Source organism: Pezoporus wallicus, unplaced genomic scaffold, assembly GCF_028554395.1.
Source record: "Pezoporus wallicus isolate ANWC-B61680 ecotype Strahan unplaced genomic scaffold, APGP_CSIRO_Pwel_v1 contig_16, whole genome shotgun sequence".
NCBI classification, from domain to species: Eukaryota; Metazoa; Chordata; class Aves; order Psittaciformes; family Psittacidae; genus Pezoporus; species Pezoporus wallicus.
In genome coordinates, this window is record NW_026641478.1 from 1,752,938 (window position 1) to 1,825,026 (window position 72,089).

Consider the following 72,089-nt stretch of genomic DNA (forward strand, 5'->3'; position numbering starts at 1 on the left):
GCTCTGTCATAGGCAACAGACTACTTGACTTGTTTTGAATGTCAGCCCTGTTCCAATGGAATTAGACCTCCTAAGGAAAATGTAATTCTGGAGGAAAAATAAATATATTGTATTAGGGATTAGAAGAAAAATCAGAGATACATATACAGCATAAATTTTTGGTCAAAATTTTCACATTCCTGAATGAATCCTGTAGAATTTTAGTTTTCTTCTGTTTTCCAGAATAAGCATCTGGTAGTTTGGTCAGTTCTGCCCAGCATTACTGACGACTGCATGAATGGCGTTATTAATTTTTAAGTGGAGTCAGATTCACTAAAGAGAACTTGGCTGGTGTGTCCCACACAAGCACAATTTCTTGACACTACAAAGGGAAAAGAAAAAGCTAAACATTTGTTTTCAGAAGCTGATTTCAAAAGTAATCTAAAATGCACTATGTGAAAGGTATCTCATTAGAACTATTTCCAGGTTTAAGATAAGGTGCTTTGTAAATATAACCTGTTGCGAACTGTAAAAACTGTTACTAAGAAAGTAAATTATTTTTACTAAATATGTCATGATTTATACGATTCATTGACTTCACCGTGCCCTCAATGTTACACAAGCCTTTTTTTTCTTTTGGCAATTAGATTTCTCTTGTACATTATAAAAGAAGGTAAACACACTGGAAACTGCTGCCACAGTAAACTGGTGTTAATACAGTAGTGACTAAATTCAAGTATTCAAGCAGTTCAGCAGTTCTCACAGAGAGACAAATTTTAGGATATTGATGTGAATAGATTGAAATAAAAAATACTGTCCTGGAAGTCTTGTTCAATCAGACTCTTTTAAGCTACTTTGAAGGTCCATATTCTATTTGGACCAAAAGTTTTCCAGACAGATGTACATATGGTATGTTTTCTTTCCTGCTTTCTTTCCTGATGGGCTGTAAAAAAAAACCAAAACAAAACAGCCAGACTACTATAAATGTTTCACACATGCTTCATCTACTGAATATAACATTGGGAAAGTTTTATTGCACCCAGATCTCTTCTCCCCAGCCTAGTTTTGGACCCAGAAACAAAGCAAAACTAAAACATAACCCTTAATAATAATGATCATGTATTTAATGTCTATAACACACCATTAAAATGCACTTGTTAGCTTCCAGTTTTTACATTTAGTACTAGACTATGACTACTAGTAAACCACTGAAAATATCTGAATGAGAGCGGAAGATATGCTACAGACTGGGGGCTGACCTGCTAGAAAGTAGCTCTGCAGACAAGCTCCTGGGATTCCTGATGGACAACAAGTTGTCCATGAGCCAGCAACAAGCACTTGTGGCTAAGAAGGCCAATGGTATCATGAGGATAATTAGGAAAAACATGACTGGTAGGTTGAGAGAGGTACCTCTATGCCCTGGTGAGGCCTCACCTGAAGTACTGTGTCCAGTTCTGGGCTCCCTGGTTCAAGAAAGATAAGGAACTTCTGGAGAGGGTCTAGTGGAGGGTTTCAAGATTATTAGGGGACAGGAGCACCTGTTTTATGATGGAAGGGTGGGAGAGCTGGGCCTGTTTAGCTTGGAGAAGAAATGTCTGAGATGGGATCTTATCCATGCATGCCAATATCTTAAGGATGGGTGTCAAGAGGATGGTGCCAGACTTTTCAGTGGTGCCCTGAACCATTAGGGTTGGAAGGGACCTCTGGAGATCATCTAGCCCAACCCATCTGCTAAGGCAAGTCCACCTAGAGCAGGTTGCACAGGAATTTGTGCAGGTGGGTTTTGAATGTCTACAGAGATGGAGACCCTACAACGCCCCTGGGCAGCCTGTTTCGGTGGTCTGCCACCCTCAATGTAAAGGAGTTCTTCCTCATGTTGGGGTAAAACTTCTTGTGTTTTAGTTTATGGCCATCGCTCCTCATCCGGTTGCTGGGTGCCACTGAAAAGACTCTGGCACCATCCTCCTGGCATTCACCTTTGAGGTATTTATATGCATCAATGAAACCCCTCTCAGTCTTCCCTTGTCTAGACTAAACATGCCCAGCACCCGCAATCTCTCCTCTTAAGGAGGATGCTCCAAACCCCTGGTCATCCTTGTGGACCTCTGCTGGACCATCTTCAGTAGCTCTAAGGGGCCCAGAACTGGACACAGTACTCCAGATGTGGCCTCACCAGGGTTGAGTAGAGGGGGAGGATCACCTCCCTCGACCTGCTGGCCACACTTCTTCCGGTGCATGCCAGCATACTATTGGCCCTCCTGGCTGCAAAGGCACAACAGCTGGCTCATAGTCAACATCATCAACCGATACTCCCAGGTCCTTTTCAGATGAACTACTCTTTAGTAGGTCAGCCTTCAGCCTGTACTGGTACTTCGGGTTCTTCCTCCCCATGTTCAAGACCCTACACTTGTCTTTGTTGAACCTCATTAAGTTTCTCTCCACCCAGTTCTCCAGCCTACCAAGGTCCCACTGAATGGCAGCACAACTTTCAGGTGTATCAGCCACTACCCCCAGGGGCAATGGGCATAAACTGAAAAACAGGAAGCTCCATATGAGTATGAGGAAAAATTTCTTTGAGTGTGACAGAGTGCTAGGACAGGCTGCCCCTAGAGGCTGTGGAGTTTCTGTCTCTGGGGGTACTCAAAACCCCCCTGTACACAATCCTATGCAACCTGTTCTAGGTGAATCTGCTTTATCAGGAAGAGTTGGACTATATGATCTCCAGTGGTTACTTCCCACTGCAACCATTCTCTGATGCTGTGATTCTGTGTTTCTGTGATGTGACCAGGAGGGAAATCATATAACATAATTTTTTACAATTGAAGAAAATGAACAGAAAGCTGTTTCAGTTTTTCTATAAACAAAGATTTCATATGCAAATAATATGTATTTGAATTGCTGCTGGTCAATCCATAAATATTGCATTCTTACCTCCATATCACAAGAAGCAAGGAAGAAGACTGTAATTCCTGAATTTTCCTTTTGTGGTACAGCTTTATCTCTTCTGCACTTTCTGTCACTGACACCTAAAGGGAAGTTAGTTATTAGTTGTGAAAAAAAGCAGAGATATACAAATACCTTACAAAATTTAAGAAAAAATTTCAATTAAATAAATTATGAAAATATAAAATGAAACCAAGCAAACATTGCCTGCACTTAGAGCATTTTGTCACTCAGCCACGACTGACTGAAGTATAATGTAGAAATATCCGAGTTAACTATAAACAAGCTTATTAGATAATGTTAACAGCACAGAATTTAATGAAGAGCATCAAGGAGAATAAATTAAACTTCAAGATATCAGGTTAACTGCTACTGGTACTTAGGGTAGCTAGCATGAGAAAGCAGAATACCTCTACACTGTGCTAGTCTCCCATCTGTTAGATGATGTGAAAATACCAGAGAAAGACCACCAGTGCTATGCCCTTTAATCTGCTATGTGTGAAGGTGGTCAGCATGAGAAGGACTAGGGACTCCAAAGAACAACAAATAGCAGCAATCCATAGTGACTTAAAAAGAAAAGAGAAGGAAAATGAGATGAGATACTCAGTTTTGATCCTGCTGATTTTAAACTTAAATCTGGTGTCAAAGAACACTGGTAAGGAATAAGCTCAGCTGAAGAAAATGTCACGTATAGAAGGTGCCTCTGTGCGACTGCTATGTAGAGGAGAAAACTGCAATTGTCATCTGCAGGTAGGCATAACCATAAGAAGAATGTAAGTGAGCTTGAGAGTCATCTAGAGCTCCCCCTAAAATTCAGATAGGAAATTAAGATCTTCCAGATGTGAAAATGTAAAGCTGGGGGAGAAAAAGAAAAAGGAAAAGGAGAAAAGGAGAAGTGAATGCTGAAGGAGGCAACATTCACAGGGGGAATTTCTTTTCTGGGTAATAAGAGAGAAAATAGTTTGGAGTACTGTTTGAGATAAAGTTGTTAGCCTTTAGTGTAGCAGCCCTTCGGTATAGAGCTGACAATGCAAATTAGTTACACTGTTGCAATGCACTGTCACCTAACCAGCGAGAGATTATGATTAGTTTATTGACTAAAAGCAGATGAAGAAAGCATATGTATACTCTTAGTACTCCTTAACTATCAATTTGAAGCAATTTTATCATGCTTATGGGCAGAAAATGTTTCTTAAGATAAAGTAGGATGAAAATTGATAGAGTGTAATAAAATAAAATATATTAAATTCATGTACAAGCTACTTTATTATAGTATGTGTTAAATCATTATTGAAGGGCTGCTCAAGAGAAGTGCATTAGAAACACCTCCACTGCACTTACTAAAACATACTTTTAACTGTAACTTACAAATTAGATGATATAACCAACTTGAGACTTTGTGGTTAGTTTAGTGGATTTTTAAGTCCTGCTGGAGCCTCCAAATTCTTTTTAATAGAAGTTTCTTTCTCTTTAATAAGCCAGTTGTTTTCACTAACCATTAATTATTTTTCATAGGCACAGGGGTATGCGTGTCAAAGTGTGTGACATTCTGTAGAGAAAATGTCTTGGTGGTAATTGAGAAATATTGTACTAGACAAGAGTCACGTAAGATCAATTAATATTGTTTGACAAATTGAAAGGAATCTATGTTGCAGTATCATCTTTACATCTCATTGCTATGAAAAGAAAAAGATTGTTTATAAATAAATTATGAAATATTTAATAATGTGTATGCTGATAAATTTATATGTTAGTTTAATTTGTCCATGCATGAAGCTTCTAATATAGTCACTGAGTTCAGAATGTCTCCACAAGTCAGCCTATAAAAACCATTAACTTCTGGATACTGCTTATGAGCTTTGCTCATGCTACATTGACAGGTTTTTTTTGGGAATTGTATTGTCATAAGCATCAAGAAGCAGTTCTTTTGCAGAAATTTTATGTACCAGGAGACAGATTAGCTATTTTGTTGTAGTGGTAGTACAATTTATGAGCGATGCAAACATTTGTTGAAATCCAAAAAAGTGTCTATTCTAACTTATACTGCAAGAGAAAACTACTGTTACATTCAATTTCTGATTAAATATATCTCAACATGATATATAGTAGTCCATTAAATGTCACACAGAAAGGAATTTTATAGAAGTGGATAAACCTTAATAATTGCATGGGGCTTAATCAGATAGTCATCAGGGTCAGGTGGATAATTTCAAAGCACTGAATACAAAAGTTGTTGCGTTTCTGTCATATTCTGTCGTATTATTCTGTCATATTTGGTACTTTAAAAGTACCAAAGAGGAAAAGTCTCGATCTTTTTTCTTAGTACCTGCTTTCTCAAATAAACAACTTGAGCAATGTCCTAAGTTATACAGTCAGGTTTTCTTATGCTTTCTCGTACTGAAGAATACTATATTCCCATTCTCCCCTAAAGGTCTTGATGTCTTGGTACTCTACAGGCACATCTCTCATGCTAAAGGTCTCTGATTTGTGCATGCCTTTATTTCTGATTTTATGGGGAAAATGTGACTGAATTACCACAAGATAAGGTTTTCTCTAAATTTGTATTTTTGTTCTTGTTCTAAAAGGAATGTTTCTGAAACTTTAGGCTATATGACAGAAAAGAAGATATTTGACTTGAACTGTCCTAGAGATAAGAGAGGTTGTTTACAGAGTAACTTGGATGTCAATCTGAGGAAGAACAGAAAAATGTAGAGAGACCTTTGATACTTCATGGTTAATATTTAAGTGGTAAAATGCTGGAGGTCAAACTGTGCACACCATACCAACTGTCTCCTATACATGTGCATTGTAGCACAGTCTCCAGCCATATAGCAATTGAACTTCATATCATTCTTATTCTGTTATTTGCTTAATTTCTTCCTTCTGCTATTTTAACTAACTTTTAAGTATGGATAAATTGCCTCACTGCAAACCACTCCTTTAACTGAACACACTGTAGTATGTATGTGCTTGATAGTACACTTAGGACCTTATTGCTTAAATTCTGGAAAGTCGCTATCATGTCTATGGGCTACTTCTGCTTAACACTGAGCATTTTCATTTAAAAAATATTGATCAAGAATTTTATTTGCTTCTACCTTTAAGCAAAACTAGCCTCAATCAAATTCCAGCATATTTTCCCTATCATTAAAATCTGACCCTTTCACAAATCTGCTTGTGCTTCTCTTATAATTCTATCAGCAATATTCTCCTGTCTTTGTATCCTGAGATCTCACCTAGCTGTCTATGTTTCCCGGATATATTCAGAGATAGTTAAGGCTTCAAAATGGCATTTTAGAAAATATGATCCTGAATCTGTAGATTTTGCACAGGCTAATTCATCCTGAAAAGCTGTATTTTAACAGTATAATTATTTTATACAGAAAGTATATGAAATTTCAGCATTGTGGCATCAATCCATCAAAAAAGCCAGCTAATGCTTATTCAGATTCATATTCATTTTGATAGAAGTATCTTACATATTTACCCTTTATTATGTTCAGCTGCAGACTGACATTTCTTGGACTTCAGTTTTGCTAACTTCCTCTTTTTTTTCCCTAGACATATTTTCATTCCTACAGCCATCTGGCAAAACTTCCCTTTTTTTGTAAGTGTACATAACCTTCATGAAGAAATTGGTATTAACAAAGGACCTTGTATGTACTGTTAAAATAAATGCCTGCTTTACTCAAGAAGTCCAAAATAGCAACAAGTGACTCTGGTAGGGAAAAAAAAAAACACCAAACAACCAAACCAACAGTTTATGTAAAAGGTTAGAAAATTAATACAATCACTGGAAATAAGTAGCAGATTTTATGCTGTGCCCCTTCTAGAGTGGAAAACACATGCAGAGCATGAGCTGTGATGTATGGAACTAGATAAATTCTTGATCAGGTAAATTGAAACAAGAGATTAAAGTAGGATACATCCAGAGGAGTTTAAATTAGGACATATAATATTAAAGCCAGTTATGTGATATTATGCGCGAATGATTAATCGTAAATACATTTTTTTTTAACATTGGATATGTTCCTTTAAGTTATAGCAAGACCAGATGACAGTGCATCATTAAAATATTTGGAGAAAAATTGTGAAACAATAATTAACAGGAAAGTAAGAAAAGGAAGAACTGATATTGATTCAGGTAGCCACCATAGAAGTTTAAGATATTCTGTCAAAAAAAAAAAAAGTTTAGATATTTAATTTTTGTAGGGTTTTTTTCACTTAATACTTAATTATTAAAACATTCTATGTTTGACCCATCCTAAAAAAAAATAAAAATGATTTGCCAAATCTTAGAAAGCCTCAGTATATGTTCAAATACACCAGACTTGGTGAATGCCAATTTTAGAACTCCTTTTTAGAACTCAGCAGATGAGGCACTGTTTCCCTTTGAATCTCTGTGAAACTATCGTGGTTAGAGTTGGCAAGTGCATTGCTTGTTGTATTTACATCCTTACCAGGAAGGAAAACACACAACTGAGTGCTGCTTGAAACAGTAAATGCCAGATTAGTGATAAATTCAGTAACACTTAAAATTTATCTCTGAATTGTTATTAATCATTATTAACATAACAAAAATAAAAACAGTAACAAATTTTCTCTTTCTCTGTAGAACCAGACCTCAAATATTCTCCAGCCAAGCCAGCTGAATTTTGCCACATTGTCTCACTAAGATCATATGGAACTTTTCTTAGGCATATAATTACTCTATGTGCCTACATCTACCAGAATCAAACCCACATGACTTGTCTTTAAAAAACCCAGAAGATAACCTCTGAACTATATGTAAAAACTTGTTTGTCTCACCCTCCTCTAAAACTTTGTAGCAGTTCATCACTTTTCTGGTGATCTTTATTCATTAGTTAAAGAAATTGACGGTTCTGTTAGCTGACATCACACTATGAGTTCAATAACTGCAAGAGAAAATATTTGCTCTGCAAGTAAAACATTGGGAAGGACTCACTAAATTCGATATTATTAACATGAAAGACAAGACACTTAAAGGTTACTTTTCTTTCTTATTTCAGCTACCCGATGCTTGGCCTTCCCTCTGATGTACTCTGCACAGTGTTTTAACAGCTAACTTCTAAGCTGTATGGAGTTTATTGGACAAAGGTGATTTTCACTCTTTCAGTTCTCATCATACAGTGTGAATAAGGAGAAATAATCTGGATTTCATCATGTTAACAGTGCAGCCTTCGCTATAGCCTACATTATAGCTGAGTTGCATCTTAAACTGCATCCTTAATGTCTAAACCTTTCCAAATGCAATGAAAACATGTTCAGTCTCAGATTATTTTAATAGGCTTGATTTTTTTGGTTGTTTGGGTTTTTTCTTTTCTTTTCTTTTTTAATGTGAGAAATGATTTCAAGTGTCTGTTGTGAGATCCTTAATCTGAGACACTGAGACTGATTTGTTGATAGGCCTTAGTCCATAATCCAAGCTGGTTAGTTAGAAATGAAGGTTCTTAGTTTCAACATATATTTGAAATAATCTTAGGTACTGCAATCATCAAAAAGTCATTAAAAAAAATTTTACTCCTTTTTTCCAATTCAAACTTTTGGTGCTTTTTACCAACAATAGCAGCATTATTGTCTTCTTCCTGGAGATGGTTGTTATTCTGTACGTCCATGTATAGTTGTGGCAGAGATTTTCTTTCCTTATTCCAAAACACATAGAGATTAGAAAGCATTTTTAATTAAAATGATTACAGTTGCGGTTATGTTATTGAGCAATATTTTGGGATAAATATGTTCCCTGTTAGAAGTGTAATTCTACTTTTCATCTTCATGCTAAGTAATATTTACGTAGTTCATCCTTAAATTGTGTAAAATTGGATTTGATCCCAACAGCTAGAAGGTGTTGTTTTTAAAACAAGGCTAAGCAAGCACAAAAGTTTATATGAAGATACAGATTTGATTAGCATTCAGACAAAACAAGTTCAGCCAGGTTGGCTTGTGCAGTTATTGCAGTCTGGCTCCAGTGACTTTCCACTGCATTGATCTTTTAAAGAGGGACTGTATTTTGTTACAACCTATAGTGCTTTTGAAAGGAATAAATAGGGTGATATGATACAGCACAGGTCATAATGTTTGGTAACATGCATTCATCAATCTCTTACAGACATTTGTATTAGAGTCAATACATTAAGCATCACAACAGAGTTTACAGAGGTAAGAAAAGTGTTAACACCCCCCTCCATGAGATTATGTCTTCTGCAACAGCAGTCCCTATCCCTAGAAATATTCAGAATCCTCAATATAGTAACTCCCTTTATGAAAGACAGAATGTGAAACAGTGATATAGGAATTCATATGTAAATCTCCACTGATTAATGATAATGCAGTGAGTCTTAGTTATAGTATTACTCTGTCATTTTCATAATATTCTGAAATCTTTTTTTCAACTATGAGAAAATAAGCTTCATGCAGAATACGACAGATTTTACTATTAATATGTCAACATATAGAAAAATTATGCAAACACAGGCAACTGAGTAAACAAAACACAGGTAACTCAGTGGGTACTGAAAAAATTCAACAATGTGCTGTTCAAAAATAATGAAGACATTCCTAATATTTGCCATTTGAAAAAATAAAAGCAAAAGCAATTCAAACCCAAGAGCCTTAAGTTGCCTGGCAATGGTAGAGAAAGCCACCTGTACCAGCTACCTATGTCAGAGCCTAATCTTACCAATTACTGCAATGGGGCGTCAGACCAGACATACTACCTCAGACACACTATCTCAGTTGTTCAAAAGGGCTTCTGTGCCAGTAAAGAGCCAATCTGATGCAATACTGACTGCTGTTCTTCTCAGAGCTCAAATGAAAACTAGAGTATTATGTCATTGTACTCCTTGATAAATTCAACCCAGCAGAATAAAAGACAAATTTCAATAACGATTACTGCAAGGGGCTCGCAGAGGTACAAAGAAATAAAAAACACAAATGCATGGGTTTGTTTTTTTTTTTTTCCATGCCACAAATACTGACTTTTCCTCCCTTCCAGCCTTTCAAAAGTCCATGGCTAACAAAGATTTCCTAGCTCATCTCTTTGACCTTACCATTTATTCTGCTTGCTTGTTGAATTCTGTTCATTTAGATGTATTGAAGGAGAAGCTTTAAGAAAACATCAGAACTGTTCTGTTCGAGCTTAAAAAATAACACAAATTAGGGACGAGTGGATTTTACTTTTCTAATTTAGGCATTTAAGGTTTAAATGTGTTACGTCTGACTTGGTCACATGTCACTTGTTATCAACTATGCTGAGACATGATTCTCACTGTACATCTAACCTACTTTAGATGTTGCTTTAGAAAATATTTTTTTTTTTGCCTGAATTTGCTTATTTCTCACCATTGACTGCAAACCAGAGTATACTGTATGTGTTTATTCTTAGTTCCCCTTGTCTCAAAGACTTCATAACACATCCCCCCACACCAGAAAAACAGATGGGATATTACAAAGGGAAAAAAATGAAGCTATGTAAAGGAACATTCTAGCCTGAAAATGTTCTGTTGCATGTTGCCCACTTGTGAAACCTTGTAATTTTTTTCCTGCTAGTAGTATTTCCTCCAGAGGTGGTAGCTTGTTCAGGAAGTTATGTAATAACATTTCTTTCCAATGACTATGTAGGCAGGTGGGGTGATGGTTTTATAGGTTCATTTTCCTGGAATTGGGGATCATAACAGATTACTGTCCATATGTCTTTGTGAATAGTTGTTATTGCATAATTTACTAAATAAGTGTACGGTAGATAATATCTACCCATTTGTGCTAGTTGTTTCTGATTCTACAGGCTTGTGACTTTCACAGATTTCTGAGTGTTATTCCACCTTTTTTCCTAAGAAAAGCCTATTCCCATCTTGCTTACTAGTATTTTGTTACTTAACATTCGGCATTTAGAGCACATTGTTTCCATCACTGGCTTACAACTGCCTTAGCCTCCGATCAAGAGGGATCATTTCTGGTCTCAGTCATGCCATTTTTAGTAGAATGTATAGCTTTTTAGTACTTGCTTTTTTTTTCCCCTGCAAGTTGATTTTTAATGTGCTTGACTCTAACAATATCCTCAGTTTCTTTCCTTTTGCTAGATTCTTATCTCCTGATGCTTGCCTTTTCATAACCCTTTGCTTCTATTCCTGCATTATGTCTGTTTTGTTTTGCTGCTTGTTAGAAAATCCTCTTGTATTTCTCTGTCAGCTACCTTCAGCTTTGTGTAAATTTCTTCTAAATCTTTCATTATTAAGAGTTTCAACTTCCTGCTCTAGAGTTGGTTTGAAAGTTTGTTCATGCAGACTGTATGATCCATTAGATTGTATGAACTAGGCTTTCTGGCTTTAAGTTACCTTTTCAAAACATTTTGTTTGTTTTTTCTTTATGTTTGTCATGACTTGACTACGTTGTTTCCTGTTCCATTTTCTGAAAAAAACCTTGAAAAAACAGCAATAAAAAAACACCAGACAAAAATCCAGATCTCAGTAGGTCAGATGGGATCTGATGATTTGTTCTGGATGTTTGTGACACTTCTTATGTGTATGAGCCTTGACTTGCACATTTACAGTCTTGCATTGTATTACATCACATCAACTTTGGTTCCTCCTGGTTGAAGTTGGTACACATAGACTCCATCACCTCTGACTGCTGTGAATTGCTGTGGGTGCACAGATCTTTGCTTATCTAGAAGCAAAAACAACTAAAACTTGTCAGTTTCCTGTCTTCTTCTGAGTGTTTTAGAAGATACTATCTCCCCATGAAATCAAAAGGAAACTCTGAATAGTTCTTTGAGAGCAAATCGTGAATATCCATAAAAAAAAAAAATTCCATGGCAATTTCTAGACCATTTGTTCTATGGCTCAGCAACAAAAAGTCTTTTTTGCCCAGAAGAGTACAGCACAAGACAGCAGTAGTAGCAAGACAGCAGTAGTAGCAGCAAAGAGACAAATGTCTCTTTGACTTCATACTGGCAAGAAACAAATTTGGATCAATACCTCAATTTGGTATCAATATCCCAATTTCTGTCAAGACATCAGCAGTAAGAATATTACTGCTTGGAGCACTGAAAATATGCTCTTCAAATGCACTATTGACGAAAGAGTGGGACATAATAAGAAATTAAATGAAGCTGAATAAATACTTGCATTGAATGTTAGATAGAAGAATTCATTAGTTGAAAACAGTAAGCAAAAGAAACATAAATATATTTCAGCAACCACCTCAGCGTACTTTAGAGTTGCATTGTTCATCTGTGTGCCTTGTGTGCTACAATGCAAAACATGGAGAAAGCCACTGGTCCTCGTAACTGTGGAAACGAAAGGAGAATTGGTAGCCAGCTTCCATCATCATTAGATTGGCTAACTTTGCAAGGCTATTTTGTCTGTTTAGTGGGACAGCAAACGTGACACACCCATTATTTTCCAGATTCTTTGTATTTCAGTCCTAGATGTTTTTAAAAAGAAATTATTACAGATTCTGAAGAGAAAAAGAAAAGGTTTAGGACTTTTGGGTACCCAGAGAAAGAGATTAGATGAGCTAAGAACAGAGTAACATCAGAGAATTAATATTCTTCCTAGAAGAATATGTGAACTTCAGCTGCTGTTTCATTTTCATACTTATCAATAGCATATGCTGAGGATGTGGATTATTTTGAGTATACAGATGAACTGGACTTTTAAATACCTTACCAAGGTAAATATGCTGAGATAAATACCTTTTGTTACTGTAGAAATGCAAATTAAAATGAAGAAATAAAATTCTATAAAGGCTCGAGTAATTGCAAGTTCCAGTCATTAATTGAACTCCTTTCCTTTGTGCTTCCTTGTTCTAAGCATTCTTATGATCATCATTATTTAAATTTCATGTTGTGTAGTGCTAAAGGGCATCACTTTGCCACACTTGTAACTGTAAATATCAGCTGTTGTATGTTGCAAGATATCTTTGAACCTGAAAGTTTTCCCACATCATAGTGAAAAGCCACAGGCGTGTGAAGATGTTATAAGAATGGGAAAAAAACCCACCCCAGAGTTGTAGCAGGGTTGGGTGTATTACTATATCACTGTTCTGAGGTTATCATATATTCGTTTTAATGTTCACTTCTAATGTTGGGGTTTCTTTACCTTGATTTCTTTTATATGGGAGTGTTCTTTGTTTAAGAACTAAAGGAGAGATGTCAACAGTGTACCGTCAGATGGTGAAGAGCTGAAGCCTGCATATTATAGGCTTGATTCATTTGTGCTGTTCCAACCCATGCTCCAGGGTCCCAACAACAGAAGTAACCACAATTGACCTTGTGAGAGTAAAAGCATTTAAATTGCAATCCTTTGGAGGGCAGGTGTGCATCTATGGGGTAGCTGTACAAACAATGACTCAAATTTCCCAGTTTGGTGGTTGTATTAGGATCACTTAGTAAGATTGCTTCAGCTCCTGGTGTCTCTTTTTAGGCTTGGATCTTTTGGGCAAAAGCATATATATATATATTTTTTTTTTTTCATGACAGTGTCTCTGCATTCATGTGTTACATTAGCCTGTCCATGCTATAGATACACACCCCAGTTCCCTAATAATTTTCTCTGTCACTCATAAAAATGAAGTGCAGTGACTGACAGAGCACATTCTGTAACCTGTGGCTGTGTGACCTAGGCCTGAATAGTAGGTTTGGAAACACTTATTTAAAATGTAAGGTTTGTAGAACAATGCCTTTAAGTAGGTGGTGTAAGACACTGGGGGCCAGAACAGTATGAACTGCTAAACAAAATAAAGCTGGGTTTAAAGAATAAGAATCAACAGCTTGTTGCAAGAACAGTCCCCAAGCCAGCAATTCTATGCTTTTCTGCATCTCTTATTTCTCACCTGTTGCTTCTATTTAATTTTTAACTTTCTTACTATGTAAATCTATTTTAAAATATATTTTTAATTCTCAATGTTTACTTTATATTCATTAAGGTGCATACTCCTTATATTATGATGATTTACACCGATAATGGGATTGATCTAATCCAATTTAGGAATTTACAGGTTAATTGCTTAAGTCTACGCTGACCAGAATATATTCCATTGAGGGTAACAGAAGCCAGAATTTATAACTTAGACCAATGCTATACATATTCCTAACATCTGTGTCTGCTCTTGAGTACTGTTAGCCAAGTGGTATAAGTGGTTCATCTTCGTGAGATTCACTCTCACACTCATCATGGGTAGACTCATTTGATATGGTTTGTTTCCATCTACAAAACACTTGGTAACAGGTGATCCTATTCCTCCCTGACTGTTACCCCTGCAAACCAAAAACATTATTGTTAATTTTTTGTTTCATCTATTTCAAAGAGTTTGAAATTATGTGAAACCTGTGTTTCTGGTTATCATGGTAGTGTGTTTATAACACGAAACTGAGGGTACATTTCATACCCTGAGGCCTGACTCGAGGCTGTAAACCAGTGTTTGAGGAAGAATTTTGGAACTGTGTATGGCAGAGAAAGTTGAGGTTGGCTCAGTTTTGCTTAGTCTATCTTTCAAGAATAACTACTGACACAAAGTATCACCAAAACCTAGCCTGTTTTGTTTTGAAGGGAAATAAATAGTCAACAAAACCCCCAGTTTTAGGAGTGAAGTAGTGTGATAAATTAAGGAACTGAGACCCAGGAACGAAGTGAGAAGCTAAGTTATGTACATGCACCTTGAGAAAATAGGTTTTAAATGTCTAAGGTAGAGTGAGATGAATCTCATTCTGGATTTCACAGGATGAACAGACACGAACTTCCTTTTGTGTAGAATAGCCTTTAACTGTAGGAGCACCTACAAAGGGGTTTCAACATTGTAGTTTTATGGTGTTAATGTTGGGAGTTGATTTCACCTTTAACACTGTGATGCATGTTTCTTCATTGTGATAAAACATGAACAAATATTCCCATGTGAAACAGCTTCTGGAAAATTTAAGAAAAATAAGTTGAGGTAGAATTTCAGGGGTTGTGAGGACCAAACTGGTCATCTATGTCAAAGATATTTATTGTCTTCAATTATTTTTTATTTTTCATGCCATTCTCTCTCCTGCAAGCCCAAAAGAAATATATAGTGGTAAGTCATAGAATTTGAACTACTTAGCACCTTGAAAATGATATTGTTCTGAAGTTGTCTGTATGTTTTTAATTTTTTTCCTTGATCTTTGACTGAGAGATTATATAGACCCTCACTAAACATTAAGAAACTGTAAGATCTGTTTTTCTAAAATCCACATGAATACAGGTTTTGTTTTGTTTTTGTTTTCTTTTGCATTCAGTCTTTCCTGTATCTTGTAGAGGCATATAGAAAGATATATCCCCTCTATACAAAGTAAAAATTTAATATATATCCCCTCTATATAAAGGAAATATTCAGACTGTATCTTAGCGTTGTGAGCTATTACACTGTTTCACTGTCATTTATTTTCTGGTGCCCTACTTCTGACAAATTTCAGCTTGATGAGAGCCTCTGGGGTATAGATTTATAGTTTTCACTCAATGAAAATAATTTTCTTTTACTGAATGAGCTTGTGATTCCTTTATTTTTCTAAATATTTCCTCTCAAAAGAGATATCTCGCATGCCTTGGCACATAAATATGCCATATATTTATTGGTATTTCTATATACTTATTTTTCTTAGGTTGCAGGCTCCTTGAGATGAGATTCTGTGATATTATTCAGAAGTTAGCAGTTAGAATGATCCCAGTTAGCTCTCTTAGCCACAACTCTAACATAAGTATATTGTAATAATAATAATAGTAGCTGCTGACAAAATAGATGGTGTAGCCAGTGTTTTGAAGCAAAACAAACTGGATAAAGTCCTGAGTTTGACCTGGTTTGACCTCATCATAGCTGACCCTATTTTGAACAGAAGATTGGACTAAATGACCTCCTGAGTTTTCCTGCAACATGAATTATGCTATGATCTTATGAATCTCAACTGCTAGCTTTCACTGTTGCTTTTTTTCTTTTAGAAACGAATTATCAGAAAAATATAATTTCTGCTTTAAATTTTTTCTATACTTAGATGTGTATAAAAGATATGTATATTTACAAAAAAAAAAGGTAGTGACCCCTTTCTAATTTTTTAAAGTTTTGTAAAATTTAATGTTACCTTTTTCAGCTTTACTCCATATTTCTAATCTTATGGAAATAAATTTACTATGTTTTAGTACGGGAAACCTAGAGGAAACTCACTGAAAACGTTATTTTAAGAAGCCAGCTAGTGCATTCACCAGAAACTATTACATACCCCTCACCAGATTATTCTTAACCTATGATTGGTTTTGATGCTTTTTAGAGAGGTTTAGTTCTTCTAAGTCATATGCATTTCAGTGGTAACACAGGGTGCAAGTTGTACTTTCAGTTTAGAGTCATATTCTTACTATGGCATCAGTGAAAACACCAAACTCCCATTTTTGTATTTCCATTCCTTTCATTCCTGTGTCAAAACTAGATCATATTTTGTGTACATTTTCTGGTAGGATTGAAGAGAACAATTTTATGTTTGAAATATAAAATCAATCTTAATGTTAAAATTGAGCTATATGGGCTTTTTTAATATTTGAGAGCAATCACACTCTGAGGAATCTGTGTACAAACTGAGATCTGAAAGAAAATGGTGGTGTTTTTACAGTATGTGAACACAACCATCTGATTTATAGTTCAATCTGTTAATGCACTCTGTTATTAGGCCACCTGGCAGTTTTATGCATTGTGAATTTAAAGAGGAGCTCAATGTAACATAAGCTTTACAAGCTGGGGAAATATTATTGAAATGAAACATGAATGAGAACCATTTAAACAATAAAATAATGTGTGTAGACTATATATTTTTTCATTTTAGTAAATGCACAGCCTAGGTTTTATTTCCTGAAGTTAGATGAGGTTCTGAGAGACTCCAACAATGAAATCTTAAACTAGCTTCTTTTTATAATACTGGGAGTCCTATAGATTTTGGTGTCCACATCAGTAAAGGCAAAAACATGTATCTGTAACACATTAGGAAACTGCAATTTGGAGAAAGATTTTCATGGCTTTATTAAGGTAATATTTAATTTTTGCATGGGTTGAAGTTCATTCATCAACAAGCTATATATACATATATAAGTCTGTACCAAAACCTGATTGCTACAGGTTTACCAGGGCACATTGGTAATAAGCTATGGCCTTAAAGAAAACAGTCTTAATAACAGGAGTAAGTTATAAGTATGTGTATATATATTTTTTATGTGTATATGTATTTTTTTGTTTGGTTTTAGATCTTAAAATTTCTTGTTTCAAGTTTTCTATTCAACTATGATGCTAGAAACTTCCTTTTTCTATTGAAAATGAAATCTGAGCAGATCCACATGACCTCAGGGCTGGGGTTTTATGTACAAGAAGAGTTGGCAGAGCTGCACATATAAAATAAGCATTCTATTATTCTATATAATAATAGGATAACCCCTCCTTACTTGGCACAGAACCTTGGAGGCACCTGAATTTTCCTAGGTGCTTATGGGCACGTCTGCATTCTGAGCTGTCTTTCAATTAAATGTTTGCTAATTTGTCGAATACCCATAGGAGACTGTTTTCATTGGATTTAAGAATTAAAATGAACCCTTATCTGTAATTTGTTGCTTTTTTAACAGTGCTAAAATTAAAGAGAGATTTTCTATGCAGTGGAAACACACAGTGAATAAAATGGGCAGACTGCCTTTTTATCTTGGCTGGGTAGTTAGTTAAGGCTCTTCAGAACTCCTGCTTTTCCTTTGCCGGCTACCAGGATCAGGTCAGAATGAATTGGGAAAGAGTGGAGAAGCTGCTATGTCTTCTCAGGGGTTTACTGGTCTTGTGCTGGGAAGGCTGGTTTGACTGTAAAAAAGGATAACAAAAGAGAGATTCAAGGGAATGACTGCAAACTTCTGAGTCATAGTTCTTTCCCCATGGCAGTGCAGATAAACACCTACCTTTATGTAAAGCAAGAGCTGAGTTTAAGCACTTTAAACAGGAAATCTTGCAAGTGTTAATTATTAATGTTTATTAATATAAGTTTTTTAGCACTTACAAGCATGCTCCAAAAGGCAGAGTAAAGAGTGATTCAACAGGGAACTAGTGCATTGTTGAAAGACCTTCAGGTATTCATATACGTTGATAAAATCCCCCGAGCCTTCTCCAGGCTAAACAGTCCCACCTCTCAGCCTTTCCTCCTGGATGAGATGCTCCATCCTAGTGGACCTTTTATAGACTCTCTTCAGTGTGTCCATGTATTTATTGTACTGAGAAGACCAGAACCGCACGCAGCACTCCAGGTGTGGCCTCTCCAGTACTGAGTAGACAGGAAGGTTCACCTCCCTTAACCTGCTGGCAATAATTTACCTAATGTAGCCCAGGATGCTATTCACCTTCTTTGCCTCAAGGGCACATTGCGGGCTCACATTCAACTTGATGTCCACTAGGACCCTCAGATCCTTTTCCACCAAGCTGCTTTTTAGCTGGGTGCCCCCCCCACCATAGAATGATGCATAGGTTTTTCCCCATGTACAGGACTTCGCATTCTTCTTGTGGAATTTCATAAGGTTCCCATCAGGCCATTTCACCACCCTGTCCAGGTGCCTCTGGATGGCAGTATAACTTTCCTGTGTAAGAGCCACACGTCCCAGTTTGGTGTTGTCAGCTCAGGGTGTGTTCTGCCCCATAATCCAGATCACTAACGATGACATTGAACAAGAATGGACTCAGTTTTGGCCAGTGGCATACACTGCTGATTACTGGCCTCCAGCTAGACTGATCACCACCCTCTGGGCTTAGTTGTTCAGGCAGTTTTCAACACACCTCACTGCTCATCCAGCCTGTACATCGACAGCTTGTCTATGGGGACTTTATGGGAGACAATGTAAAAGGCCTTACTGATGTCCAGGTATCATGGACCCATAGGGTATTAGGCAAAGATACTACTACTGCTAATCCTCTAAATGTTTTCATAGGACGAGGAGAAGCAGGTACAGAGACAGGAATTCAACCCTTCTGCAAAAAGAAAAGTTTTGGCAGTACCTACAGCACCTCCACCCACTACAGATGGAGTATGGAATTACTCAATGGGATACGGAAAGTAAACAAAGGGTAAAAGTTATACTTTTGTGAGTTCTCAGGTGATCTGGAATTCTTATTTTATGCCATGGTAAGGGAACTAAGTTGAGAGACTGTTTCACTCCTCTTATGTTTCATTTTATCTACTGCCAGGAATCGTATTTGCTAACTGGTCTCAGACATGGTTCTAAACTCCTTGTAGACCATCCAGTATATGAGAATTTGACATTTCAACTTTAGACACCCAACATTAGCTTCAGGTGGTGGACATATGACTTTATCTGGCTAAATGTAGGTGTCATTATTGGAGGAATTTGTCTGAATTTATGTTCTAGGCAATGGAAAGCTACTCAAAAAGACCTAGCGCTCTCCCCAAAACAGTGCAATTCTGTTACCAAAACAGAAATAATAGTACCATTTGAAATGGCTTAACTTCTCCATCCAGTGTCTCTCTGACACTCCAGGAGGATGTATGTTTCCCATAGGTTCTGTGCCTTATATAAGACCACATGTGACTGTCTCAGATACTGTGAGGCATCTTAAATGGTATTAGAAACATGTTTTGCCAATTATTGCCTTTAGCCACCTTTTAGATTCCATCAATTGCTTTAGCAGACACTTAGCTTACACATAACCATATGTTTGTAAAACACGTACTTTGAGAAGAAATACAGAGTTCATCACCACTGCTCACAAATTGTCCAATGCTCTATGAAGGGTAAAATTCCAGAGGAGGGCCATGAATGTGATCAGAGGGCTGGAGCACCTCTCCTATGGAAACAGACTGAGACAGCTGGGCTTGCTCAGCCTGAAGAAGAGAAGGCTCAGGGGAGACCTTACAGCAGCCTTCCAGTACCTAAAGAGGGCTACAAGAAATCTGGAGAGGGACTTTTTACAAGGACATAAAGTGATAGGACAAGGGGGAATGGCTTTAAACTGATAGAGGGGAGATCAAGATTAGATATTGGGAAGAAATTCTTTACTATGAGGGTGCTGAGACACCAGAACAGGTTGCTGAGAAGCTGTGATTTCCCCATCCCTGGAAGTGTCCGAGGGTGGGTTGGATGGGGCTTTGCGAAACCTGGTCTAGTGGCAGATGTCCCTGACCACAGCAGAGGATTTGGAACTAGAGGATCTTTAAGGTCCCTTCCACTTCTAACCATTCTGTGATTCTATGATTCTATGGTTGCAAATAACCAATAGTGAAAAATCAGGTTCTTAATAAATAAGAAAGTTTCACGAGTATTTGAGTGTCACCCGAATCTGAAGTGTCAGGGCATGAAATCCATTGGTTTGACCTTACTATAGGAGAAGTATTCTGAGATAGTCACTTCTCCATAGGTAGTGAAGTTATTTAGGATTTAAGACAACAATTGAAATGCCAAGGTTGAAGTCTATTTCGTTAATGTATTCTGACTAGGGAAAAAATTAACACCTTTATCTTTTATCTGCTTCATGTATGTTAGGTAGCAGCAAAGCACACTTAAGTCCCTCCTAAACACAGGCCTAGTTTCAGCAAATGAGGAATAACTCATTCCTCTGGCATCATATAGATTATAAATACTACTAACTGTATATGTATGCAAATATTCATTGTTACTGAATATTTGCTAGAAAATTTTATTAATGGCTGAATTATAACTGACATATTTTGTTACTTTTTTTTTTGCATTAGAGAAACTGTTTCCATTTCAATTTCTTTTTTAATAAGCAGAATTTTATTCTACATGAATTCAAGGAGCTTTCCCAGTTTGCAGGGCAGTAGGAGACTCATTTGTTTGAGTATGTTAGTTCTGACAATTGTTTACACAGATGGAATGCTTGACTGCATCATTTCTATCCTATTTCTGTTTCCATTCTGCTTTATTTTTGCTAATCATGATGATCACAACAAGAAAAAAACTATATTCTTATTTCTTTAGAATAAGCAATATTGAAAAAATCTTTTAGCAGTCTTGGCAAATGTCAGTAGCTGGGTTTTTTCATAAGTCTCCAGAATTAGTCTAAGGTATAGAAACTTTCAGCCTAGGAATGACCCCACAAGATCAAGGTTTAAGTACATATGTGAACATGAGGAAATGCACACTGAACTGCCAGTGTAATACTGAAATAAAGAATGCAAGGTACAGCATCTCCTCTGTGAAAACAGAGCATTTCAGTTTTTGCAGTTGACAGCCAGTCACCTTTCACAAGCAGAAAATTCACTCAACAGGAGTCTTTAAAACCTCTTTCTTTGTAAGAAAGCTGAGCTTAGAAGTTTGAAATCAATGCCTTGTAAAAAGAAACCAAGTGGGTGGCATTTTCCAACCATGAGACATGTCATTACCATTGACCTCACTACTCTTCCTAAATAGCCAGAGAAGGGCAACAAAATTGTCAATTAGATTTGCAGTGAGCAGGAGTCAGCCTTACTTAACTTGTGCTTGCCTGCATAATCATGCATATCTCTCCTCTATATCAGGAGTTGTTCAAGCCTATAATAACTAGGGTTCAACAAGTCTGAACCACCTTCCTTTGCTGATGATATGGAAGTTGTTGATTTGCTACAGATTATTCAGGATTTTTGTAGCCTTGACAGAATGTCATATTTTAAATTTCACCTTTAAGTGTTTGTAATGCAGCTACCAAATAGGAAATAGGGGAAAAAAGTACAGTATTAAGTAAAACATGATTGCATTTTTACTGTTTTAAAGACCATAACAAGTTTGTTTGTTATTCTGCAGATCGTAAAGCAACCACATGAAATTTGTCATTACCTGCACTCTTATCATTGGACAGGGTATGGGGTGGACAGAGTTCTGAAGATGATAACTAAACACCAATTGCAGAGCTATATGCAGACAGTGTTGTGAAATGTAACAGCATTATGACTTTCATAAACTTTCATACTTTCGTAAACCCACTATATCTACTCAAAGGTTTTTAAAAAGTTTAAGCAGGTTAGATTTAAAACTGAACGAATACGTGTATCAACTGTCATAGCTGTGGAATATTTCTTCAGTATACGGAGCCCACTATAGAAAAAGTGCTTTTTCAAAATTAGTAACTTCTCCTGCAACTTTGGTGTCTAGTTGTTCCCTAGATGAGAAGCCCCTTTTCAACATAGAATCATAGAATCATAGAATAGTTAGGGTTGGAAAGGACCTTAAGATCATCTAGTTCCAACCCGCCTGTTATGGGCAGGGACACCTCACACTAAACCATGCCACCCAAGGCTCTGTCCAGTCTGGCCTTGAACATCACCAGGGATGGAGCATTCGCAACTTCCTTGAGCAACCCATTCCAGTGCCTCAGCACCCTCACAGTAAAGAATGTCTTCCTTTTATCTGATCCAAACTTCCCCTGTTTAAGTTTTAACTCATTTCTGCTTGTCCTATCACTACAGTCATGATAACCTTCTATGCCTGAGCTGCTCTAACAAAATCCCACTGACTCACTTTTGAGTCTATGGTTCCTCATCCCAAGTCACGCTCTGGATACCAAGTCTGGAAAGCTTTGGAGTACTGAATACAGATGCACAGGAATCCTGTTAAGCAGTAACAGTTATGCTTCTCAACCATTAGTACAATGATAATCTCACCTACGTTTTCAACATGCAATTACTTTGTAGTGTAGGTGATGGGGCCTTTCATGCAGATCAAATATACAGTTCATTAGCAATTCCACACAGCTGCTATATTAGGTACCCCTGAGAGACACATTACATTCCACTTTGTTTCCATGATGTAGTTAAAGATGTGACTAGTCTGGAGAAAGGTTTGGATCCCTCTCCCACTTACTTTGCTTCTCCTTAATATCCATCCAGGAGGTTTTCTACTCTACCCATTATTCAGGTGGTTGATCCCCTTTCTGTTGCACACCAGTCTTCACTGAATAACAGCATGTTAAACATGTTAAACAAGTGATTCAGAGCAGGCCTGCAGAGAAGGACTCGGGGTTGTTGGTTGATGAGAAAATGAACATGAGCTGGCAGTGTGCCCTTGAAGCCCAGAAAAACAACCGTATCCTGGGCTGCATCAAAAGGAGCATGACCAGCAGGTCGAAGGAGGTGATCCTGCCCCTCTACTCTGCTCTCATGAAGCTCCACTTGGAGCAGTGTGTGCAGTTCTGGTGTCCTCAACATTAAAAAGGATATGTAGCTGTTAGAGCAAGTTCAGAGGAGGGCCATGAGAATGACGATGGGACTCGAGCACTTTTGAAACTCAAACGTTCAGATGATACTGATCTAGATTCAGAACTGAATTCTGGAGCCCTCTTCCATTAAAAATACTTGCTTTAGAGTTTTTACATGAAAATATCCCCTAGGGGACAAACTTTGCCCCCAGTAGATATTTTCATGCTGTAAGGACTTGTTTCCTACACAGGCTAACATTTTTTTTCAAGAGTTTTTCCATGCAATTCATTATGCTTACTTAAAATACATTTAGTAAAACATTTAGTAAAACATAAAGCGTAACAAAATAAGTCAAAGTTATTTAAAAGGGTACAGCTGTAAACTACTACGTCACTGGAAGAAATCTCAACTAAGCAGAATTGCCATCCCCATTAAGCAGTAGTCATTGCCATTAAGTATCATTGGACTTAAATCGTTTCCAGGGAGACATCCTGATTAAGTGGACTTCCTAGTTTAAGTGTATCTCAATTAAATAGAATGTGCTGTATCAGCATTTCATTTTATGAATGCATTGAGAAGGTATTTGATTAGGATTTTGAAATGGTTTGTCTGATTCCTATCATTATTGAAAATTCAGTTGGAAATGCAAAAAGAACGTCTGGGAATTAGCATTTATGGCAATTAGGCACCTACCTCTTGGGCCTTTTAACAGTGACCACTTAAAGTTTTTGCTGTGGATTGTACAAACTAATTTGGTTCTGTGTGGACATGATTAGGTGTACTCGAAAAGATATTTAAAAAGTAAATCTAGGAATAAGTATGTGCCTAGACTTGAACTTAGTTAAGGCTTAAAAAATACGATTTGCCTTTTAAAATTTCCACATGGCTCTAAAGAACTGGCTTTCTGCACATGAAGTTTAATGTTTTAATGCTTGCTTGGAACTTCTCAGTGTCTGTGTATCTGATTTCACTCATTGTTATACATCAGATGGAGGCATTTTGTATTTTAAACCTGATCTGAAATGAAGTTAACTCATAAACCAGAAAGTGTCATTGTGGGGCTCCATTTACTTCCAATCACTTTGTATTTCCAGAATATTTTTTTTTTTTTGCATTTATATATACATGTCTTAAAAATATCTAGGTTCTCATTGAAATAATTCTCATCTACCTTAGCCAAATAAATAAGGGATCCAGTGTAACACAAAGAGCAAATGACAGTAACAGGATTATTCTTTTGGGGAGGAAAAAATACCATGTGGATATTTCAGTGGTATAAATGATTCATTCTGTAACATTGATTTTCATGAGACTCTATTCTGATGTAAGTGTTTTACGACAATAGAAGTGACGAGAAACCCATTTTTGAACAGTGTTGTTAATATGAGAAAGAATAAGGGACTAGTGAGTATCATAAGTATTTCTTCATATATCATCTACCCAAGAGTGTAAAAGGGCCATGCAAATTCACAATGTTCATACAGGGGTTTGTGTAAGCCTAATCATCCTTTGAAAGCTATTGACAGTTTAGTCTGATGAGACAATCAGAATAAAAGGATAAATATGCTCCAGATGCTTTATTTTTCCTCTCTGTACCTAAGCACTTCTCTGATCCTTTCATGTTCCAGTTGCACAGATAAAATCTACATCACCTTAGAAAACAGAAGTCCACTTATCCACAAATGCAAGAAAGTATTTATCTGCTTAATTCCCATTAGCATTAATGGGAGTTACATGCCTATACTGCTCAACGTTGGTGAGAAATGCACTTTAAATTTTCAGCTTTTGAAACAGCAACCTCTGCAACCACACGTAAGGGATTATAAATAAAGAAACAAAAGAAACAAAGCAGGCTCCTAAGAGGTACCGGCAGTGTATAGATAGAAGCGGACAATTTTCCCCTCAGCAAGCTTTTCTGCTTAAATCATTTTAGTAAATAAATATTTAACAAGTGACAGAACTTAATTGATGTTTATATTTACAAGGCAGTTAATTTATATTCTGCTAAAGCTGAATCCTCCATCTACAATAATGCTTTATATCCCTCCACGGTGGCAGACACCCAAACAGCACAGTTATGTTTTTGAAGAAAACTATAACAACGAAAAAATGCACTACTCCAAATACTATATGTCATTACATTTTTTTTTCTTCTCTTCAGCTGTCAGATGTATTGCATTATATTAGCAGATTGATAGATCTAGTGTTATTTCAACATTTACCATTTTACAACAACAAATACAAAACATATAAGGAGGCTTTGGTAACAAATCTTTCTTAATATGTATGTGAAGTAGACAGTCTAAGAAAAAATATAACTGATGACAGATTTCATTTCAATCTGCTGGTGCTTATTAAGATGTCTACAAAGAAAAGAGCCATATCTGAATACATCTCTTTCTGCAAACAAAGGAAAGTTTTAATTGCTTTAATCAGCATTTGCTTTGTCTTCACAGTGACATAGAAAAACAAGTCAGGTATAATCAGTAAATGTTTTCTAAAGGAAATATGTAAGCAGAGATGATTTAGATGATTTCTATTATTTGTGTCTAGAACATGGTTAAAATCTGCATTACAGGTACAACACCATTCAAAAATTCTTAAATCAGCTTTATAAAAGCCATTTGGACTTGATTTTATTTTATATAATTTTAACATTTGGAGAAAGAATCTGAAATAAATCTGACCAAATCCTTCTCCCACAAAACCCTATAACCAGCGCTGTAGGAGTTCTATCAGATTTTAGAAACCAGAGTGGAGCCCAAGGAAAAGAGTTGCATGGTGAAAAAGGTGTGCAGATAAAAAGATAAAAAATTGACATAATCAATGACAGACAACATTGAGAGAAAGTGAAGGGAAAATCTGTAATTCCCTTCAGGTATAGGCTCTTGATTTTATATCTTGGTGATACATGTAGTTCCCTCTTTTTCATCAGAAAGAAGGACCAAAAAAACCCCAACTCTTCCTACTATCAAAAAAAAAAAAAAAAGCATAAAAGAAACCACAACACGTAGATCTCTCTTGAGCAGGAAATGGGAGTTATTGCTTGCATGCCGGAAGGACTCAGCCCCTTCTAGATTAAGTCCCACAAGAAAATCTGTAAAATTTCAAAACGTGCAAGATAAAGACATGTTCCTGTTGAAAGGATGGAGCATTTACTTATTCAGATTAAGCACAATTTCACTCAGTGTTTCTTCGTCTATTTGCTCTTGTAAATACATAACTCTTGTCCAGCACAGAGGAAAGTAGGAGAGAGACTCATCTCTTTGTTCCTTTCTGCAAGTGAAATAGAATTGCTCAGTGTTAAAACACTTATGATTGGTTCTTAACTATGGTCCTGTGGAGCATTCCTAGCTATTTCAAGCGTTGTCGGTATCTTAAAGCTTCTGTCGGGAGGTTATGCCTCCTGCTGCACACAGACTGCATTTGCAGAGATACATGTTTTGAATGAATACTGGTTTTAAATGCCTTTGGGCACTGAGTTCTTTGGATAGACGTCAATATGTTAAGCTATCATCATATACCGTGTGTTAGATCGGTAGCAGGCTAGGTGAACATTTTGTTTCTGTCTAACTGGTGTATCTGTCTTTAATGTCAATGCGTACACCAAAATGATTTTATTGGAATGTCTTCAATGAACAGTAGAGCAAGAGGTTTCACCAGCCTCACCAACTCTTATTCCCAGCATACTGCCATTGTCATGCCTACACTCAGACTGCCAGGTAAAGAAATGGAGTTGAGAAAGAGACACTGAACTGCATTTAGCATTTTGAAGATGCAATAGATGTCTCATCCTTAGCTGAGAAAATTGACTAACCCTATTTTCAAGCTGCAGCAAGAGCAATGAAATACTTGCTCAGGTCTTCACAGACATTGAGGGTGTCTCTTTGCCTGCCATGAGACATCCCTTAATACACAGCCAAAATGCCCTGACGGAGCATACTGTTTCTATGGTCTAATCTCAGCATCTAACTGAGGTCTGTGATCTTCTCAGGCTTTCTGTATGTTCAACAAACATGAAGAGAATACACTTCTTCAGAGGAGACTTCGAAGAAAAAGGTTAATGTAGGTGCTCTCAATCACCCTCTTGAGGTGACTTTGGATCCCATCTCTCTCTCTATAATCTACACAAAGTTTAGGAAGCCCGTCTTAGGCATCTCTCTGGTGCTTAAGGTTAGGAAAAGTGCATTGCTCCAGTAGGGAACAGCTTTGTCCCCACAAAAAGCACCTGACTGTTGTGATACTGGTCACCAGGGGGTACAGCTAATTGACAGAAATAATCTAGGTTGAAAATCCATGACAGAACTCGCACTGACTTCAATAGGGCCAGTATTTCGTCCTCTGTGATTTCAAACTAGCTACAAAATGAATAGTACTGTGCTACTGTCATTGGAGCTATCATTTTGTTGCTATCATTTTGTTTCTAATTCAGACAGTAAACCTTTCACATGCTGGGTATGAGATGGACAGATTCATACAGGAATAGCCCTTCAAGGATAAACACCCTTTTTAAATCACTGAAGAATATGAGTGGGACCTTAATCACTAATACAGACTGGCAGGTCATATTTTTGACACTTGCCCACGGTTTTGAAAATCAGCCAAAACTGACAGATGCAAAGCTCCTGTACTCCTGTTATACACAATAATTCAGTAGGGAATGGTGGCCTTATATATATATATATATATATATATATCTCCAGACATGTTTTGGCAGTAACTGGTGCCCGATAAAGGAGGAAGACAGTACACAACTGTACTCAAATCAAGCAGTAAAAGAAAACTTAAGATATCTAGATTTTCATAAAGATCAGCATGTTTTCTCAATAAAATTTCCTGTAATATTAAGTTTTAGCACTATTGGTAGATCTAAAAAATAAAGAAAAATGAAAAAGTAATGAAGATCTCACTATTTCCATGGTAAAAGGCTTAAACTTGGAAAACATTGCAAGTACACTAAATTTTTTAAATTCACTCAGTTTATCCAATAAAAAAAAGCTTGTGAATATTTGTTGGATCATCACCTAAATCAGTGGTGTATAATGCAGAGGTCATACAGGAAGGAGCAGTTTTGAGCAAAGGCTTTTCAGGCATATTCATTGAGTCTCCAACATTCACCTACTTCTCATACTTACTCCTGTCCTCTGTAGAGTTATGGAAGGACCACAAATGCCCCCTCTACCCCCCACTTCCCCAAATTTAATAAAGTACTGCAATGATGTATTTATTGACATTTTAATTTTTACATAATATCCTAATGGCATGACTAACATTTTGAATGATTAATGAGAAAAACAAAAATATTAGTGGGTGTTTGATTTTTTTAGTACAGGCTACTGACCAAATTCCCTACACACACCCAAACACACTTGTTAAATAACAAAATTAATAATTGGCAAGGCAACTAAAAAATTCCCTCACTGATACCAATATTTCTCATAAACACTGAGTTTATGGATGCATGCAAAACTAAGTCTAGGCAAAAGCCTTTGCAAAAGCCTGAGAAAGGGGTCATGGGAAAACGAAAGATGTTGGAAGATGCTGATGAACTCAGAGTATCGCTGTTGAACACAAGTTCCTTTGCTGAAAACGTCACAGTATCAAAACCAGCCTCATTGCCTTTAGGAACTTCTCTTGGGGCAACAACAGACATATTTTTGCTGTAATACTTTACCTCAGTTTTTCAACTATTAAAGTGGGTGAAACGACAATGCTTTATGACAGTATTCAGAGTACTTTTTAAAGGAAAATCATGTCAATTTATTTCAAATGTGTAGTGGTTACTGTTTCATACAGTCTTACAAATGGTGGGCAGGTTATATTAAGTTTGATGCATCATTCCCCTGAATAGTTGATTTTTTTTTTACCAGAATATTAAAGATACGTATGTATTTGAATATGCGGTCCAGAAATGCAGTTGAATTTCTGTTAAATGACTAATATTCCGTAAAAAAAGATGAAATATTTTCATTAGATAGGACTTCTTGGCAATAAACATCGATAAAAAGAAGGCAGAAACCAATCATTTTTCTAATTCCATAATTTAAGAGAAAACTGAAGGATTCAAATAAGATCAATAAGCATGTTATCATCCTATTACTATGAAGTGTATCTCAGTTACACTGAACTATAATAAATAAATGACAGGCAAAATAATCAACTTAGTTGGAATGAGTGTCATACAATACTTTGTATAAAAATAAAAACCATTCATGATAGAAATCCCCAAATTTTTATTATGCTGAATACCTAACAAGTACCAGCTGAAAAATGCAAGCTAATCATTAAATAAACCAAAATATATGAAGAAAAACAAAGAAGGATAGCATTTCATACCACATTTAATTTAATTTATTTAATCTTGTCTCAGGCGCCTCTACACAAATGTGTTATACAATTACCACAGTAGAAAGCACTGAAAACACTGAAAAGAAATTTGAAAAGCTCAGATATCTAGCCAAGACAACATCAGTCAACCATCCTATCAAATAAATCAGTTACTTACAGGTACAAAGAACAGGAAAAGGGAATACCAGGAATGAGTTACACACTGGAGGGGCAAAGAGTGGTCAAGAGTAAGCCATCCCAAATAGCGATGACTGTTTTTACACTGCTGCAAGTGTTCATGGTACTTTAGATACAAAACCCCATGTAACTCTATAGCAGCAGATTTCAAGCATAATTATTGTCAGTTCCCCAAGAAGATTGAGAAAGGAGGGAGCAGGATAACCAAATAAAGTTAAGCACAGATAAAACAGAATGCACATACAGTAAATGCTAGTACTTTACTATAGTTAGTATATTTACCTTTTAAGAATGAGACTATAAGCATGGAAAGAGGTCAGAAAAGCAGTTCCTTTTTTTTTCTTGACATGTATAATCCATAACCCTGACAATCTTCTCACAGACATTTGAGAATTGACCATAGAGTGAATAAACCTTGCAGCAAAAGTGAATAGCTCATTCTCCACAGGTGCAAATGAGAGGCAGGTTTTGTACAAGCTTTAGCTTCCAGGTCATGGAAGTCTGTTCAAGGTCAAACTGTGGCAATGCTAGGCTTGGTAAAGGACAGAGACAGATATCACATTTCTTAACCTTTAGCAGCATCTCCAGACCAAAATTCACAACACCATATTGGTACCTGAGATCCTTCCCTCTCTCAAAATGAGACACCCAGAACAGCTAAAGATGGTTGAGAAACAACAGTGGCTGCAGTTAGCTGAAGCCCCATGCCTTCCTGAAGTTCAGATGTCTCACTGGGGACATTGGAAAGGTACAAAGGCTCTTTGCTGCCTAGAATCCACACTGCAAGACTGATGTTTGAAGAAAAGCTCCTTCATATTTTGGTATTGGGTTTTGTTGGGTTTTTTGCTTTTCTTTTTTTTTTTTTTTTTAATACTTCAATAATGTCTTTCTTTCTTTTTAAAAGAAAAAAGATACCTCTGTGTAGCTATCAAAATAGCACACTCCTCAAAATTATTTCTTGCAGTAGTGCACTGCAGCCAGTTTGGGAGCATTTATAGCAGTAAATAAAAAAAGGCCAAGGACCAGTCTCTGGGTTTGAGGCCACAAGACTCTGGCTAGCAGATTTTATACTCCTCAGGGATAGTCTCCTTTAGAGCAGGTTTACTCTGCAGGAAGCATAAATAGGATATGAACTAAGAGTTAAGCAGTGTGGACAGCTAGATTTCCGCAGTGAAGCCTCCTCTGGTGTTATCATCTTTTATTTAGGAGAACAGACCTACTCTGGGCAAGGAGCCTTGCTCATCCTCCCTAAGAAATCATGCAAGAAAAAAAAAAACAACCAAGGTTTGTGATAAACGTATAATGTATTACACCAGCTGACTGAAAATGGGAAAAAAGGCAAGGCTCTGGACTCAAATGTTTTTACATTTCTTCTGTAAAAGCTCAATCTTGAAAGCTAAAAACACATTGGAAAAATTGTCCTTGTTTTAACCTGGTTATAAGGTATGCCTTTCTGTTACAATGTGGATTTCAGATTTGTTGGGCCAGAAGGGAAAAACAAGAGTACGGATTTCTAGCCTGGTGAGTAAGACTACTTAGTTATTCTGATTTTTGTCCTACAAAATGTCTGGCATTTTGGCATATAAGCAGATGATTGTTGAATGCAAAACTCAGCAATGTGACTACAAGCAGGAACAAAAAATGCAGAGCTGTCCCAGAAATAGGTGCCCTAAACAATCACACTGAGCAGAAGTGTTAGCAAATTATATGAGTTACTAGAACGTTCTCCCAGGAGGACGTGAAGGAACAGGGACTTCCTGTATGGGTGCTCAAGCCAGTGGGGAAAAAAGAACATTCTTTTTCAGGAAAAGCAAGATTTGCCTTTTATTTTGTTGGAAACTTGTTAGTCCTGGAAAAAAAATCAGTACAAAAAACCACTGAGTGGAGCCCCAAGGAAGTTTAAAGAGAGGCTCAACTTCTGCAATGAAAAGGAATGTTAGGCAGTGTCGTGGTTTAAACCCACTCAGGTAACTCGTTCACTCACTTCCCCCCCTTCTTGCCCTCCCCCTACTCCCGGAGGGATGGAGAGGAGAATCGAAAAGAATTCAACTCCCACGGGTTGAGATAAGAACAGTTTAGTGACTAAGGTATAACACAAATCACTACTGCTACCACCAATGATAAAATGATAAAGAAAATAACAAGGGAAGAGAATACAACACCTCACCACCTGCCGACTGATAACTCGACCCCCCAACCCAACCAAGCACCAACGATACCTCCTCCAACCCTGCAGTCTCCCAGCCCTTCCGGCTCACTCCCAGTTACATCCTCGGCATGACGTGCTGTGGTATGGAATACCTCTTTGGTCAGTTTGGGTCAGGTGTCCTGTCTCTGCTTCCTCCCGGCTTCCCCTCCTCCCTGGCAGAGCATGAGGCTCACAAGGTCCTTGGCCAAACCAAAACATCATTGTTATCAGCTCTGTTCCCAAGCTGAAATCAAAACACAGCACTGCACCAGCTACCAAGAAGGAGAAAAATGACTGCTACTGCTGAACCCAGGACAAGCAGGAACTAGAGCATCATAGTGTGCCTCCTGCTGTTCTTGGAAAGTGATAAATCAACGTGTCCAGTGAGCAACAAATATTTACAAGAGTGCGGTTTTGATCTTATTTCCTCCTCTCAGTTTAGGTGCCTAAGTTTATTCTTAGGACTAGTATTACTTCGAAAGCATAGTCACGTGGGGTGCAACATGTCTATGCATCTGCAGTGGTACACATGAATCTGAGTTCTACTGAATGTCTGCTATCATCTTAGACAAAATCATTGAGCAAATCACATTGTCTCCTAGCATTACCTAGTTTAGGTGTTATGACTACTCATCACCACTGAGGGGACAGAAAAAGTGAAGATTTGGCAGCCTTGTATGGCAGGCAGGCTTTATTGAATTTAGATGCTGTAGTCACAGTGACTAAGTACCCTGAATAATGTCTGGCTTAATTCATCATTTACAAAACAGGGAATTGATACCAGGCTCTGCAGGGAGGTATATGATGATAAGGCAGACAAAAAGAACTAAATCCATGCCAAATACTATTATTATTTCAAGAGTGGCAGGTAGGAACTGACCATTATTCACCTGTTTCTCACAGCCTTTCCTTCCCCACCCCAGGAGACCATAGTTCCTGATGAGTTTCATCTAGCTTTCACTCTGTTTTGGGTCCATTTTCAGACTCTGAATCAGAAACCTGACAATGCTACCTGAACCAATATTTTTGTATGATGCCATTCCTCTAGAAGATGCAATAAATGAGACGGTTTCCTCACCAGTGAATAAAATTGTGCAATAAGAAAGTACTGTCCTTCTCAGCAGTGCACAATTAATTTTAGTCATGAGGGTGCACAATAACTGCAACAGCGTTAAACAGAAGGAGAGATGGGAAAAAACTATGTAATCTATGTGTACTTAAGTGAGCTCAACTCCAGACCCTGAATTCCTAATTAATCCTAAAAGTTCTACATTTTTACTTTGACTTCCTGTCTGAATGCACCACTACACAAACAAATAAATAAAAAGTGAATAAATCTAAATGACTCCACAGAAATCTAAAAGAAAACAAACAAACAAACAACAACCGTGGAAATCAAAACTTTGTTCTAGCTCTTTCTTGTAAGCCACAACAATGTTATTCATGCGAAGACTGCTAAGTTTGAGTTTCATGCACAAAGTATGACTATATTCTTGGCAAGTTCCTACACAGGGTTAGGACTGAGGTGAATACACATTTTAAAGCTCATCAGATTCTTCATACAGATAATCTGCACTGAGTACTTCTTTTGACATGAACTGTACACACAAATAATACTGGTTTTGTGACCTTCTGGGTAATGCGAGTGTGTTATGAAAAGATACAAAAAAACTGTATTTGTACTTTTTTTTTTTTTGCTAGGTGGTCCTAATTTTTTTTATTATAGAGCCCTTTGGATGATGTTCAGCTGCAAAATCCCTGAGTTGTTTAATCCTGGAAAGAGCTTGTGTGTCATCCTATGTTATAACATGAGATTATTCTATTTTTTAAATGGAGAAATATTATTTTGTCCATCTGGTAAATCACTTTGGGGTTTGCAGAAGAAAAAGGCATATTTATTTTAACTGTTGGATGCTAGTCTCTGAATGAAGTCACAATAATTATATCTTTCACTATGCCCCTATCCAAGCATACAGTATATATGTATATAAATAAAATGGAATGCAAATTTGGCCTTCAAGTCTTGGCTCTGGCATGTTGTATTACCTACCTTATGTCAGCCCTGTGTAACATGATAGAGATCTGCATTCTAGTATCACTAGTTTGGTCAGAATCAGTGTTTGTCTTACCATCTTGCAAAAGCAGTAACTCTTACAGTTGTCCAGATAGATAGAAATCTCACCTGAAATATTCAGAATGAAACCTAAGATGGCTTGTTGGCACCCAGAGAGGAAACTGTAGTGCTCTTGCTCCATTATCCTACCAAGGCCTGAACACCAAGAAAAACAATAGTTACAATTGAGTGAGTTTCCAAACTGTCGAACTTTTCAGTTGTGTGGTTTTTATATGTTAAATATGGTTCAGCAGATTAAAGTCTTCGTTTTAGGCAAAGAAAGGAAATAATGTTTCCTGTCCCATTTGCCAAGCTAAGTGAACAACTGTTCCAGCACAATTAGAATTGTTAATTGATTTGAAAACATAGGGCTTTGAAGGTGGAAAACTGCTGACATTATTTCAATGGGGAAATGCACTCCTGAGAGAGAGCACTGCAGTACAATTTCTCTCCTTGTTTTGTTGAATATACATCTATAAAAACACTGTGAATCATGCAGTAAAAACTGCTGTGCTGATATCATAAATCTCTGATAATAAAAATTTCATTGTTGAAACAATAAAATAGACTTTTATTATAACACAGAGTATCCACCTAAACATTGTCCTTTTAGCTTCTTTGAATTAAATGTATGCACAGTTTTACAGTCTATAAACAGATCTGGAATAAAAGTTAATAAATGTCAAAATTTGCATTTCAAAAAATTCTTGCTGCATTTTAGGGAAGATCAATCTATGAACCTTTCAACATTATGTCAAATGAAATGCTAATTGTACCTTTAGGAATTTCAGAGACAGTGACAAGAAACTAAATGCTCTGTTCCTTTGCATCAGCAAGTCGAGGATAATTGTATATCTACTCTTGTGAACTTCTAAGAAAAAAAGAAAAATGCTAAGAAAAAAGGGCTTTCTATTCTTTAACTCAGGAGGGTAAACTCCTTCAGCCACCCTTCATCAATCTACCTTCAAATAAAGTGTGTTAACATGTAGACAATGGACAAATCACAAAGAGCTACATTTATTCATTTTATAATAGGTTTGTCAAATGAGCTTTAGCTAGAGATTTTAGAGTGAGAAACATTTCCATCCAGGAACAACTGATTTGATCTATTCAAGTAGCTAGAATGGTTTGCAGTGTATGTTTCTTTTTTGGGAACAGCTATCTTCCTCTTCCTTCCCCAGATTTTAGTAAAGTACTACTTCTTTGAAAGGTAAAAACACTAAAATGTATAAAGAAGAGGCATAAGAGGGTTTTTCATATCCTCTCTATATAAATCCATAATACAGCCTTTGCTTTGTTTAGTAATCAATCTCAGCAGTTTATCTCTAAGCAGTACAGATCATGTGCCACAGTGGTAAGCGCAGGAACACCCCTGCGCAATAAGGATATCTAGCTGGAAAGCAGCACCTAAGTCTGCTTTGCAATGTTTTCCCTGGCGTTATCCTACCTTCACTATATTGAATATACGTCTTACAGCTACACTGAGAGCGTGGAAGGATCCACTTACTGTGTGTGGAGACAGAGACAAAATAAAGTCAGGGGAAAGTTTATGTTCATGTTAACCTATTCAGTCAGCTTTATCCTGTTCAGGCCTGGACTAGGAATCTTCTAACTCTCTAAATGCTTTTGCAGCAAACAGTCTACGGTTTCCAAAACAGTGACCACTCTTATCCTGCCTTTCTGGTTTATAATCTATAGGCCTACACCTTATATTTTAGGTTGTTCAATATAAAACCATTCCAAGAATAAAATATAAATATAAAACCATTCTAAACTGTATTTTTTTTAGAAGTTATAGAACTCAGACATACTTCAGAGCTAGAATTCATATTGGAGAATCTAATTCTATTTGCTGTTACATATCTGAAAAGGAAGTTGCAGATCCTCCAGTTAAGTATTTGAGCCCTATCCTGCTGTCATTAGCATCAAAGACAATTTTGTCTTCAGTCTGAACAGGAATTGAGTCCTTGTATTCAGAATATGTAATGACTGCCATATTTTTAATTTACAGTAGGTAAATGTAAAATTACATGTTCAGAAGTGATTTAAGAACTTTCAGCCCCATGTAACCTCTTACTGCTAGAACACAAGCTGCTTACTGGTTCAAATGTTCTGTAGTATTTCAAACTGCTATCCATCAATTTTCTTTCAAAACTGCTTATCTCTATGCTATCTCCATGCTATATAATAGCTAGATAATCAGAATATATGGTAGGCATGGACCTTACTTACCTGGTACTTTTTTTTTTGTAGCAGCTATTTCTGCATATGCGATTGCTCTGCTTTTCAGTAAAAGCAGTTCCTTACACTCTGTTCTAAAAAATGTTATTCAGCTTCATATTTACTATACAGTGCATAGGTATATTGGAACAAGAAGCAATAAGCAGTAGAATGAAAAGGATAAAAGAAAAATCTTGGCATAATCTGCATAATTCATTACATATTCCATGTAGTAAACAATATTGTACTACGAGAGTCTGTTATAAGTGAATTTCAGCATGCCAGTCAAACTTTTAACTGTAATTTCAACATAAGTTGAATGGATTCAGTCAATTCAGTAGGGCCGTTTCTCCACCAATATATCTTTCACAACTATAAAGTTTGTAATCAGGTAGATTTTGATTTTCATTTTCATTTCACTTCATGCCTACAAAAAAAGGCATGAAAAAGAAGAGATAAGGAGAAGACAGAACTTTCCTAAGCACAATGTTCATCCTTTTTTTTTTTTAAAGAGTCAAAACTGCAGGCTAATAAAGACCATTTAAAATAAAAGGGACCATTACTCCTTGGTTTTATATGAGCTTACATGCTTTCATTGTGCAAAGTGTGTTATTAATTTAACATGCCAGATTCATAGGTTTCTGCAATATCAGGTTTGATGTATTCATTATCGGCACTCAGTACATTAATTCACGCTGAAGTCCGGTAAATCAAAATTATACCATCTGGCTTCCTGTTCTTAATGATGAATTTGATGTAGGGGTGATTAAGATTGTTAGGCTTTTGAATTTTAATGTAAAAATTAGGGGATTAAAAAGGCATTTAGAAATGACCAATAGTTAGAATAAACTTACTGACAGGATCTAATTTGTGTACTTGCTAGTAAAGCTCCATTTTAATTAGCAGCCACAGTCTTTCAGCACAAGCTCAAAGAGACAGAAGTTTAGTGATTAAGAAGATGAAGCTGTTAAATTGATAAATTGACCTTGAAATACTTGTAACTGTGGGGGATGGCCTAGTAGCTGTGTGGTTGGTATGTTGTGCTACCACATGGGGGAAAGAGTTTCAGGATTGACCCTAGTGATTCTGCCTTTTTAGATGATTGACCAGCTGGGGATGGGAAAAATCACAGAGGTGACCTGCTCAATTTCTAAATTCAATTGCTCAATTTGTAAGCAAACAAATTCCATTATTACTTAACACTTGCTGGCAGATAGCCTGAAATACCTCAGTTCTTCAACATCTTACTCACTCCCTTTGCCAGAGAGAGGTGCTAAAACAAGGTAGAAAAGATAATGGGGTTGAAACGACATCATAAGGTGAATGATGACCTGTCAGCTTCCATTGAGAGCAGAGCAGTCAGGGACAAATTTGGCTCTCACTTGTCAAATGTTCTTGACAATGGCCAAGCAGTCAAATCTTTGAAAAGACAATTTCATCGTACGTATGATATTTTATTAATCTAAACCAAAGACATTGTATATTGTTGCATGGGAATTGCTAGAAACCTTTAGTAGGGCAGATAAGATATGTAAGAACTATAGCATGTGAAGGGAAGATAGCTCTACTTAGGGTGTTTGAGCTTGTTAGAGATGCGTGACATCTTGTGGAATCATATTAGGGCCAATAAGTTAAGGCAATTCAAATTCATAAACATAGTAAAACTGAAATAAAAGAAAAAAAAGTATGACTCCCAAGTTTGACAAGGTTCCAGTTATTTGTACCATCTCAGAGAAATATGATAACATGTTAGACCTCACCTCTCCTTTAAAATACCTAGTCACTAATATCGGTACACAGTGGCTGGTATAACTTACAAGAGAAATCGAGTACATTTGTACATATCAACAGTTTGAAGGATTCCTATTCCTTGGCAAGTCAGGGAATATTTTAAGTCTTATATTTTAGAGGAAATCGAATCTTGACTAACCACTGCAATTTATGTCATTTTAAATAAGATATATTTGAATAAGTATATTTTTCATGCCCTAAAAAGACTGATGTCTTCTTTTATAAGCTCATCCTGTGACACACTTGAGTAGGTAGGTATATTGATTTTTTTCTTTTTCTGATGGCAATGAAGTGTAAATGGAAAATATCAGACTTGGCAATCACTTAAACCATGTGAAATTTTCAGAGTGAAGGCTATTAGAGTCACTTTGTGATCTCCCTAGATGACCAAGAAAAAAACATTTCTACATTTCTTCAGATCCTTTGTGTGACAGCTAAGGAGAATAACATTTTTTCTAATATGCCAGTTTTAGTCTCTAGTTGAGAATAACCTCAGTGCTTTCTTATGTCACTAGCTGAGAGAAGATGAAAGACCCAGCCTTGTGTAAATGGCTTTGTCTAACCATCAGTCTTTAGCTCTGCATGGCAGCTGTACTATTGACATTAGCTTGTGCACTGGGTGAAATTGAAGTGAGTTAAATGTGACCTTGGCTTAGTTGTTGAAGTAGAAATGAACTCTACTGGGAATGAAAAAAAATAAGACCAGTTTCTCTAACTTCATTTTTTCTTTAATGAGTTTAACAGCACTCTTAGGATTTGATACATTTTATAAAAAAGCTTTTATTTCCTTTTCTATTATACAGTGAGTAATCACCATTAGTAAGGTTAGCTTGCCCTTTTAGTATAAAATCCTGATTTTAGGTGTTTATATCCCAATTACTATAAAAAGTGGATCTCTCAAAAAAAAAAAAATTAAAAAAAATCCACTACCTCTTCTTTATGTTGTCCACTTTATTATTTCACAAAAACCTGTTAACCACACTTATTAATTATAGGTAAAACATTAACAATATTGCCAAGTGTTCAGTGTGTCTAATGTGTTTTCTTTGTCTGTTAGGTTACATTGAAATTCACTGAACTACCTGCTGGTTAATTACATGCTCATGTGAGAGACATGCAGTTAAGTGGGGATAGTTTGGAGCCAATCCAGGGTTTTTGTCTTGTTTATACCCTGCATTTCTTTCATGTGTACATGACAACATGGGATATCTGAAGATGGGCAGAAGAACCAGGAACAATCAGTCGCAGTCTCATCCGGGTCAGTGTGTATAGGCGTTCACGCTGGGAATGTACAGGGCAACATACACCAGATATTCCCATCAGTCTCAGTGAAGTAAAACAGAAGCATAAATCTCACCTTCACGGTTGGGGTGATAAACTAGACATATTCAGTAGAAAAGGACTTCAGAGGAAGCTGCATAGATGACTAGGGAATGGAAAGATGAGTTTTTCCAGGGTCTGTGGCCTCAGGACCATTACAGGAGAAAGTTGGCCAGAAACTCTCAGAGGAAGAACCAGCCACTGAGAAACAAATATTACCTTCGGGGACACACAATTTCCTGACTGCTTCTGAGATGTCTCAGCTCTGCTGCTCAAACTGAAGGCAAAATGCTCAGATCTTGGACAACCGAGTCCTGGGTGTGGCTGTCCCAAAACTAAGCATACCTTTGGACCTGTTTTTTCAGGGTCACCTACAGCAACAGTACAATAATAACTTAAGCAGATTAGATATGTGGTTAGATGCAGCCATTTATCAAAAAAAATACCTGTTTCTTCCAGGCATTGGGGAAAGTATTTTTTTTTCCTAAAAGGTGAACTTCAGTTAACTTACATTCACTGAATTGAACGCTATATGATAAACTACCTGAGGTATTGGGTTAAGTAGTCAGAATGCTAGCTAAAACCAAGTGAAATCTACCCAGTTTATATCAGCTTTATTTTTTATGGAGATATATGCAGAAGCCTATTTATTGCAATGAAACCTCTCCCAAGACAGAATTTAGACCTTATCAGAACTTCCTTATTTAATATTTTTAACCCTTTGTTTGTGATGTTTATGCCCAATAAAAAACTGTTTTCCTGGTCCTATTTCTACATCAGTCAAATAATTCCTGCTCAATTACATTTCCCAAGCCTTCTTATGTGGCCTTAGCTTCACTTTCTTACAATTTACTGCTTATAAGCAATGGGTCAAAGGTTTATGTGATATATTCCACTACTGCTAGATTTTTCTGTATCACTGTTTGAAAATTGAAAATCTTTCTTTTCATCTCCAGTGTCTTTCTCTTATATTTTCCTGTATTATTTCATAACCATATATCTGTCCTTGATCTTAGCCTTTCCAAATGCTCTTCATTTTAGTGTCTACCTCATTCATTTTGACTTATTTTCCAGTTTTGTGCAGTCATCAAATTTCAGCCTGTTACTGCACATTCTGTGTTTCAGGTTACTTTTATATAAGGAGAATAAAATCTGTCTTAATAGTGATCCTTTGGCCTTATACTTGTCTGCTACTTCCCTCATTCACAACTGTTAGAACTTATAACTACCCTTTATAATATACATGTCAATTCTTAGGACATTAAAGTAACATACTGCCAGTACCATATATCACGAGGCCTGCAGAAAACTTCTCTTAGGTTCCCTGAAAAAACTTTGCTAAGAACTCGGGAGAGAATTTTTTCTATAGCTTTGGTCAATTTTAATCCATTTGAATTTCTTTAAAACCCCCTTTGCAAACTAAGCAAAATATACCAATTCTGTAGTTGTCATAATTTCTTTTTGTTGAATTTAATTAAGTTCATAAGACATCTGGATTAGAGGCTTATATCACAGGAAATTCCTTTGATAAAATCCAGGATAAATGAAAATTTCAGTGAGCTGGTATTTACAGAGGTTTATAAAACCATATAAAAAAGTCAGATTTATGTTTTTAAAGAAAAGCTGTCCAGCAACAGAAGTTGTAGACTGGAAATCATAGCCATTTCAAGCATCCTGCAGGTGCATGGGTTAGATGATTCTGGGCTACAGAGAAAATGCCTGTCAGTGTGAGATTCAGCCCTAAAAAAGCATGTGGCTGGAAGGAGAGAAATGCCAAAAAAGTCTCCAGCACACAAAACTGAGAATATATGGCTATGTGTATTAGTAAACATTCTCTTAGCATTGGCAAATACATATATGCATTTCCACAGCTCACTGAAGGATACGGCAAATGAGCCAGTTCATCATAGAATAGAAAAATGTAGTCCTGGTTAGAAGGGACCTCTAAAGATCATGTGGTCCAACCTTTCATGGGAAAGGGAGCCTAGGTGAGATTAATTGCATCTTGAAAACCTCCAGAGATGGGGCCTCCATCATGTCCCTGGGGAGCTTGTTCCATTGACTGTTTTTACTGTAAAAAATTTCTTTGAAACCTTTCCTGGTGCAACTTGCACCTACTGCCCCTTGTCTTCTCCATGTGCATCTTTGTGAAGAGAGAGCCTCCATCCTCTCTGTAACTGCTTGTTAAGTACTAGAATACTGCAAAAAAATCACTCTGAGTCATCTCTTCACTGGGCAGAAAAGACCTAACTACTTCAGTCTCTCCTCATAAAGTAGGTTCTCTGGTCTTTTGATCATCTTCATGGCCTTCCTTTGTCCACCTGTTTCTTCAATTACAGGGACACAGTCCTGCCATAGTGACAAAATCACAAACTTTGGTGGTACTTCTCCAGAGGGGAAGGAGCAAAGCTTATAATGTGAAAAACACAGAACTTTAAAGTGTTAGTAGATAAATAACCATTCATACGGTTTTAAGATAGAAATACAGTTCTGAGTAACTGAAATTCACATATGTGGGCTTGTATAGCTTTAAAAAAGTCTATGTAATTAATTGATGTCTTTACTTTTTAAAGTATTTGGTTCACCTTTCATCTTACAAGTCAAGCTTTCTAGATTTTAGCTAGATCACTTCTTAAATATGTGCTACTTTGCCCTTTTCAATTCCAAAGAGTTTATAAATAAACTTGCTAAAGGTTTCCCTATCTCTTCTGGGACGCTTCATCAAACGTGTACCTTCTGGTCCTTTAGTTTTGTCAGTCTTTAAATGTTCTAATTTCTAGGTCACCTCTTCTGGCACGATCTTGAGTTACTTCAGTATGCCTTCCACTTCTGCTGTTAAATTTATGTCTGTTTCTGGCATCTGTTCCCAATCCCCCTTTGTGAACTCTGAGGTTCAGAATTCATTAAAATTTTTAGCAGTGCCTACCTACACTGTCAATAAATTACTTTCACTATCTTTTTGAGGCCTTATTGTTTCTTTTGCTGATGTCTTGTTCTTATTAGTCAATTTATCCTAACATAATACTCGTTTCTCCTTTCTGATTGTTCTAGAACAACATAACTCAAAAGTCACACCATTAAAATGATTATAGGAACTGTGCAAGAAAACAAAACAACCTAACAATTTCTTTTGCTGTCCCTTTTCCTCCGTGTTGTGGTCTACTTTGTGTTCATTTCACAATATTCCCTGGCTTCCATCCTATGGTAAATAAGCAAATTTCCTTTAGCCAACTTGCTTTTCTAATGCTACTCAAAGATGTTATGCCATCCAAAGGTATAGTAGATTGAATTCTAATTTACTTTGTACGTGGTCATTTATTTTAATTCATGCAAATGAGATGTAAAGAACCATAGAAAAAGCTCTTCAAACACTCCCCTTGCCTGGGTATCAACATTTATCAGACACAGATCAAGCCTGTTGTACCAATGAATCTGTTCTAGGCTGATATCCTTTTCTTCCTCCCAGCTTCTGTTGAGACTTTCGAGAGAAAATACCTAAATTATAAATAAATTAAAAAATTTGCAGTGTTGAGGTTGGAACCTTAGGGTCCACTGAAAACTGAATACAGCTATTTTCAAATAGTGACAGCTGCAAACCAGCTGTAATTTATCTATACAAGATTTTGTATGATGTGAACTAAGTGTTAAAGGTAACACTAATGTTTGCATAGTATCAACAAAATCTGTACGGTTTTGTGCATGGATGCTTTTATGCATTTTAAAAAATGCTATAAATTAATTAAGATTGCACCATTTTATTTGTAAAAGGCTTCTTAAAACTTCTGTGTACTTTAAAATTAAATTTCCAAACAGTACCTAAAAATATCTAGGTATTTGTACCTTCCATTTTGCAGCCATATATAACTCTAGATACAGTCATATACCAGTCATTAGCCTGTTCAAGACCCTGCTGAATTCAGAGCCATAACTATTATTATTATTATTGAAGTTATCTTTGCTATGCTTCTTGTATTTGCATACACACATCTTAAAAAAAACCAAGTGCCTCATTATTTTAAAGTATTTTCATATTTACTTATTTTATCTCTTCAAGTATTGTGAACATTTTTTGGATTTTTTTTTGGTTTTTCTTCCCTCTCTGTAGGCATTTTGTTGTCTATTTTGTTGCTTTATATTGTTGTCACTTTGCCCACTCATCTTCAGGACAAAGATGCCTCTTCAGGATATTTCTTTCCTTGTTTTTGACAGTGCCTGCATAATGTTTCTCACACATCTGGTTTCTTTCCTATATACTGGCTTAAGCCCTCCCTCATGTTTCTGTGTATCCTCTTAGCATCTGGTAGATCACTGCCTTTTTGAGGAGCTGCCTATTTAGAAATTAACTTTCTGTTGCAATGTTGTGAAACTCCAGGTAGGCTGGAGTGAAGCTACAGTAGACAATAATTATTATTCAGTGACTGATGCAAAAATCCTGTACATAATGAAAGAGACTATTATTATGCATATACTCATGGGGATAGTGTGAGGGGTTCTGAAGAAACCTTTGGTTTAAATCTTTCAGTTAAAATCTCACTCCTAATGTTACATCAGTATAACTTTTGCATTTAATAAAAAAATGGATTAAGATTTGAGAGTACCATTTTTAGAATAATTATCCTGTTTATTTGTTCACAGTACTCCTAGAATACTTTTATTTACATACTTTAGTAACTTCAGCCACCTAGGGCTAGTTAATAAAGACATAAGACCATGAAGTTTTATCCAGACCAACATATCTGCACTGTGGTCTTTTTTCCTTAATACTTTTTCTTCCACAAACAGACATACCTATTTCTTGAACTCACAGATGCTCTTTGCTGTTTTCCCATCATTGTCCTATATACAACAGTTTGGTTACACTGTGCTACCAAGACTACTTTAGTGCAACATATCTTATTGTTGGACCATTAGTGTAATACCATATTAATTCACAGTTACTGCTAATGTACATTACATTTTTGTATTTATGTTTGTCTTAAAGAGTTTATTTATGTCTTACAGGAAAATAATTGTCACACATAGTACAGAAGTGAACCCCAGAAAAACAAGTGGAAGAACTTTTCAAAGTAGAACTTAGAGGAGGGGAGCAGTAGAGTCTTTCATCCACACTACAGTGTTCTGTGACCCAAAAACTAAGCAGACTTTGCATTTCATTTTACTTGGAGACCCATTGCATGCCTTGTGGCTTTGGCGGCTTAGTTTTCCTTTGCCTCAGACCCACTCCTTCCTCATTCCTTGCTTATGGGAAGAACATTGATGCCTATCATTATTGCTTTGTGGTGAACAGGGGGAGGTGGAAGCACTCTCTGTTAGTCATTGCTTGCCTGACATTAAAATCACTGACAGCTTAGGAAACTTGTTTGTCTTTGTTTAAATAACTGCTTATCTCATCATAAAGGCTACCTTAGTCTACTAATGACAGGCACAACAGATCTAAATTCCATCTGTGTGACCATCCTAGGCAGGTCTATACACCTCCTGCACTGTGAGGACTGGAGTAAGGATTCATTCAGTATTTGGTTTCCCTTTTGTAACCATGCACGCTACCCAGTCTGGGAGATCTAGATGATTATTCTTTCAAATTTATTCTTATTTTATGTATTTACTCCTTTCTTCTTTAATAGGATGAAACATCCATTTTCAGGTATGTTTTTGTGTTCTGTTATTATACCTGTGTTTTGTCCATTGCCCCATTGTTCTTGCTATTCCACGACTTTACCTGAGCAATTTACCTCTGGTATAGAACCTTTCCATCTGCCTTTTAAAAATCTAAGTATAGTACATATAGGCTGAGAAAGTTGGGGCTGTTCAGCCTGGAGAAGAGAACGCTGAGTGGAGACCTCATAGCAGCCTTCCAGTATCTGAAGGGGGCCTATAGGGATGCTGGGGAGGGACACTTCATTAGGGACAGTAGTGATAGGACAAGGGGTAATGGATTAAAACTTAAACAGGGGAAGTTTTGATTGGATATAAGAAGGAAATTCTTTCCTGTGAGGGTGGTGAGGCACTGGAATGGGTTGCCCAGAGAGGTTGTGAATGCTCCATCCCTGGCAGTGTTCAAGGCCAGGCTGGATGAAGCCTTGGGTGAGATGGTTTAGTGTGAGGCATCCCTGCCCATGACAGGGGGGTTGGAAGTAGATGATCTTAAGGTCCTTTCCAACCCTAACTATTCTATGATTCTACATGCACTGTATTTCTCTTACCTATCATGGCAGTAATGTCTTAAAAAACTTCCATAAGTTAGTTATGGGTGACCTTTATAGCCCAAGTCCATACTGATTATCACTGATTCAAGAAGGAGTCTTTCATTTAAACTCAAAAGGTGGTTCTGAATATTTTGATTGAAGAAGTTAAATTCTAATTTCTTATTTTGCCTCTTGGTGCTTTGTAATCTATAGTTTTATAGCTCTTTACTTCTGTAACTAAAAATTATTAGAAACCCTTTAGGAAATTGTGTTGGATGGAAAAAACTGATTTCACTGAGATCACGGTGACAAACTTGGTTGGACAAAGCATCTAAAAATATTTTACTAGTGTTATGTAAATAGCAAATGCTGCTGGAAATCATTGATGCAAGCCTAGCAATAATCCTCCTATCTGGTTCACTATTTGTGCTCAAGTTAATGCTTCAGTATTGTGAAAACTGTGAAATAACGCCAATAATTTTCTGTTCCCCTGTGCTTCTAAGCCACTCTCCATGGAAAGAAGCTACAGGAAGGAAGTTGTATTAGCAGCACCCATATTCGTTAAAATGGAAACACTTTGTCAGTAAGTAAGGTCATGTAATTTTCAATGAAATAGGCAAGTTCTTCTTGCCTGATTTCGAAAAATTAATAGCAGTACTATAGGCTTTTCCCTTAGTGCTGATGTACTTTATCAAGGCCTTTGGAGACTGTAGAGATCTCACTGTTTTGGCTGGTAACAATGAAAATGTGCAACCCACTGATGTAGTACTCACTTCATTTGTTATGGCACTTAAAAAAATCTTAGCTATATTTATTGCATTATTACTCATTTAAAATCAACTGCTGAAGGCAATGGAGTTACATGAGAAGTAAATCTGCATGAATGAAAGGAATCAGGCCTATCATCAGCTATTCTACTGAATACTCAATTGAACTATTGTAAATGACATCCAGATCTGAACCCAAGATAACCACATTTTATAGTGATTTAATATTATTATGCTTCTGAGTGGGGCATGCTCCTTATGCCCAAATGCCAGACCTATTACTGAGAAAGGTTCCTTGATGTGGAAGGAAAGATGAGGTGATAGGAGGGAGCAAGGAGAACAATATAACACAATTGTAAGGAGAGACAGAAGAGCATACTGTGGTAAAATTGGAGCCAAGAGGTGTCGTGATGAAAAGAGAAACAGTAATCTGCATTTTGTGCAGCACCTTTTAGTCAAGAATATCAAAACACTTTGCAGTTTAGCTTAGTTCTACCTGTGCTATAAATAAGTTCTAGTAACCTGTCTTATGAGTGGCATGTGGAAAACTGTAAGTGGCTTCCCTAAAGAGCAAGACCACAAGAAAGCTGGTACATACTGTTCTGACTCCTAACACATAGCCAATAAAACATACTCCTCTGAAGGACATGGAAATGTAAAGTAACAAAAGAAGGAATGGAAAAACAAAGGAAGAAAGAAAATGATGTAATGAGCCAGGAATACAGCCTTCACCCTGGCCTTTTGTGAAATTCTGAATTTGTTCTGCCTCTGTTGCTCCTACATCACTGTTGTAACTCCCAGCAATAATGGGATTTATTTTCCAATGCTCATTTTGACATTTCACTGTGGTATTTGTGACTAAAAGAAAAGACAAGGAAGACAATTATTCCTAACCTGCATTCTTACTTTTCTAGCACAGAGTATCCACAAGCAACTCATTTAAACTTAACAGTCAAGTCCCTGAATTCTAACTCAAAATAATGGCTATGAACATGAGTAGTGGGGAGTAATTGCATCATACAGACATCCAGAAAAGCATTTATGTTCACTGGGAATACACAGTCAGAACTTGCCTCTGAAAATCAGTGTCACTATCCTTTCTTCCAAGGAAGTGAGGACAGTGCACCATTTTCTTGCTGGCAAAAAACACCTGGTAGCAAGTACCATTTTATCTCTTAACCTTGTGGCTGGAGGATTCACCAGGGAGGCAACAATCGCAACTCAGTTACAACCTCAGTTTGAGAAAGCTCAGAATAATGCCAGTATTGTTATTTTGCTTTGTAAGCCCACCTGGTAATCAATTTCAAACAAATGAAGAAAAATACATTCTTCTCACCTTCTCCCTAAAGGATTTTTTTCTTAGTTAGAGAACTGCCACACAAACAGTTCACCTGTTGGCCTAAGTAGAAGATTAAAGCCTGACTGGACAAGGAAAGGAACAAGAAGCTGGAGGAGTGACAAAATGCCCTGAGGTGGGTTCTGCTACTCTTGGAAACATTTATTTTATCATCAGCCAAAACACCTCAGGAGCCCTCCTTCCACCTTCCACCTCCTTCCACCTTCCACCTTCTTTTCCCTGTCCCACGATTCCTTCAAGAGTGTTTTGCTTCCACAGTTGCATGAAATGCTGAGTATGCTGGCTTTGTTAGAGGGGAAAGAAATTCTGATGGGGATTGAGAGCAAGCATCTGTAAATAGGAGTATGCGCCCGTTACACAAAAACAAAAGGGTAACTTGATTAACATTTAACAAGTTTAGTCCAAAGTTAAATCACCCACTTTCCCAGAAAAAGCCCTAACCAAGAGATCTGAGACTGCTGTGGGTGGGAATGTTCATTGCCTTCCAGTTTAAGCTTTTCCTTGGTGTTGCAAATGGTTCAGTAACTGAAATAGAGAGACATACATTAAAAAAAGCATGTTTGTGAATGCTCTCATTAATGGCAGCATGCCACTTAATCATACATTAAGTTACTCATGATTATAAATGGCTGTCATGACAGTGTCAGAATAATGACCCAATCAATGCACTTCCTTAAAATGTGTGCATAAGGAAGATTCTTTGATTCCTTGTGAACTAGCAAACCTCGGGCCCTAGCTCTTGGCTATAAGTTGCTCATACTTTGTTGTAAACTAACATCGTTTTCCATGATGTCAGGGAGGTTCTGTCTTATGGATTGCAGGGTGTTTTTAGACCATGCATGGTTCTTGAATGTCTTTTTATGACTGTGCAAAGAAAAGCATTCATAGACATGTCTAAAATCTACCTCAGATTCACATTTAAGTCTGTAGGCAAGAGTACTATATGGGGCAAGACTGCCAAATGCATTTTCATGTTTTTCTGTGGGTAGAGCATTTTGTCTCATCCAGAACACTTCAAAAAGTCATATCTGGTAAAGGTAAAGGGGAACAAAGGTAAAGGGGTAAAGGTAAAGGGGAACAAAGCATGGGTATTGGGGAATGAAGCCTGAAGGAAGAACAAGAGAATTAGAAAATGTCAGTATCAGCTTCCAGATACTTTTAGAGGCAGTTCAAGACATTCATCTCTTTAATCTGATTTACCTCAAGCTGGACATATACCTGTTATCTATAAGGCTTTTTATAGGAAAAAAACAGTCTAATATGATATCTTGAAAAATATGCTGCCATAACAACAGAGGAGAACAGAAAATAACGCTTGCTTCTGCAGCGATGCACAGATAAAAGAAGGGTTATTGGGTGTCAATGTGAACTGCTAAATTTTCCTTCCAAAAATAAAAACAAACAGTAAGACTCTGAATCTTAACTCATTTACATAAAAGCAAATATATTAACTTCAGTTGATGGAACTGCTCTGAATGCAACTGAGATTAAAATCTAACTTAATGTTCTCTTCCTACGATCAGATCTAATTTAACTGTAGGAGCTACACAGGTCTTTGACAAGATCAGAAATTAAACAGTGCAGTAAACTTTAACAGTGAAAGAATAGAGCAACCTGACTAGCGTATCTGTCTCTGCTGCTGTAACTTTCACGAGAATTGTAGAAACAAAAACTTGAGCCTTAGTTCCAGTGAGGGCAGTATGTGTTAAATCTGACTTGCTACATCTCACAGAAAAATTTCTACATGGTGACCTTTTGCTAAAAAAAAATTTGTATGAAATTGCTAACATTTACAGGTAGTTGGCAGTTTGCTGTCCAAAGCAAATACAAGAAACTCAATGCACAGTGACAGTTATGAAAACTCTTGTGTCTAAACAAACAAACAAACTAACTAATCAGAACACTGGTCCTGAAATACAGTGTTTTATAAATGATTTGCTTAAGGAGTGAGCTTATGGAAAGAAACATTGCATAACTCAGTCATAAAAATGAAAGAATCTGTGCTTAAATATGATAAAATGTTCTTCTAAATATATCTTGAAAAAATTATATACTTGTATATAAAAATACACATGTATAAAGTAATGTCTTATGAAACATTGTCTCTTTTTGTTGGGATGATATCATGGAAAAAATCGTGTCCCTGCTTCAGTCAAAGTAACATTTCACATTTACAAGGACAGGATTTTTTGAGATTTTTGATGGGTTTTAGTGCTTTTGGGTTGTACTAGTATTTTAATTAAAAAGAATGATATATTGTACTGGCAGAAATCCCAGTAAGACCTAAATGACTTATAGACCATTTAGTAGTATAACAAGTGAAGATCTCCACAATATCCCATTTATTTTCAGCAAAAAAAAAGCTTACAATTGATTCTCAATATTTTACTTTTCCCAAAAGTCCATCCTTAATTTTTTTATAGAGAAACAACAAGGTATAGCAAATGGGTATAAATCATTATTTCCTACTAAATTCACAACTTTAAATGCAGGTGTTCAGTCTTAATATGTCATTCAGACTCCATTTACAATTTTAAACTCTTTTCAGCTTGTGGATCTCAGATCTTCCCAAAGCAGTATGAATCCTCATGTCAGCAGTTCTGAGGGCAATAGTCATGGGGTTTTTATTTGTCTTTCCTAGATCAAAAGCTGAGAACCACCTATTTCTTCATTAGTCCTTGAAGAGATAGACATTTCTAGAGAGGATAAATCATCCAACCTGTTTTAGACACCTATCTTAGGCTGGAATGAATCACTCTCTAGAGAAACCTATCCTTTTCCTTTCACTGTAACTCTAGGTGAGGCTACCAACAGATGTTAAGTGGAGAAGAATAAAAAAAAAAAAAGAAGCCAGATGATCTTTTTAAAATACATGGTAGTTTAAGTTTTAATACATGTAGTTTTAATACATGGTAGTGCATGTTAGTTGCTGAGTTTTTATTTCATTTACACATGAATTAATCTCATCTGATATTATTCATTGTTTACCCCAGTACAAATTACAATAAAATGGGATCATAACCATATAAGCACGCATGCTTATAGTGAGAGACTCAGGGAAAGATCACTATGAAATATTTTTGGGGGAATGTAATAAAACAATGATTAATAGGATAGCTTAAATTTTTACTCTCTCTTTTAAATTCTAAAGTTCGTGAAAGTAAATGTGTATGTAAAACAACAATGAAACCCTGCAATCTCTCTTTCTCACAAGCAAGCCAATTGGATTATTTCTATAACTAAGAACTTTGCATAAATATAACCTAAAAGACCAAGCTGCATAATCTTGACATTATATTTTTAGATAGATGTTCTAAAGGTATGGTCTTTCAATAAACAAGGAAAAATGGAAATCTCCCCTATATTTTAAAGATTTGTTGCCAAACAGACCTTTCACTCAATGAGAATTTTTTTTTAATTTACAATTTAAGGAACACCAAATATCTTCATTTTCCAAATTCCACATAAATGAGAAATTCTGTTAAAAACATTGTTGCAGAGGCATCAGAACATGCTGTTTCCAAAATAAGGTGTCTTACAGGTATTGCACCTGTTTCCAAGGATTGACCTCAAGGGCATAGAGCATACAGTTCATGGGCTGCAATATTTGGTCTGTCTCAGAGTCACAGACTTAAGGGAATATTTATATTGCAGAATAAAAGATAAGAAGAAAAATAGATTGAACATCAGACCACTCACCAACCACTCCATTTAACTGTTAACTTCCCCCTTGCCATGTCTCTGCACCACTTCACTAGCTCTTGTAGACAAGCCTAGGTATCATCTGGGGACTGGTAAGAAGTGATTGCTGCAGAAAGACAGAATGACCAAATCTGCATCAGGTCCAGATCCTTCCATCTTATGTGGTCCTCCAGTATCTTTCCAACAGTCCTTGCCCCTTGAAGAATGATGCTAATTTAAAACACTGGGTTTTGGTTAGTTTTGGTTTGGTGTTTTGTTTTTTTGTTGTTGTTTTCTTTTTTTTGTGATTTTTTTGTTTGTTTTTTTTTGGTGGTGGTGGGGTGTTTGTTTGTTGTGCAGGTTGTTTTTTTTTTATTAAAATACTGTTGTGGAGAGCAGCAGCAACTAGTGCTACATAGTGTAGTCACACCAGCCCATTTGAGAGGTAGGTAGAAGTGTGGGTGTCAGGCAACACGCACTATTTGGGAAAGGATCCCTCCTGGTCTTTCTTCAGAAATACAGATGAATCTCCCAGCGTCCATACTAGGGTTTGAATGCCCTGTGGTGGAGAAGGGCCAGGAGTCCTGTGGGTCCCCATCCCACCTGGAAAACTGTCAGACTATCCAGCAAAATTTCTCAAATAAAATTTAGAAATAGATTAAAAAACAACAAATCAGTAATCCAGGGGCAGCAGCTTTAGGTCTGTTTCTGTAAATCCCAGCTGCTAGATGTCTACACAGTTAAGCAGCAGCTTGCTGCATGAACCATCATTTTCCATTTTGGAAAACAAGAGAAAGTCATTCTGCTCATAACAGGGAGAACCCTAGGACTCTTCTTGCCTTGCAGAAAGCAGGCTTGAGAAATAGCTGCTAGAACAGCCACATTCAAACATACAGGTAACTTCTTGCTTTGGAAATCAAAGCTGTTCCTTTCATTCACTTTGCCTTAAAATCAGCAGACACATGCACCCAGCTGATACTTGTTACAGTTTATATCTCTTAGCAAAGAATTTCTCTTGGTAAAAACATTAGTGTTGTACTAACATAACTCAAAGATTATGGGTAGGTACTTCTGCAGTTATTTGTGTAAGTCAGAGACAAATAGTGCTTGTATTGGTACATCATATCTTCTCTAGTCAGTCATGTATTTATACTGAAATCTACCACCAACTGAATCAGTAGGTTTCATAGGTAGATGTTATCTTTAAAATTGTCATGTGTATTATGTAAACCTTCAGTCCACATACAGAAAGTACTTTTCATAGCACTTACTATTCATCTCTTCCTTGATGTAGATAACCTTCAAAAAGCCTGCCTAATTTTAAAATAAAAAAGCCCCCATTTTTCTACTGAACTTCTAACAGAGGATCTGTTAGGGCAGATGAGTCCTACTACACAAAGCCCAAGGATATCCAAGGCTTATATATAATGCAAGAGAAATAACGGAATCGAATCTAGCAGGGAACTGAGGTATGCATTTTTAGTGTTTTATGTAAGTGTCTTGTAGCCACATCCAAATGAATTTTCAAGCTTTAAATATTTAAGAAAAAAAAACAACACAACCAACAAAACAAAACACACCAACAAACAAATCTGTGGGGAGAAATCAGTATGAACAGTTCTTGTTTCTGTGAAACAGAAAAAAACCCAGCCTCCCGTATTGCTCAAAAGTGGCACTTCAAGATTGTCAGGTGGAAAAAAACAGTCTGATCTCTTAATGTCAGAGAAAAGCTATTTCAATTGTTTTTCTGTGGGAAAATGGTGGTATTCAGTAACTAGTTAGGTTGAATGCAGTTAGTTATTTCCTCTGGATATAACAGGAGACACTGTATTGATCCACTATCAACTTTTCTAATTTGAAGAAAATTGTCTGACCAGGGAAGCTCTACACATTTCTTGAACTCCACACTTTTTTTTTTTTTTTCTTTTTGGGGGTGGGGGTGGGGGGGGTGAGGGAGGGTGGGGCAGGGGGGAAAGGGCCTCTTATTTGCTTATGTTTAATACCAGCAACCTCCTTTAAGCAGCTTCAGAATACAAGCTGAATTCCATCTGGCCTTGGCAAGAGATTCTGCTGGGAAGTGACCCCAGACAGCTTCATTGTGGCAATTAAGCACTCATTCATTAGTAGTGTGAAAATATACAGGCTGCGGAGGAAAACACACATATATCACATCCAAACTTTTGAAGGAAGGAATTTTGTGTTAATTTCACAGATTCCCTTGCCCCAAATCAATTTATTCCAACCCTGAAAGAAGGTGGCTTGAACCAAAAATAGTGCTTTGTGAAATGTAATTTCAGTTTTCCTAATGAAAAATTTCACCAAGTAACTCTCAGGAACAAATCAGGCCCACACTTCCGATCTATAAACAGTCTTTCAGCTCACAATTTTCATAAACATTTTATGAAAGGAACAAACCCAATATCATATACACACTGGACCAGCTGCTGTTGCAACTTGCTCATACTGTGATTCAGAATTAAGCTACAGGTTAGAGACATTTGTAATTTTTTGGTGGCATTTGTATGTACAGCTCAAATACTTAGGATTAGCCCACTAAGACTAACAAAGCACCATTCACAGTCTGAGGGATGAGGGATAGGGCATGACCAAGGTGCTGGAGTGAATCAGTGTCACTGAGTGCAATTTTGTAGTCAACCATCCTTCAGTAAGGTGTCTGACCTTATTCTTATGAAGAGCCTGATGGTAACCAAATGAGCTGCATTTGTAGTCACTTTTATGCTTGGACTAGGGAGATGATTAATCTTGTAGACTTTAAAGAGATGTTTAATGCAACTTCTGCCAAATGTTCAAGCACTGGAGGCATTCATGAATTCAGATGTTTTCTGGCAGGGATCTTATATCTATTCTATGGGAAGGAAGGGAAGGGAAAGGAAGGGAATCCTAACAAGGCCGAAGCATTTTCCATTGCATCCATTACTTATAGAGAATACTGGAAAGTCAACAACTAAGACCTGGTTAAGAACTTTTTATTCTGAAAATCATCTTGCAGTGGTCTGAAATACTTTAATGTAAGCTGTGGTTACACTAGTTGGCATATAGAGCCAGTAGCCCATTAACCAGATGAAAATTGCTGCAATGTGACAGATGTTTGACTCCATTTCTGCCTGGGGCCTGGTGTAAACCAGTAACATTAGTTATTTGCCAGCTGGATAATATTCCTACACTAGATATTATCTTTTGCTCAGGTAATTCAGTGAGTGCCCATTCTTTGTTAGCCACTGGAATGAAGGAAAGAATCAGCCTAGGCAAAGGATAATTAATCTTATTAAAACATACCAAAACACAACAACTGGAACTCATTACACTAAAACAAAATTGAGCTTCTGGTCTCAGTTTAATTCCTTGAACATAAGTGTCCAGAAGCAAGCACTTTTATCCCTGTGGCACATTTATTAAAACTCTTAAAAGAGAATCAACTATTGAGAATCAGCAAAAAGTCTAAACAACTAATCTGAACCATGCAGAAGTATTCTAGGTCAGCACTAATGAATTTGACAAGGTAGTGGGGAGAAAACTGTGCTAAAGTGTATTTGTTCTATAGTAAATAAACAAGACATTCAGTAATAATTCTTTGGGAATATTTCAAGTCAAGTGCACTTTACTTGAAACAGAGACCTAAAACAAATAGCTACAAATGTTTTCTTTTATACATGTGGATTTTATAGCAAAGCCCTATGTCTGTACCTTGAATTCCAGTATTTTGGTGATCAACTATGCTTGGTAGTTACATTAAAAAGTAGAATTCCTCTTATTCGCTGTAGTCACCCACTTCTTTCTGTGAAATTAATAATTATTTTCATGATTGTTTTCAAACTCTTCCTTTAGTATGTATCTTATGTGCATCAAAAACATATTCCAGTAACTCAGTTCAAACAAAATGTTGGAAACTTTTTTTTTTTTTTACTGAATTCTGCTATAATCAACAGACAGAAAAAAAAAATCCCCTTCCCTAGGGGACATACAGACTAAATACTTTATAAGCTTCTAGGTAATATTGCTTTCAAGTTCCCCCAAAAAATTAACTACCCGTTTTGCAGTCAAAAGTAGCTTGTGTTCACTGGTACAGAACCACAGTCATTTTCGGACTACCAGGCACATGTGCAACTACATAAGTTATGCAATTATAAGGCTGTTCTTTGGAAAGTAATATCTGAAGAGTAACAAAAGTCATAGTTTATTCAACCTGCATATAAACCCATTGAAGTATAATACATTTATCATATTAAAGATGCATCATTAAAATTTAAAAGCAGGTGCAGTTACTCAATAAGCTAATGGTATAGTCTGAAGACTCCATTCAAGATTGTATTGTTGAATTCCCATTGGGATAAAACAGAAAAAGTAAAACAGGAAGGGAATTGGACCGACCTTGCGCCAAGGTGCTAGTGCCCGATCCTACATTTCTGGTAGGCTGTGGTTGAGCTCCACTCTGAGGATCTTTAAAGCACTGCATTTTCAATGCTGTAAGTGGATGCATGCTACAAGTACACATGAAAAAAAGCAACAGCCACTGCAAAGAGATACACATGGGTGACTCTGCATATGTGCTATGGCACAGCTCTTCATGACAGTAAGCCTAAGTCAGTCTGAAGGATAATGAAAGGTAATGAATATATATTAACAGGAAAATATTGAGAAAAGGAGAAAGTGAAAATTTCCCCTATAATTTGGAAGGACTCATGTAGATACATAAAATGAACTTCTGTGATTCCTAAAGAAGGTAAATAAGAGGGGATTTCTAATTTATACAGTGTAGAGATCAGTGACCTTCTCAAAACATCATCTTTTCAATGAACAACATTTCAAGCAGTTTTTTTTTAAGAGCTCCAAAATAAATTTATTTCACATAACTAATCAGTTAACTTTCAAATCTATTCTAGTTTCTTAGAATGACCATTTGATTTCACAAATGTAAGACTATCATCAGATGAAATATGTCAAAAGTCCCTTTGACTATGTCTGTTTTAGCTAAGAGTTGGGCACAGTGGGAATGGATAAGTGGATCAGAGCTGGTTTTGCTGGGAGCTTTACATCTCTCCTATTTGACGTTCAGGATTTTCTCACTTGGACAGTACTTAATCTGGAAAGGAATCTGTCTTCGTCATACCGCACCATGGTGCAAATGGACCCAAGCATGATACGGGGGAGCCACCTCCAAACTGCACTCAAAAACAATGCTAATGTAAACACAGCTCTTGACCTCAGTGGGAACCACTGTTGAGTGAATTTCTGTTACAGGCAAAACTTTAGTTGATCAATTTATATGATTGTAAAACCTTTGGTAGCTTGAACCACAGAAATCTGAAGAGTTTCTCTATTCACGTCATAATTTTGAACGTAAGAAAAGTAGATCTGGGCTGGAGACAGATAAATGATGCAATACTGATAGTAGTATGGTGGAGACAGATAAATGATGCAATACTGATAGTAGTATGGTAGCAACCAGGCAGCTGGATTCTTTACAGAAAAAAAAGATGGAGCTGAAAACCTGCACGGAGTTGAAAACTGCATTTCAGTTCAGCCTGCACTCAAAGTATAGGCATTCATATGCCCATGGGTTTTCAAGGTCTGCTTTATTTAAAGGAGAGCTACAAGGATGTAGGCCACTTAGTAAAAGGTAAAATTGATGATTTTGGTCAGAGATGAAGTTTATAAATAATTATAGAATCGTTTAGGTTGGAAAAGATCTTTAAGAACATTAAGGTCAACTGTTAAGCCAGCACTGCCAAATTCATCACTAAACCATGTCTCTGACTACTATATCTACGCATCTTTTACATACCTCCAGGGATGGAGAATCAACTACTTCCCTGGGCAGCTTCTTCCAATGCTTCACAGCCCTTCCAGAGGAGAATTTTTTCCTAATATCCAATACAAACCTCCCCTGGCACAGCTGAAGGCCATTTCCCTCGTTCTAGTGCTTGTTACTTGGGAGAAGGGACTAACTCTTACCTCACCACAGCCTCCTTTCAGGTACGTGTAAAGAGTGATAAGGTCTCTCCTGAGCCTTTTTTTCTCCAGACTAAACAACCCCAGTTCCCTCAGCTGCTCCTCATAAGACTTGTGCTCTATACCAAACCTTCACCAGCTTTATTGTCCTTCTTTGAGCATGCTCCAGCACCTCAATGTCTTGTAGTGAGGGGTTCAGAGCTGAACACAGTATTCAAGGTGTGGCCTCACCTGTACAGGCGGACAATCACTTCCTTAGTTCTGCTGACCACAATATTTCTGATACAAGCCAGGATGCCGTTGGCCTTCTTGCCCATCTGGGCACACTGCTGGATCATACTCAACTGGCTGCTGACCAATGCTTCTGGTCTTTTCCACCATGCAGCTTTACAGCCACTCTTCCCCTGTAGCATTGCATGGGGTTGTTGTGGCCCAAATGCAGAACCTGGCACTTTGCCTTGTTGAAGTTCAAACAACGGGCCACAGCCGATCAATCCAATCTGTCCAGATCCTTCTTACCCTTAAACAGACCAACATTCCCACCCAACTTGATGTTATCTGCAAATCTCCTGAGGGTGTACTTGGTCCCCTCATCCAGATAGTTGACAAAGGTATTAAACAGAACTGGCCCCAGTACTGAGCCCTGGGGAAAACCATCTGTGACGGGCCGCCAACTGGATTTAACTCCATTCACCACCACTCTTTGGGCTCACCCATCCAGCCACTTTTTTACCCAGCAAACAGTACACCCACTCAAGCCATGAGCAGCCAGTTTCTCCAGAATGCTGTGGGAAATGGTGTCAAAGTCTTTTCTGAAGTCTAGGTAAACTGTTTGGTGGATAAAGAACGGCTGGATGGCCACACGCAGAGTTGTGGTCAATGGCTCAATGTCCGGCTGGAGACCACTAACAAGTGGTGTCCCTCAGGGATCGGTGCGGGGACCGGTCTTGTTTAACATCTTTGTCCCTGACATGGACAGTGGGATTGAGTGCACCTCTGCAAGTTTGCTGATGACACCAAGCTGTGTAGTTTGGTTGGTACGCTGGAGGGAAGGAATGCCATCCAGAGGGACCTCGACACGCTTGTGAGGTGGGCTGATGCCAACCTTATGAAGTTTAACCATGCCAAGTGCAAGCTCCTGCACCTGGGTCGGGACAATCCCAGGCACAGCTACAGGTTGGGCAGAGAGGAGATTCAGAGCAGCCCTGCGGAGAAGGACTTGGGGGTGCTGGTAGATGAGAAACTTAATGTGAGCTGGCTTCAGTGTAAGCTCGCAGCCCGGAAAGCCAACTGTATCCTGGGCTGCATCAAAAGGAGGGTGACCAGCAGGTTGAAAGAGGTGATCCTGGCCCTCTACTCTGCTCTCCTGGGACCTCACCTGGAGTATTGTGCGCAGTTCTGGTGTCGTCAACGTAGAAAGGACATGGAACTGTTGGAACAAGTCCAGAGAAGGGCCACGAGGATGATCAGGGGACTGGAGCACCTCCCGTATGAAGACAGGCTGAGAAAGTTGGGGCTGTTCAACCTGGAGAAGAGAAGGCTGCGTGGAGACCTCATAACAGCCTTCCAGTGTCTGAAGAGGGGCTATAGTGATGCTGGGGATGGACCATTCATTAGGGACTGTAGTGACAGGACAAGGGGTAACGGGTTAAAACTTAAACAGAGGAAGTTTTGATTGGTTATAAGGAGGAAGTTCTTTCCTATTAGGGTGGTGAGGCACCGGAATGTGTTGCCCAGAAAAGTTGTGAATGCTCCATCGCTGGTGGTGTTCAAGGCCAGGTTGGACAGAGCCTTGGGTGATATGGTTTCGTGTGAGGCGTCCCTGCCCATGGCAGGGGGGTTGGAACTAGATGATATTAAGGTCCTTTCCAGCCGTAACTGTTCTATGATTCTATGATTCTAAACAGCATCCACAGCCTTTCCTTCACCCGCTATGGCGGTCACCTTGTCATAGATGTAGATCAGGTTAATCCAGCAGTACCTGCCTTTCATAAACCCATGCTGAATTGCCTGATCATCTGGTTTTCCTGTACATGCCGTATGATGGCACTCAAGATGGTCTGCTTCTTAACCTTCCCTGGCACTGAGGTCAGGCTGACAGGTAGACCTGGATTTTGCCACATCCTCCTTCAGCCCCTCTTGTAGAGTGTAGAGTTACATTGATAAACTCCACTCAGCTGGGAGATCCCCAGTTAGCTAGAACTGCTGATAAAGGATTGAAAGTGGTGAGCACTTCAGACAGCTCCCTTAGTACCACTGGGTAGATCCCACCCAGCTCCTTAGACTTGTGTGTGTCTAAGTGGTGTAGCAGGTCACTGATTATTTCCTTTTAGATCATGGGGGCTTCTTTCTGCTCTCTGCTTCTGCCTGCCAGCTTAGGGAGGTGGATAGCCAGAGAACAAATGGTCTTACTATTAAAGACTGAGGCAAAAAAGGCATTAAGTACCTCAGCCTTTTCCTCATCCTTTGTCACTATTTTCTGCCCTGCATCCAATAAAGGAAGGAGATTTTCCTTGTTCCTCCTTCTATTGTCTTTTACTGCAGTAGCCAGATAAAGTTCTAGTTGGGCTTTGGCCCTTCTAATTTTCTCCCTGTATAACCTCACAACATCCTTGTAGTGCTCTCGAGTTGCCTGCCCCTTCTTCCAAAGGCCGTATACTCTTCTTTTTTTCTTGACTTCCAGCCACATTTCTCTGTTCAAGCCAGGCTGGTCTTATTCCCCACTGGCTTGTCTTTTGTCACATGGGGATGGGCTACTCTGTGCCTTTAAGATTTTCTTCTTGGAGGATGCTCAGCCTTCTTGGACTCCTTTGCCCTTCAGGGTTCCTTCCAAGGGACTCTGCCAACCAGACTTATAAACAGTCCAAAGTCTGCCCTCTGGAAGTCCAAGGTAGTAGCTCTGCTGAACCCATTCCTTACTTCTCCAAGAATCAAAAACTCTGTTATTTTGTGATTACTATGCATAAGACATCCTCCAACCATCACATCACCCTGAGGCTTACTCTGTTCACAAACAACAGGTGCAGCTGCATACCTTCCCTAGTTGGCTCACTCACCAGCTATGTCAGGACCTATACTCCAGGAACCTTCTAATGAAGAGGCCAGCCCTAAAAGAGATGGAGAAATGTGTTTAGCTTGGCATCTGGTGCAAATAATGAAAACTAAATGCCATTTTTGACAAAAAAAGGAGGAAAGTGGAAAAAGTAAAGAATTTTAAAAGATTGCTTCAGTCCTTCTGCTGAAGACTATTCGGCACTGTTAGTGATAATTATGGTTTTAGCTGAACCCTTAATACTGGTTCAAAAAGCTTTGCAGTGTCTGTAAGACGTTAAGAAACATGAAAGGTTTATGAAACATCAAGTTCCCACAGCTTCCAGATGTACTCAGATACTGGGGCATTGAGATGGAAGTCAGAAGCCTCTGTGGGAAATGTAAAATGAGCTTTTGACAAAAAACAGCACTGAACTGTCTACCTGATGTTGGAAAAAATTGTGTCCCTTTCCCTCCTCTTCTGAAATAATTGTCCTCTGTGAGAAATGAAGATTTTTTTGTCTCCTTTTTCTTCACATACACCTAAACAGAATGTACAGAAATAGTAAATTAAGTGCAGAAATACATTATTCACATATATGTATGCACGTATTATAGAAATTGCCGCCTTCACTGAGCAAAGCTTTGTCTTGGAATGGATATGGATATACACTTTCTGAATGTAGGCCACGTAGCACTAGGTTGTATTGCTTACAGCACCATCATACTGTGTAAAGAGACAAAACTGAAGCAACCTTCACAGACTAAAATCATACAACTGAAAAAGTGTGTTGACTGCTGTTTAACTGAAACATAACCTGAAGGCCTGCAAAGAAAAATATTTTTGAGGTGCAAATTTGTTAAACATAGTTGGTACATATGCTCCAAACATGAAAACATCTGAGGTATACACACTTAAAGTATACACAGCCCTATGGTGTATTGGCACATATGCACAATTCATAGAGATAAATTCCCTTAGTTTCCCTAGCTCTTTCTTCACATAAAACTATTATTCAAGCTTCCAACTAAATGATACAATACATGTTTGAATTTCCCAATCAGCTTATACTTTTACAAGAATAGAGATGACATGTCCAGAAGCAGATAAACTCCCAGTCCAATTAGAATTTCAGAAAAATCACTAGAATATTCAATGTCATATACATTTCCTGAATTTCACTGGCAAAGTACACTGCAAATTAACCCAGAACAGGAGGCTGAAACTGTCATCCATTTTCTGCACTTCAAACAAATGTTGGTATGCTCTTAAGTTTTCCATCAACATAAATGAAATGGTTAATTTTTCAGCATTTGTTGTTCATTATTCACCAAAGAAAATTATCTGGTTTATAATTTATCATTGATGTTCTATTTATGTACCGTGAGTGGCTGTCATGGTTTGTTTTTCATCTTTCAAAAATTAAAGGCTGACTAGTTCTTTTGTTGTTATCCACAAATGAAAGAAATGAAAACTTGCTCTTCAGGTTCCAAATCCACATGTCTGCACTGACAATATATTTCACTCTAAAGAGAAGTCACCTTCATTGTGAACTTTGCTTAGTTCCTGGTTTATTGGGTAATATATTAGATAGTACATTTGGGAGGACACTACATAACAGTGTTTGATCCTGAAAATTTGCATTATATCATTAATATGTTTTCAACAAAGTTACATATTCAACATTCCAAAAGAGAAACAAAGATTTACACTTGTATTTACAACCCAGTTTGACACCAAGCTCCTTTTGTCTTCTGAGTCTTGTCCTTATAATAGGGGAAAAAAAAAGACCCACCAGGTGTTCAAATTCGTAAACACAGATAAATTTTGCAGTGCATACAGAATAGAGTCGATTAATACTCTTACCACAATTCAGGGTCCATATGTTTATATTATAGCACTTTATGAACAGAAAGCTCAGGTCTGAGAATAGACTGTCTTACAGATGACATTGTGGTGCCTATTCAGGGGCATAAACATACATAGCAGGAAAAATCTTAGATGTCTTTAAATTATAGATCGTCCACACAAAGCTGTCATATTTGTCACTGATGATATAGAGTACTCTGTCTATCAATTCCTCTTGTAATTCCTAGGACTTACTGAAGAGCAGTTTTGAAAAAACATGCAAAGTTTTAGGTGCTAAAAACCCAAACAACCTGAGTTCAGTCAAAAAGAAAAAATGCCAAGATCAGTTCCAAATATGTCTTCCAGTGACCTACTTTAAATTTATGTAAATTCTAAATTATATCACACTTCTCTTACGTGTGGATGTTACAAGCACCGAATCCCAAGGGTGAAGTCAGTGGTGTCTACCATGATCATGTTTGCCACAGCCCATCTGTCTGATCACCTGTAGTGAAACAGGGGACTGGTTAAACAGTAAAGCCTAATCTGATCCATGTCCAAATTCCTGTATGAGGACTTACTGGGAGATTCATCAAAATAAGAAGCCAGTCCATTTGATAGTATGGCTCAATGGTGTCTCGGATCATTTGGTTCATCGATGAAGTGTGGCACTGGGCAGTGATTGACAAGCAATTGCAGCAACAAGTTGCTATTTTTAGAACAGCATTTAGACAATGATTTAAAAGTGTTTGAAAGTGTATTTGAGTGTGGTTGATAATTGCTGATAACAATTGGTGATAGCACTACCAACATGCCTCTCTTCTTTAAGCACTCAAGCTGTATAGGAGTTAGGCATGTAAGTAACTTGTTTCAGGAAATGCAGACAAAAGTGGATGTCTCAAGCAGATATGAGCTGACCCCACTGGGAAAAACAATGTTAAGAACCCAAAACTCTTGGCAGGCAGCCCATACCCATATAGAATCTTAGAATCACAGAACAGTTAGGGTTGGAGAGGACCTTAAGATCACCTAGATCCAACTCTCCTGCCATGGGCAGGGACACCTCACACTAAACCATATCACCCAAGGCTCTGTCCAACCTGGCCTTGAACACCACCAGAGATAGAGCATTCACAGCTTAACTGGGCAACCCATTCCAGTGCCTTACTGCCCTTACATTAAAGAATTTCTTCCTTATATCCAATGGAAACTTCTCCTGTTTAAGTTTTAACCCGTTACCCCTTGTCCTGTCACTGCAGTCCCTAATGAAGAGTCCCTCCTCAGCATCCCTATAGGCCCCCTTCAGATACTGGAAGGCTGTTATGAGGTCTCCACGCAGCCTTCTCTTCTCCAGGCTGAACAGCCCCAACTTCTTCAGCCTATCTTAATACGGGAGGTGCTCCAGTCTCCTGATCACTCTTTTGGTCCTTTGGACTTGTTCCAACAGTTCCATGTCCTTTTTATGCTGACGACACCAGAACTGCGCACAATACTCCAGGTGAGGTCTCAGGAGAGCAGAGTAGAGGGGCAGGATCACCTCCTTCAACCTGCTGGTCACCCTCCTTTTGATGCAGCCCAGGATACGGTTGGCTTTCTGGGCTGCGAGCTTACACTGAAGCCGGCTCATGTTCATTTTCTCATCGATCAGCACCCCCAAGTCCTTCTCCGCAGGGCTGCTCTGAATCTCTTCTCTGCCCAACCTGTAGCTGTGCCTGGGATTGCCCCAACCCAGGTGTAGGACCTTGCACTTGGCATGGTTAAACTTCATGAAGTTAGCATCAGCCCACCTCACAAGCGTATTGAGATCCCTCTGGATGTCATTCCTTCCCTCCAGAGTGTCAACGGAACCACACAGCTTGGTGTCATCGGCAAACTTGCAGAGGTGCACTCAACCCCACTGTTCATGTCAGGGACAAAGATGTTGAACAAGACCGGTCCCAACACCAATCCCTGAGGGACAGCACTCATTACTGTTCTCCAGCTGAACACTGAGCTATTGACCACAAGTCTTTGTGTGCAGCCATCCAGCCAGTTCTTTATCCACCGAGTGGTCCACCTATCAAACTGATGTCTCCCCAATTCAGAGACAAGGATGTCGTGTGGGACAGTGTCAAACGCTTTGCACAAGTCCAGGTAGATGACATCAACTGCTCTACCCCTGTCCATCAGTTCTGTCACTCCATCATAGAAGGCTGCCAAATTGGTCAGGCAGGACTTTCTCTTAGTGAAGCCATGCTGGCTGTCACCAAGCACCTTGTTTTTCATGTGCCTTAGCATGCCTTCCAGGAGAATCTGCATATCTTTTTTTAGATACAATTCTTCACAATGAGCGACTGAAGGAAATGTTAATTTTAATGAAAAAAATACAGATTGTGATACTAAAGCTTTTTATTTGGGACTCCCACTAATTGCTTACAGACTGAAATGGGCTGCCCAAGGAAGTTGTGAAAGCTCCATCCCTGGCAGTGTTCAAGGCCGGGTTGGACAGAGCCTTGGGTGACATGGTTTAGTGTGAGGTGTCACTGCCCATGGCAGGGGGGTTGGAACTAGATGATCTTAAGGTCCTTTCTACTCCTAACTATTCTATGATTCTGCGATCTTAGTAAGAAGTCAGTGCATTTACCTGTGCTTCAGTAAACAGTAAAACAACCACAAAAATAGCACATTAGTCTCTAGGGTTGTAAAATATTATTAGCTTCAATTCAGTGTATATTTACAGTATCATTTGCAAAACAATTATGTAGCACACACACAAGATTCATTTTGGAATGCATAGATTATCTTCTTGAAAATCATGATATCAGCTCCTGCATGCTTAAGAAAATAGTTTAACTGGGTGTGCAGCAAAGATTTCACAACACGGGTATTATTAAATTTAAAAGCTCAAGGACATTGAATACCATACCACAAGTGTCAAATAAGTTTTAGAATGTCACAACACAAATTCCAGAGTGAGTTCAGCACATATTCTCTGCAATACACCAATGTCATAATGATTTTTCCCACAAAAATAGTTGACAAAAAAATGTATCTTAGCAGGTCTCACAATGCCCACCGAACACAACACATTATTTGGATTGGAAGCATTGTGTAGTAACTGTGGCACAACCTGGGTTTTTATCTGAGATTTCTACACTTACTCACACAATAGATATTTCTCTTCATATTTATTCAGTATTATTTACTTCAAGGGTGTCTTTCCTCTGTCTTTCAAACAGTTTTGGTGGACTGCATTTTAGTACTCTGAAATGTTCTGAACTATAATAGCTCCTCCAAAGTGGGGCATTTATAGACTGTAATGAAATACAAACTGTATTCAGCCCCCAGTGGGCTGAACATAGATGCTCCTGTCCTGTTTCGCAGTTAAATAATGACTGGACTCCTTGCCAATGAGGTTTTAGAAGTCTTGTTTTAAGTATAGTTTGCATTCTATAGATGTGTAGCTCTGCTGGTTACAATAGGCTTTATGTAGTGAAAAATACATTTTCAAATTTCAGTAGGGTTTTTTTTTCATGTTTGTAAATTTATCAGTGGTGGCAAATTCCTTTGCAGTTTGGTTTTGATAAATGGTGTCTACAGTGGTTTTTAAACGACCAACAAAGCAAATGTCTTCATTCATTTTTATGCTGATTTAAATCTGCCTCATACATGACTATTTTTTATAAACTTATAAGTAAGACCTAATTCTACAACAGATTCTACTGACTGAATTCTGCTAACTCTTCTGTTTCTAAAACTTTTGAGATGAGAAGGGAGGGAGGAAGCCATATATTTGAAAGTTAAATTGTTCTTTTGCAAATATTTGCTGCTGAGATACTCTACTTTGTTTCACTTACAGCTTTATAATGGTTTTGTACTTATCCTTACAGTGACAATTAAAGTGACACCCTTCAGAACATCCAAATCATTTTTTATATAAATGGGGAATTTAGACAAAGAGAGGGATAGAAGGATTTGTTCAAGGTCACCTGAACACTCTCAAATAATACTGGAAAATGAATTTTTCTAGTCCCAAGTTAACAAGTTATTAAATCACATTTCCTCTCCAGTTTGAATTTCAGTGGGTTGTAGACTGTTTTCACCATCTGTAATAAGAAGGCATGCAGAGGATGGAAAGGAATGAAAGATGTTAACAATGAAAAGAAGGTATTCTTTTTCTGCTAAGGTGAAAAAAGTGTGCCACAAACACGTTTAATTTCATATGACAGAAAATGCAGGACTACCTGGTAATACCTTATGGTGAAAAGTTTCTCTGTGCAACAGAAAAATGTTAATGCCCATTCTCTCAAGGATGTACAAGACACAAATTCCCTTTCAGTCTGATGTCTGTTTATCAGTGTTTGTCTAAGCATGTTGGTGATCCTTGTTCCAAACAAGGAAGTAAATTTCGGCAAACAGGCAGTATTATTGCTACCTGATAATGAGGCCTTATTTAAACATAACAGGGCACATGAAAGCACATGGATGTGAATTCCCCTCCAAGAAGAGGGGCAGACTAGCTTTCTTTCCCCACCTCTTCCCTCTCTTCGCAGGAATGAGGAGTCCACCATGCTGTTAGTGTATGGGCACAGTGATCCAAGAACCTAAATCCTTTTCCCCTTCAGAACATCTAAAGGCTAATCAAAACACATGTGAACTTTTCTTGTGATACTTAATGATGTAATTGTAACAAATGTCTGAGAAGCTTTGGTTTTGGGCGGCGAAGGAGAAAAGATGTGAAGCCTTGTACACTAAACATTAAATATTTGAACATGTTTGCCTTTCCTTGCCCTCTTACCTTTCATATGTCATTTATTTTCTGACAATGTGAACTGTATTTGAAGTCTTGCCAAGCCCTGGCTGTGTTTTTACAGAACTGTGTGGACATAGGCAGGCTCTGTGGATGCTTCTCAATGAGCTGGGAGGGAGCTTACTTTTCCTCTTTTTCTTAGAAGGGGAACTATATCTATATTATCGTATGTACTTCAGGTTTGGTTTTGTGATTTAGAGCTATTTTCTCTATTTGAAGAAAATGGGAAAAAAAAAGAAAAAGAAGAAGAATTTAGTTCAGGTCTATGAATAACTGGGCACTTATGATTTAACAGCCCAGTTCTGATCCCAGTAAAGGAGTAATTTCCCTTGAAGTCAGTGAAATGGTTCTGGATTTACCTCAGGGCAGAATTTGGACCCCCCACTAGTGATCCAATTATTAATAGCATTGCATTGAGAAAAATTATTGAATAAAATAATTACCTGTCTTGTCAGTGGAACCATTCTTTTTTTTTTCTTTTTTTTTTTAATGTCCTACATAAGATCCTTAGACCAAAATTCAAAGTGATGCAGAATAAATTAATTAATTGGGGAATTAATTGGGCCATGTTGCCTTTTTTAAAACTAAGCTGTGTTTTAGTTATATTTTGTTATGTGCCCAGAGGCTCTTGGGCATGGATGGCCTATAAATACGAATGGATAACGTATTCATATTAATAATAAAGGTACCACAGATAGTTGTGCTGCTTTTTCCATACAGGTCTTAGAGCAATCACAGTGGAGCAGTAGTGAGGAAAACAGCTGGGGCTTTAAGAAGATTCTGTAGAGAAGATTGTTTTGCCAACAGAAAGAGCTGTTTCAACTAAATTTTTTTCCCTCCTCCTCCTCTTCAGCCTCCTTCTCAGTCCTTTACAGACTTTTCATATATGTTTGTGCTTGGCAGCATATGGTAGCCCCCGTTTCCATCCTGCTTGCATTCTCTCTGATGTGATTCCTGCAGGAGCTGACCTCAGGCAGCTCCCCCTTTCAGGTTCTTCTCTTTGCTCAGGCCTGAAAATCCTATCTACTTTGCTTACCCCCAGCCCTACCACACATGTACAAGCTGAGTGTAGCAAAATCCCATGGAGCTGCAAACTCGATCTTTATCTTGAATTATTCCTTCTTTTTTAAAAGCTATATGGTTTATTGGTTTTCTAGCCTGTATGAAAATATATCTTACATATTTTTCTTTTTTAAATACTTAAGAAGAATCTTTAACTTTACCAATTCTTGATGTAAAAACTTGCCTGGTATTTTGACTGCTAATGATTAAATGCCTTCCTCAGCATTTTACAAGCAAATATGAATTTTAACAAGATAAGTAAACTTCCAGAAATGAAATATTCTGTTGTTGTCTAATGCTAAACTAGCTGTCAAGTTTGAGACGCTTACAGTTAGTGTAAGGAATGACTAGAATGAAGGTATGTTAAAAATAAATACAGGCCAGGTTTTACTTATGTGTTGAAGATATAAAATCCAGGTTTATAGATTCTTTGGATGACACCAGCAATGAAGTGATGATTTTGTTCTGAGGATTTACATTCTGCTCCACAGATCAGTATATATCATGTGCCTACGTTTGTGTCTTGAACATAACAGTTCTCAAGGCACTTCCAAATTAAGGTATGGGAGGAACTTTCTTAAAAAGAGTTGTCATATATACTGCAGTAAATAACTGGAAAAAAAAAAGTTTTTCTAAAAAATCTTACAAGACAAAAGTGAGAGAGGAGCAAATGGACTTTATGTGCCAGTGGAGTGAGAAGCTGAGAGGTCAGGAACCAAAGCAGCTCTCTGAGGGGTATGTGGGAAATGAGTGAGAGAGGTGGGACACTGCCTGAAAATGCAGATGAAAGAATATAGCCAATGATTAAATGGAAGGAGCTGGATGAGCTGTCAGAGGTACACTGTGGAGTAGTAAGAGGCAGTGAAACCTCTTCACCTAAGCATAGAGAACAATGATAGAACATGGCTGAAATAGCACTGATATTCTCCTCTTGAAATCCCTCCCTTTTTATCTTCTTTCTAATCACTTTGAAGCATAGTAGCATCCTATCTATCACTCAGACCCATAATCCCCTTGTCACTGTTGACTAAGGTATCATTAACCTTCTAGCAATGCCTTCCTCAAGTCTAGCAGTTTGTTGTTGCATAATATCTCTAATATACTTATTTTCCACTCACTCACATTGTCAAATACACACTCCTTCCTGAGGAGTGGCTGAGGGAGCTGGGGTTGTTTAGTCGGGAGAAAAAAAAGGATCAGGTGAGACTTTATCACTCTCTACAACTACCTGAAAGGAAGGCATAGCAAGGTGGATGTCAGTGTCTTCTCCCAAATAACAAGCACTAGAACAAGAAGAAATGGCTCAAGTTGTGACAGGGTGGTTTTGGAAGGAAGGGGAGGAAAGGATGGATTATCAAGCATTGGAAGAAGCTGCACAGGAAAATGGTTGATTCTCCATCCCTGGAGGTATTTAAAAGATATGTAGGAGTAGTGCTTAGGGACTTGGTTTAGTGGTGGACTTGGCTGTGCTAAGTCAGTGGTTTGACTTGAAGGTCTTCTCCAGCCTAAATGATTCTGTGTTTCTGTGATTTTAATTCAGAACCTACTTGAAGACAGATTGTGCTCAGGATGTGTTAGTTTTTCTGTAGTGCTGTTTTAGTATCACTTCTCTAATTTTGGTGCTCTCTTTCTGAATTATGAATAACACTGTCTATGCCTTTGATGGAATGTTCCGTAGACCAGAAGATTGCTTAGATTAACATTAAAGTGTTATTTTACAACAACTTGATTGAACCAACATTTGCAAGCAGGTATTCAGCAATTAGAACTCTAAATATGTTAGTTCTGGCTGCTTGGAATGCACCTTTATAACAGGTGATATTTTAAATCATGTTGTTTTCATGTAAGCTTTATCGTAAAATGCTACTCTTGAACAATCTACCAAGTTTGGTGATAACATTGGATTTCCCAAGCTGTAATGTTAATATCTAAGACAGAGATTACTCTTTTAAAGTAATTTTTTTCTGCACAGACACGTAAGCTCATCTTCCCAGCCAAGTTTAGAAACTGGACCAGCTGAAAAGCAGGGAGTAAAACACTGTTCCACATGCATGGATATCAGGGGATCTGATCTATGAAGTTCATTTTTGTTCTCTTTGTGAGAAGGGAATATCCATTTCTAAATTTATGACCAAAAATATCAAACCACTTTCAATTTCTAGTTTTCCTTGTGATGTATAGAAATTCACATTCTGAAGACGGCAAAAAGAAGAGACTGGGCTGCTGACTGAGTACATGGCTTAAAAAGACAGGATTCTGGAGAGGGGCATGTTTCACTCTTATAGAGGCAGTTAAAGTCTGAGTCCACACTACAGGTCGCATTCATGGACAGGTATCCAAAGTATCTCTAAAAATTAGGCTGAATTCATGAATCACAAGAAAATGGCTGTAGATGTTACTCTAAGAACAGCTGGAATATCTCTAGAGCACCCTACACCAAGATTAATTCTCTGGCTCTAACCTGAGACCTGCTGCTACTACCCCCTGTAAAAGGAGGCCTAAATACATATGAATAAAAAAAAAAATAAATAAAAGGCAAGGGGATGGGGGAGGAAGGAGTTTAAATTCTTCAGTGCTCTTGTGATTATTGGAAAGTGTACATCAGGCCATTGGTATACGGAATCATAGAATCACAGAATGGTTTGGGTTAGAAAGGACCTTAAGATCATCTAGTTCCAAGCGCCCCCTACCATGAGCAGGGATGCCTCACACTAGACCATGTCGCCAAGGCTCTGTCCAGCCTGGCCTTGAACACTGCCAGGGATGGAGCATTTACCACTTCTCTGGACAACCTGTTCCGGTGCCTCACCACCCTCACAGTAACGAACTTCTTCCTCTGACTTCATTCTTCATCCAACTGTACAAATTTTTTCAAAATCTGTGATATTTTTCTGTTTGGGAAACAATAAAACCTGTGTGAAGAGGAATTGAGGCACTGTGTTCAGACTAGGTTTATATTCATAGTTAGCCTAATTTTAGTTTACAAAACTCCTTTGAGGAACTAAAATTTAATATGGGAAGGTGTGTATAATGTAACTATTACAAAGAAATTCAGACACTACTTTGATATCCTGGAAGACAGGTTTTGAATTAATCAGAGTGCATGAAATAAAAATGTTACTAAAATGATTAGCATAAGTAACTGAAAAAAATCTGATTATAAGAAGGCAAAGTAGTTTAGCACATGACCACACTCATAAGTATGAAATATTATAATTCTATTGTCTATTCTTTCTGTGAAAAGTTAGCTCCTTCAGGAATGTCTTAATGAATAATAAAACTGACTTGATTTTCCCACTGCAGTCAACTTTGCTGTCAGGCTATTAATGATTCATAATGACTGTATGCTTAATAGTTTTATGCCAGATAAAAGCCATCCAACAGAAGCAAGTAGCCAGTGTCACTTCTGCAACTGCTCTCTTGATATTTTTGGTAATATTGGTAAAAACAATCTCTAAAAATTCAGAAAAGCTGAGTTACATTGTGAAAATGGTTTTAAATCACTCAATAACATCAGTGCTGAAGTCATATGAAATTCTTTATTACATTACCTCTGCTGTAGAAGAAAACACAGAGGACTAGATTGCATGCAGTTCATAAAAAATTACATATTTTCCTAGTCATATTATTTCATATTCTTGGATATTTTATTTTCATAATGCAGTGATTTGGATAACACAACTAGCGAATGCTTAAATGAGAATACAATGTGTACTCTGAGGATAGCTGAGCAGAATAACACTCAAATCAGTTCTGCACAAGATGATAAACACCCAGACTGCTCTGAAGCTGTAGGAGTTTATCTATTGTATATGTAAATGTTTTTCTTTGCTTTGAGGAAAGCCTTTGCAAGAACAATGTCCTTTAACAAAGGTCTAAAAATGCGTGTGAAAGCCAAACAGAATAACATTGTTATTCAGCCACTTATTAACAGAATGAGTCTTACAACAATTAGATATGAATATTGCAAACTGAATTTAATATTAAGCTGTCTTTGAAATGCCACTTTGCAGCAGGTTTTCAAATGCTTAAAGCACAGCAGGAGGCTAACTCCATCTTCAAATATTAAATCAAAACCTTTTTTTAACCTGATAAATCTTTCTGAAAGCAAATTTTCTTATTCAAGAGAGAATTATGA

At 37.5% G+C, this 72,089-nt stretch overlaps 1 long non-coding RNA gene across 1 annotated transcript; it reads right to left on the reverse strand.

The window, feature by feature from the left end:
* Positions 1-4,320: 4,320 nt before the first annotated feature.
* Positions 4,321-14,656, reverse strand: LOC130607176 (uncharacterized). Its single transcript, XR_008974173.1, has 3 exons — positions 14,597-14,656; positions 7,732-7,838; positions 4,321-4,471 (listed from the first exon to the last, which is right to left on the reverse strand). It is a non-coding gene; the product is annotated as an uncharacterized LOC130607176 (long non-coding RNA).
* Positions 14,657-72,089: the final 57,433 nt, after the last annotated feature.